The following is a 70,140-nucleotide window of genomic DNA, read 5'->3' as shown; positions in this document are numbered from 1 at the left end:
CCCAGCGTATCGGGCTCATTGTGTTCAGGACAACCAACACGGGCTCATTGTGTTCAGGACAACCCAGCGTATCAGGCTCATTGTGTTCAGGACAACCAACACGGGCTCATTGTGTTCAGGACAACCAACACGGGCTCATTGTGTTCAGGACAACCAACACGGGCTCATTGTGTTCAGGACAACCAACACGGGCTCATTGTGTTCAGGACAACCAACACGGGCTCATTGTGTTCAGGACAACCAACACGGGCTCATTGTGTTCATCTATAGCATGTTACTGTACAGCCACTGAGCTCTGACGTCATGTATAGCATGTTACTGTACAGCCACTGAGCTCTGATGTCATGTATAGCATGTTACTGTACAGCCACTGAGCTCTGACGTCATGTATAGCATGTTACTGTACAGCCACTGAGCTCTGACGTCATGTATAGCGTGTTACTGTACAGCCACTGAGCTCTGACGTCATGTATAGCATGTTACAGTACAGCCACTGAGCTCTGACATCATGTATAGCATGTTACTGTACAGCCACTGAGCTCTGACGTCATGTATAGCATGTTACTGTACAGCCACTGAGCTCTGACGTCATGTATAGCATGTTACTGTACAGCCACTGAGCTCTGACGTCATGTATAGCGTGTTACTGTACAGCCACTGAGCTCTGACGTCATGTATAGCATGTTACTGTACAGCCACTGAGCTCTGACGTCATGTATAGCGTGTTACTGTACAGCCACTGAGCTCTGACATCATGTATAGCATGTTACTGTACAGCCACTGAGCTCTGACGTCATGTATAGCGTGTTACTGTACAGCCACTGAGCTCTGACGTCATGTATAGCATGTTACTGTACAGCCACTGAGCTCTGACATCATGTATAGCATGTTACTGTACAGCCACTGAGCTCTGACGTCATGTATAGCGTGTTACTGTACAGCCACTGAGCTCTGACGTCATGTATAGCGTGTTACTGTACAGCCACTGAGCTCTGACATCATGTATAGCGTGTTACTGTACAGCCACTGAGCTCTGACGTCATGTATAGCGTGTTACTGTACAGCCACTGAGCTCTGATGTCATGTATAGCGTGTTACTGTACAGCCACTGAGCTCTGACGTCATGTATAGCGTGTTACTGTACAGCCACTGAGCTCTGATGTCATGTATAGCGTGTTACTGTACAGCCACTGAGCTCTGACGTCATGTATAGCATGTTACTGTACAGCCACTGAGCTCTGACATCATGTATAGCATGTTACTGTACAGCCACTGAGCTCTGACGTCATGTATAGCGTGTTACTGTACAGCCACTGAGCTCTGACGTCATGTATAGCGTGTTACTGTACAGCCACTGAGCTCTGACATCATGTATAGCATGTTACTGTACAGCCGCTGAGCTCTGACGTCATGTATAGCGTGTTACTGTACAGCCACTGAGCTCTGACGTCATGTATAGCGTGTTACTGTACAGCCACTGAGCTCTGACGTCATGTATAGCGTGTTACTGTACAGCCGCTGAGCTCTGACGTCATGTATAGCGTGTTACTGTACAGCCACTGAGCTCTGACGTCATGTATAGCGTGTTACTGTACAGCCACTGAGCTCTGACGTCATGTATAGCGTGTTACTGTACAGCCACTGAGCTCTGACGTCATGTATAGCGTGTTACTGTACAGCCACTGAGCTCTGACGTCATGTATAGCATGTTACTGTACAGCCACTGAGCTCTGACGTCATGTATAGCATGTTACTGTACAGCCACTGAGCTCTGACATCATGTATAGCATGTTACTGTACAGCCACGGAGCTCTGACGTCATGTATAGCGTGTTACTGTACAGCCACTGAGCTCTGACGTCATGTATAGCGTGTTATTGTACAGCCTCTGTGTTACAGTTTAGGGGTTTCTCAGTGTTGAAATCTGCCATGTTCAACCCCCTATACGGGTAGGAGTGTAAAGGGTTACCTGTTACTGAGGTTTATAATGACAGGGGATGTGTTCATTTGACTTCAGGCTTGTTTTATTGAAACATGAATGACATCATTCAAGTCAGGAGCGTGTCCCCAAGTTGAAGGGTTTACCAACTCCCTCACCACTCTCTGGAAGTCACATATTTCAACCTGTGTGCCCTGATCGCGTCTGGTGTGGATGGACAAACATCAACATGCAGACCCACACGCGCGCGCCTCCCTTCTAGTCAGCATGGGAGAGTTCCATTTTGGTTCATTTGGTTCCCAGAGCAGATAGTTCCTGAAGAACCTGGATATTTTCTGGTCCCAGATCAGACTCTCCTTACTAATCATATTCTAGTTCTACAGCTGACTATGATCGATATTGAATATCAGTCGTTGAAATTAAGGGCATTGATTGGCTGAAATATGGCAGCTGTTTCTATATGCAAATTAAAGGGTATTGATTGGCTGAAATATGGCAGCTGTTTCTGTATGCAAAGTAAAGGGCATTGATTGGATGATGTCTTACGTGTTTATCCACTGCTGTAGGGTGTCTCTGAGCTGCTCTCTCTGGATTGGCTGAGCCAGGGTTCTGAGGGCGGGCTGGAACTCAGCGATGGAGGAGGGGAGGTACTTGAACCAGATTCCTGTACTCACCTCCTCCTGAAGGACACGCCTCCCTTTACCTGGACAACAGGGGACACAGGTGAGACCGGAAGGACAGATTACCAGAGATGTCAACAGTTCTATAATTAAGCAATAAGGCACAAGGTGTATTGGCCATTTACCACAAACCTCCGAGGTGCCTTAATGCTATTATAAACTGGTTACCAACAAACATCTAACAGTAAGCAAGTATTTTTGGTATATTGTTGGATATACACACAGCTGAAACACTGATTCAGATCATCAGCATCCAGGACCCAAACTCCTCGGTTTATAATTGGTATTAAATTCTCCTGTGTCGAAAGTCAATATCCCTCAGAGAGGATTTGATAGGTGTATGTAACATGGCGAAAATTCTACCCGGCCAATCAAAAGGTCAAGGTAGAGCTGTTACCATGTTGCTTATACAATCTAATATAACACGCGTATATAATCTTATCAAAGTTAGGGGCTCCAGATCAGTTTGGGACTAACATGGGATGAAACTAGGTTAGGCCGTCATTGTAAATAAGAATTTGTTCTTAACTGACTTGCCTAGTTAAATAAAGGTTAAATGAAAAGTAAGTAAATAAATAAAAAGTACTTTTTCTTCTTCAAGCATTTCTTGCAAGGTATCATAGGTAATGTACCTGTAGGTGTGGTGGAGGTGACGTTCTCCAGAGTGGTGAAGAGGAGGCCGGAGCTCAGCCCTCCGTCCCCCAGCCGGGGACTCCCTTCTGGGGCTACGTAGAAGACAGCGTAGGCCTGGTACAGAGTGGTCACCAGCAGCTCTATCAGGCTACACACCTGGGCCTTAATACCAGCACCTGGGACACACAGACATGGCTGTTAACCTGAACCACACATCAAAACATCACACCAGAACAGAGATGAGGAAATGAAATGGTTCTCCAAACAATCCCAGCATGATGAAAGTGTGATAACATGGCATGTTGACTTAGAGTACAAGTGTCAAGGCTGTAATATGTTGTAGAATGTTTGGTTTAACACCATGTCGAGGCTTCGCCTGTTGACTAGCTGAGATTATCTTGTGTTACGCAAGATGAGACGTTGTGTAGGATGAGATGTGTGTTGTATTGTGTTGTATTGTGGTGTGTGTTGTATTGTGTAGGATGTTGTATTGTGTATTGTATTGTGGTGTGTATTGTATTGTGTAGGATGTTGTATTGTGTTGTATTGTGTATTGTGTTGTGTATTGTGTTGGATGTTGTATTGTGTTGTGTAGGATGTTGTATTGTGTTGTATTGTGTTGTGTATTGTGTTGTATTGTGTAGGATGTTGTGTATTGTGTTGTGTTGTGTAGGATGTTGTGTATTGCGTTGTATTGTGTAGGATGTTGTGTATTGCGTTGTATTGTGTAGGATGTTGTGTTGTGTATTGTGTAGGATGTTGTGTATTGTGTTGTATTGTGTAGGATGTTGTGTTGTGTATTGTGTAGGATGTTGTGTATTGTGTTGTATTGTGTTGTGTATTGTGTTGTATTGTGTAGGATGTTGTGTATTGTGTTGTATTGTGTAGGATGTTGTGTTGTGTATTGTGTAGGATGTTGTGTATTGCGTTGTATTGTGTAGGATGTTGTGTATTGTGTTGTGTTGTGTTGTATTGTGTAGGATGTTGTGTATTGTGTAGGATGTTGTGTATTGTGTTGTATTGTGTAGGATGTTGTGTTGTGTATTGTGTAGGATGTTGTATTGTGTATTGTATTGTGGTGTGTATTGTATTGTGTAGGATGTTGTATTGTGTTGTATTGTGTATTGTGTTGTGTATTGTGTTGGATGTTGTATTGTGTTGTGTAGGATGTTGTATTGTGTTGTGTATTGTGTTGTATTGTGTAGGATGTTGTGTATTGTGTTGTATTGTGTAGGATGTTGTGTATTGCGTTGTATTGTGTAGGATGTTGTGTATTGCGTTGTATTGTGTAGGATGTTGTGTTGTGTATTGTGTAGGATGTTGTGTATTGTGTTGTATTGTGTAGAATGTTGTGTTGTGTATTGTGTAGGATGTTGTGTATTGTGTTGTATTGTGTTGTGTATTGTGTTGTATTGTGTAGGATGTTGTGTATTGTGTTGTATTGTGTAGGATGTTGTGTTGTGTATTGTGTAGGATGTTGTGTATTGCGTTGTATTGTGTAGGATGTTGTGTATTGTGTTGTGTTGTGTTGTATTGTGTAGGATGTTGTGTATTGTGTAGGATGTTGTGTATTGTGTTGTATTGTGTAGGATGTTGTGTTGTGTATTGTGTTGTATTGTGTAGGATGTTGTGTATTGTGTTGTATTGTGTAGGATGGTGTGTTGTGTATTGTGTTGTATTGTGTAGGATGTTGTGTTGTGTATTGTGTAGGATGTTGTGTATTGTATTGTGTTGTGTATTGTGTTGTGTTGTGTATTGTGTTGTATTGTGTAGGATGTTGTGTTGTGTATTGTGTAGGATGTTGTGTATTGTGTTGTATTGTGTTGTGTTGTGTAGGATGTTGTGTTGTGTATTGTGTAGGATGTTGTGTATTGTGTTGTATTGTGTAGGATGTTGTGTATTGTGTTGTGTATTGTGTTGTATTGTGTAGGATGTTGTGTATTGTGTTGTATTGTGTTGTATTGTGTAGGATGTTGTGTATTGTGTTGTGTATTGTGTTGTATTGTGTAGGGTGTTGTGTATTGTGTTGTATTGTGTAGGATGTTGTGTATTGTGTTGTATTGTGTAGGATGTTGTGTATTGTGTTGTATTGTGTAGGATGTTGTGTATTGTGTTGTATTGTATTGTGGTACAGTGGTATATACTAGTACCATGTTGTGGCTGGTTGAGCAGCTGTTGGATAGAGGCCTTCCTAGCCAGGAGGAAGTCAGCCAGAGCCTGACGTGGAGAGCTGTCCTCTAGGAGCATGGTGGACACTAGGGCCTCAGCGATGGCTTGGTCGGACACCGCCCGACCACGCAGGACTGACTTACTGTCCAGCAAAATGGTAGACCTGGGAGGGGGGTAGAAGAGAGAGAGAGACATGCATTCTTTTTTTGTTTTAGCTCAGCAGGATTTTGGGAGCACTGTGCAACTAGGAATATAATTTCCCAGATAATAACTGTTGTAATGAAAAAGGCTTCAGTGTTTCAGAGTTCCCTGGAGAAGAAAGTGAAGATTCATTAGGGTCATGGTGGCACCATTACTACAGTGAAAACATCTTGGTTCTAACCCAACCAGGTCAAAAGATCTGACCCATTACTACAGAGAAAACATCTTGGTTCTAACCCAACCAGGTCAAAAGATCTGACCCATTACTACAGTGAAAATATCTTGGTTCTAACCCAACCAGGTCAAAAGATCTGACCATATTACCAGGGCAATATTTTTATCTTCCTATAGCGGATGCCATTTTACATTCATAAACCATGTTGTGGGCCGATCTAAAAGGACTGGCACATCATTAACCATTTGTTTACACTTTGTTCAGTCACATTAACTAATTGGCAAGCTAGCTAACAACCTGGTAACTTTACCAGTGTATCCAAACATTTGGGGCACAGAAAGAGGGACAGCTTTTTTAGGAGATCAATGATCAAAGCAGCAATGAATGAATGACAGATCTCTTGCCTCTGACATCATCACAAACCTGACGTTTTTAAAGAGACAGTGGACCATTTTCAATGTAATGCATCTCAATACAAAAATAGTTATTTTACAAAATGTAGAAACGTAATATTCAAAAAATGACTAATTTCAATGACGGGTATTTGTATAAACATTTTAGCTTTTATAATAAACTGTCTTTACAGTGCTACATATTTGTTTATAGCACTCAACATATGCTTCAGAAGTAGATAGAATGAATATAGACCCAATATAGGCTGTATCTGAATCAATTTAAAACATATTTTCTGGTGCTCCTTAATTGATTGTGGTGCTCCTAAATTTAATGTGGTGCTCCTAAATTGATTGTGGTGCTCCTAGCCCTGCTCGGTAGGCTCTTCAATTTCACAGAAAATCCAGATTTGATAATGGGCTCCCTCATCCAAAATGACATCACGAAGACATTCACCTGAAGTGTCCAGCAGCAGCCACCTGCCTGACCAGGATGGGGAAGCGAGCGAGGACGGGGCTGTACTGTGGTCCTCCAGCCTCCAGGTGGAGCTGTCTGTGCAGGTGGCAGCAGAGCAGGTAGAGCTGGGTGGCCTGCAGCAAAGAGGGTGGTAAACCAGGGAGAGGCTATAAGGGCTTTTCTGACCCGCATCCCATTGACAGCCTGACTACCAAAACTCTAAAACTAACCTAATTTTAACCAATTCTGAAATTAAATATTGGTTGGCTGGCCAGGAGTGTCCGTTAAACCAAGAGTTAGCTCGTTAGCATTAGCCATGCCCTATGATGTGGGTTTACATACATCATTGATCATTGGCCATGCTCAGCTAGTATTAGCAACGACGGCTAAGTATGCCATGTCTTCCTATGGGAAATGCTAACAGTCCACTGTCTTAGTAATAAGTGTCTTTGCCTGCAGGTACTGAGAGGCCTCCATGGAACTCCAGATCCTCTCTGGGATCTCCAGCAGCAGCTTGATCTGAGAAGCCATGGTGTAGAACTTCTCCTGGGACTGCCTCTGGACCTGGTGTGGAGAGAGAGAGAGAGTTTCTAAACACATACAGACAGAGAGTATCACAGGGATACCTGGTGTGGGACTGCCTCTGGACCTGGTGTGGAGAGAGAGAGAGAGTTTCTAAACACATACAGACAGAGAGTATCACAGGGATACCTGGTGTGGGACTGCCTCTGGACCTGGTGTGGAGAGAGAGAGAGAGTTTCTAAACACATACAGACAGAGAGTACCACAGGGATACCTGGTGTGGGACTGCCTCTGGACCTGGTGTGAAGAGAGAGAGTTTCTAAACACATACAGACAGAGAGTACCACAGGGATACACCGTGGTGTAGAACTTCTCCTGGGACTTGATGGGAGAGCTGGCCTAAGACAGGCTACATTACATACATAAGTAAAGGGACAGACAGAGAGACAATCACACAGAGATATAGGGTGTAGAGATTGAAACCCACACAGATATACCCATCATTGACATATACCATTCATCTCACAATGGGTGGAACCTGTCGGAGTCTAATCAAACATCATAAACTGTCCAGAAGGGATCGGGGAATGGTATTCTGCAGAACAGTTTGCTATCTAAAATCAACTGAACTAGTTAGCCATCACCACCGCTCGTTAGCTTCACAATGGAGCCACAAACCTCTTCTTTGCTGTTGCTTTGGGGAACGCTTTTCCCCTGTTTCAGCTTGTGGCAAAAGCGGTGCATGTCCTGGATGGACGTAACTACGCTCTCCGAACACTGACGCATCTCTCCGATGGTGTCGGCGGCGTCGATCAAATCGCGGTACCGCTCGCCCACCATCTGACGAAGTTCCTCCTTCTTGTGCTCGATCTCTCCGCGGACTTTCCGCTCGATGCCGCGTATCTCCTCGGTGTTATACCGCTCGAACAGAACCGTCGGGTCTCGGATATCCGAAACCCGGAGAGATTGAGCAGGAACCACGGCCATCGCAGCTGAGCTTCACAGTAAGCGAAGTGCCAACCTGAAGGATCTACAACCCGGAAGACGGAGCGAAACTCACTTCCACGTAAACAATGCATCAGAGGTGAAAAACTGAAAATGAGGAGCCGGGAAAGTAACAGCGCCTCATATGGAACTAATATGTTACTACAATTCATCATATGACCGCAACTCAACCTGACAAAATATTGCTATTCCTTGAATTATGTAAATCTGCTGGTTTATTATAGAAACATACATTTATCATTTATCTATGCAATGAAAACACAAATGTAGCTATGACAAATCCTAGTTTTAGATACATGCGTCACACATATGAATTGTTCTGACTATATTTCCTCCAGTCACATTAAAAGTTTCCTTTGAAAAGACATTGGTGGAAATGACTGGTAATATCTCACATCCGGTAAGTCCATGGTCACAATTCTCCTTTAGACCTGCTTGAAGAAAATGAAGCAGAATTTAAACGACCTATCCTTGTCCCATGCAAATCATTATAAATAAGAATTTGTTCTTAACTGACTTGCCAAGTTAAATAAAGGTTACATTTAAAAAAAATAAAAAATCAGTGTACAGTGACTCACACAGCGACAGGTGCGTCAGTCGGGCAGGTACCCGGAAGAAGAGAGAAAAAACCTGGAGCTTGTTCGAGTTACAGGTACAATGAACTTCGGAAAAATATATAGAAACTTGTTTGATTACTACCGAAAATATGAGTTTATTGTAATTGTTTATGTTCAAGTGAAGTCAGATATATAGGTAATCTTGGAATATTCTTTAAAAGTGAAAGTCTAAGGCTGTAATTCATCAAGATGTTACAGTCAGTCAAACATAACGATAATGATGTTGGTCTTGTGGTTAAAGTTAAAAGCAAATATAGTCATTTTTAGATGTAAAATAGAGTCTGTATTTGGCTAGTTGATCTATATCTCATCATAGTAGTCTATGTAAAAGTGATCAGGAGAAAAGTACTATGTCTAGGTCAGAGCAGGTACGCTGAACTCTGATCCATTTTATGAGGTACATTCAAAATGCAGCATGATCTCCCTTACAATGAAATAACATTATTTCGTATATTTTAGGCCTACTTTATAGACCGACATAGTCTGCCAGTCAGGTGCATTGTAATTGTCTATAGAGAATTACCACAGTCTCTTCTCCCAGTGTGTCCTGTATTAACCCTGACTGCTACAGTTATGGACCAGAGAAACCTTGTAGTCTATATTAGAGCCACATGTCTCTTCTCCCAGTGTGTCCTGTATTAACCCTGACTGCTCCAGTTATGAACCAGAGAAACCTTGTAGTCTATATTAGAGCCACATGTCTCTTCTCCCAGTGTGTCCTGTATTTTATCATCATAATAAACCCTATATTGTTCTTCTCCAGTGTGTTAATCCTTACAGAGACTAATTCTAGCCCAGCTATAGCCATGGACCAGAGGAACCTACAGGACGAGTTTAAGGATCAGTTTACAGACGTGGTGTCCAGACTGCAGTCTAAACAGCTGTTCCAGTCTGACTGGGACATCGCCTCCTTCGCTGTCTTCTTCATCTTCATCGGTAGGAACACACACACACACACACACAAATTACTGTCCATCTTGATCCTTTCAGGCATGGTTCTGCTGCTTGTTGTTCTGGTTCTGATCCGCTGCTGCTGCTGCTGCTGCTGTGATGAACAGGTAATGTAGCAATCAATCAATAAAATGTAATGGCCTGTTTCTGTGAGAAATGTGTGGTGTGTATATAGTCTGGTCTCAGATCTGTTGGTATCTATAGCCTGGTCCCAGATCTGTTGGTATCTATAGCCCGGTCCCAGATCTGTTGGTATCTATAGCCTGGTCTCAGATCTGTTGGTATCTATAGCCTGGTCTCAGATCTGTTGGTATCTATAGCCTGGTCCCAGATCTGTTGGTATCTATAGCCCGGTCCCAGATCTGTTGGTATCTATAGTCTGGTCTCAGATCTGTTGGTATCTATAGCCCGGTCTCAGATCTGTTGGTATCTATAGCCTGGTCCCAGATCTGTTGGTATCTATAGCCTGGTCCCAGATCTGTTGGTATCTATAGCCTGGTCCCAGATCTGTTGGTATCTATAGCCTGGTCCCAGATCTGTTGGTATCTATAGCCTGGTCCCAGATCTGTTGGTATCAGATCTGTTGGTATCTATAGCCCGGTCTCAGATCTGTTGGTATCAGATCTGTTGGTATCTATAGCCTGGTCCCAGATCTGTTGGTATCTATAGCCTGGTCCCAGATCTGTTGGTATCTATAGCCCGGTCCCAGATCTGTTGGTATCTATAGCCTGGTCCCAGATCTGTTGGTATCTATAGCCTGGTCCCAGATCTGTTGGCATCTATAGCCTGGTCCCAGATCTGTTGGCATCTATAGCCCGGTCTCAGATCTGTTGGTATCTATAGCCTGGTCCCAGATCTGTTGGTATCTATAGCCTGGTCCCAGATCTGTTGGTATCTATAGCCTGGTCCCAGATCTGTTGGTATTTATAGCCTGGTCCCAGATCTGTTGGTATCTATAGCCCGGTCCCAGATCTGTTGGTATCTATAGCCTGGTCCCAGATCTGTTGGTATCTATAGCCTGGTCCCAGATCTGTTGGTATCTATAGCCCGGTCCCAGATCTGTTGGTATCTATAGCCTGGTCCCAGATCTGTTGGTATCTATAGCCCGGTCCCAGATCTGTTGGTATCTATAGCCGGTCTCAGATCTGTTGGTATCTATAGCCCGGTCTCAGATCTGTTGGTATCTATAGCCTGGTCCCAGATCTGTTGGTATCTATAGCCTGGTCTCAGATCTGTTGGTATCTATAGCCTGGTCTCAGATCTGTTGGTATCTATAGCCCGGTCTCAGATCTGTTGGTATCTATAGCCTGGTCTCAGATCTGTTGGTATCTATAGCCCGGTCTCAGATCTGTTGGTATCTATAGCCTGGTCCCAGATCTGTTGGTATCTATAGCCTGGTCTCAGATCTGTTGGTATCTATAGCCTGGTCTCAGATCTGTTGGTATCTATAGCCCGGTCTCAGATCTGTTGGTATCTATAGCCCGGTCTCAGATCTGTTGGTATCTATAGCCTGGTCCCAGATCTGTTGGTATCTATAGCCTGGTCTCAGATCTGTTGGTATCTATAGCCTGGTCTCAGATCTGGTGCTCTTGTTAACCATGTTTGGTGTGAGTTGGCATGATAGCACACAGACTGTGGTATACAGGCCCACATTTCTGATATGTCAGCCACCCATAGTGTTAATGAGGGAGTTGTATTTATTTGTTGTATATTCCAAGTCAATTCAAAATGAAGCCGTGTCATTCAGACTATCCTGTCTTGGTCATTCAGACTCTATCCTGTCTTGTGTCATGGTCATTCAGACTCTATCCTGTCTTGTGTCATGGTCATTCAGACTATCCTGTCTTGTGTCATGGTCATTCAGACTCTATCCTGTCTTGTGTCATGGTCATTCAGACTATCCTGTCTTGTGTCATGGTCATTCAGACTCTATCCTGTCTTGTATCATGGTCATTCAGACTCTATCCTGTCATGTATAATGGTCATTAAGACTCTATCCTGTCATGTATAATGGTGAAGACCCATCAGTTTGAGTCAGTCACATGATCACATCCTACAATAAAGGGTTTGTTTTTATTGTGACCACAGATTTAGCATGGCTGTATCAAGGAGTCTGTGTGCTGTCTGTGTCAGACAGGTGTTCACTGTTTTTCCTCTGAATAAAAGATGTCTTGAAAGATACATGATTTCCCCTCCTCTCTCTCTCTGTGTTTCCCAACAGCCTAGAAGACACAAAGTGGGTCATGAAAACTTTGGAATGGAGACCTGAAAGAAACTTGGAACAGAATTGAAGATTCCACAATGACGACACTTTCCGTAATTTCCGGACTATTAAGCACACCTGAATATAAGCCGCACCCACTGAATTTAACAAAAAAGTATTATTTTGAACATAAATAAGCCGCACGTCTATAAGCCGCAGGTGCCTACCGGTACATTGAAACAAATGAACTTTACACAGGCTTTAACGAAACACGGCTTGTAACAAAAAATAAATAGGCTTTAACGAAACACGGCTTGTAACAAAAATAAATAGGCTTTAACGAAACACGGCTTGTAACAAAAATAAATAGGCTTTAACGAAACACGGCTTGTAGCAAAAATAAATAGGCTTTAACGAAACACGGCTTGTAGCAAAAATAAATAGGCTTTAACGAAACACGGCTTGTAACAAAAATAAATAGGCTTTAACGAAACACGGCTTGTAAAAAAATAAAAAATGAGCAGTAAGCTTTAGTTGTCTTTTTGCACTGAGTCAATTCCTCACGCTGCTGTTTCCAACGTCTTATCATCGACTCATTAAGACCAAGCTCCCGTGCAGCAGCTCTATTTCCTTTTCCAACAGCCAGATCAATCGCCTTCAACTTGAAAGCTGCATCATATGCATTTCTCCGTGTCTTTGCCATGATGAGGGTGACAAAATGACTACCGTAATCAGAATGATGGGAAGTTTGAGAGCGCTCGATTTAATCTAAACAGTAAACAAAAAAGTTGTTTGACCTTAACCCGTTCGGCAATTTCATTGGTCTAATGAAAGCTTCATGCCTCCAAAAAACTGAGCACGTCACAGAATGTGTTTTTTTGGAAGAAAAAAAATTGAAAGCGGGAAAAATCCATATATTAGCCGCGTCATTGTTTAAGCCGCGAGGTTCAAAGCCTGGGAAAAAAGTTGCGGTTTATAGTCCGGAATTTACGGAATTTTCACCTTTATCTCTGTGCCAAACCAAGAGTTGTATAACTCGTCTTCATTCTGGTTCTATTTACTTTGACTGGTGGAAAATGTTGCACTCCCTGTGGTAACCCGTTTTAGCTGCCGTCTAATGGTGGAAAGTCATATGAATCAGTTTGTTTACTTGTTCTCTGCACGGCTAGCAGTTGTTGCTAGGACACCAGAAAGGAGAGCAAGGTGAAAAGTCACTGAGTGTCACAACCAGAAGATAAAAGGCCTTTCACTAACGGTTCATGAAAAAATGGGCACCACTCTTTACGTAGTAGAATCAACCCGAGTTCACAAAGCCAAAGTTTTGTACTTCGTTTAACGTGTACTTTAAAACGTAACTTCTTAAGCGTATTTAATGAGGAATCATAGATATTGTAGTAGTATTGATTCAATGTTGAAACATGTACATTGTATCATTGAAATGATTCAATAATATTTTGTATTGAATCTGTCCTGATTGACTGACCGAACACTCCTGTATAACATCTCTTTACTGCACAGATAATAGATCATATGGTCCACAACATATACATCTCAAAATATATTAAAACACTTGCTGTAATAATTATTTTTGTTCAGCATTGGAATGGATATTCACTTCACAGGGAATCATCAAGTAACAAGTGCAAAAATAAACAATTGAATAAATCAAAACATTTGCTAACAACACATTGAAATTAACTGATACAATGACGAATAATAGCTTATCGTTGAGGAGGCATGAACGTTTACCCTTCAAAGCTGGGAATATCCGTTTTCCTTTATACTTGACATAAAGCATCATTCCAAGGAATATAGAGTCAGAAACCTACAAGTTAATATCACTATGAAGAGACCCGGTAACACTGTTTCATGTCACAAACATATACTTCTGCTGAGTAGCGTAGTCTACACAAAATAACAGTATTATTTACCACAGTATGACAATCTGCTTGACAAATGTTGTTTCCAATACCTTTTCACACTGCTGAGCAAACCAAGCTGGTCTGGTTACTCATTAACCATAGATGCTGGAACTGTGTAGGAGAAGACAATGTGTTTGTATCGGTCCCTACCCAAATAAACCATAAAATAAAAAATATCTGAGCTACTACAGCACATTTTTGGTCGCTATTATAGTGTGAAAAGGGTATAACTATGTGGAGAGGAGGAACGTTAGTATTCAGTAACAAGAGTGTTTCAGACAAACAATAACACAAGCTGATTCATAACGAGGTCCAAGTTAGTACTATCCAACAGGGAGGTCCAAGTTAGTACTATCCAACAGGGAGGTCCAAGTTAGTTAGTACTATCCAACAGGGAGGTCCAAGTTAGTACTATCCAACAGGGAGGTCCAAGTTAGTACTATCCAACAGGGAGGTCCAAGTTAGTACTATCCAACAGGGAGGTCCAAGTTAGTACTATCCAACAGGGAGGTCCAAGTTAGTACTATCCAACAGGGAGGTCCAAGTTAGTACTATCCAACAGGGAGGTCCAAGTTAGTACTATCCAACAGGGAGGTCCAAGTTAGTTAGTACTATACAACAGGGAGGTCCAAGTTAGTTAGTACTATCCAACAGGGAGGTCCAAGTTAGTTAGTACTATCCAACAGGGAGGTCCAAGTTAGTTAGTACTATCCAACAGGAAGGTCCAAGTTAGTTAGTACTATCCAACAGGGAGGTCCAAGTTAGTACTATACAACATGGAGGTCCAAGTCATTACTATACAACAAGGAGGTTCAAGTCATTACTATACAACAAGGAGGTCCAAGTTAGTTAGTACTATACAACAGGGAGGTCCAAGTTAGTTAGTACTATCCAACAGGGAGGTCCAAGTTAGTTAGTACTATACAACAGGGAGGTCCAAGTTAGTTAGTACTATCCAACAGGGAGGTCCAACCAAGTCATTACTATACAACAGGGAGGTCCAAGTTAGTTAGTACTATCCAACAGGGAGGTCCAAGTTAGTTAGTACTATCCAACAGGGAGGTCCAAGTTAGTTAGTACTATACAACAGGGAGGTCCAAGTTAGTTAGTACTATACAACAGGGAGGTCCAACCAAGTCATTACTATACAACAGGGAGGTCCAACCAAGTTAGTACTATACAACAAAATACAACAGATGACGCACAGAGAGATACATGCACCCAATCCTTAATCAACCCCTAGTCCCTACTTGTCTAGATCAGAATGCAGTGTTTCCCCTATATTCATTCCCATAGATTCCCAGTCATGCAGTGTTTCCCCTATATTCATTCCCATAGACTCCCAGTCATGCAGTGTTCCCCCTATATTCATTCCCATAGACTTCCAGTCATGCAGTGTTTCCCCTATATTCATTCCCATAGACTTCCAGTCATGCAGTGTTTCCCCTATATTCATTCCCATAGACTTCCAGTCATGCAGTGTTTCCCCTATATTCATTCCCATAGACTTCCAGTCATGCAGCGTTTCCCCTATATTCATTCCCATAGACTTTCAGTCATTGCGCTAACGACCCCCAACTAGGGGAAACACTGAATGTATTGGATAGATATACCAATATGGTAGTAGCTCCACCATATTGCTTAGTCCTATACTTTCTTCACAAGTAGGGAGTGTAGTCTAGAGGTTAGGGCCTAGGGGTTGATTTGGGACTGAATTAAAGCAGCTGTAACACACAGATGGGCCCTAAACCCTGGAATACTAAACACTGGTAATGTATATGGACTTTGATCCGGCTGTTCTCCTGTAAATTATACAAACAAAACCCACTTCAAATCAGACAATATTTTCAAGACATCCCTTTTATCTGGGTTGGTTGGTGTGAAGGATTTGGACAGAACACCTAGGCATTCTGACGGTCAGCTAGCTGCAGGAGGTTAGAACACCTGGGCATTCTGACGATCAGCTAGCTGCAGGAGGTTAGAACACCTGGGCATTCTGACGGTCAGCTAGCTGCAGGAGGTTAGAACACCTAGGCATTCTGACGGTCAGCTAGCTGCAGGAGGTTAGAACACCTAGGCATTCTGACGGTCAGTTAGCTGCAGGAGGTTAGAACACCTAGGCATTCTGACGGTCAGCTAGCTGCAGGAGGTTAGAACACCTAGGCATTCTGACGGTCAGTTAGCTGCAGGAGGTTAGAACACCTAGGCATTCTGACGGTCAGTTAGCTGCAGGAGGTTAGAACACCTAGGCATTCTGACGGTCAGCTAGCTGCAGGAGGTTAGAACACCTAGGCATTCTGACGGTCAGCTAGCTGCAGGAGGTTAGAACACCTAGGCATTCTGACGGTCAGCTAGCTGCAGGAGGTTAGAACACCTAGGCATTCTGACGGTCAGCTAGCTGCAGGAGGTTAGAACACCTAGGCATTCTGACGGTCAGCTAGCTGCAGGAGGTTAGAACACCTAGGCATTCTGACGGTCAGCTAGCTGCAGGAGGTTAGAACACCTAGGCATTCTGACGGTCAGCTAGCTGCAGGAGGTTAGAACACCTAGGCATTCTGACGGTCAGCTAGCTGCAGGAGGTTAGAACACCTAGGCATTCTGACGGTCAGCTAGCTGCAGGAGGTTAGAACGGTCGGTAGTTCCAGAAACTAGAGAAGACGGAAATCTAGAAGGAGGAGGAGAAAAATCCAGTTAATGTGTCATGGTAAGCCAATTTAATAAAGACTTTATAATATAGGTCACAAAACAAGTGCCTTGGCGTTGTACGTAAGCTTTCAGTTTGACGGTTTTCTGGGACATATGCCACAACTTCTCTGCTTCTCAGTCGATTTAGACTCTTGTTTCCAATGACTACCTTTTCATACCATTTAGAACTTTTTTACAGAAGCAAAACAGCTCTCCCTGTCTTCTCTTTTCTGAGTCTGACATTTCTTTAGTTACAGACACACTTGAACAAGGTGAATCATCTACTTCATACCAACGGACCCAGCCTGAATCTATGCCAATATCACAGCTACTCATTCACTTCAGTGTATTCTGTGGACCAATGGAGTGTTGAAAAAGTGTCCTGCTGCCACAGACGTCACCCACCTTGTCCTTGAGCTGCTGACAGAGCTGCAGTGAGATGGTGAAGAAGACCAGAGTGTTGTTGAGCCAGGGGACAACACACTCCACCTTGTGAACCTGGCTCACCTCAAACTTAGCATTGTTCAGCTCACTGGGGGAGACAGCAGGGAAAGAGTTCAACAATAAAACAACAAAAGAAGGCAGTTGGGTGTATTGGAAATGGCACTGTATGTGTTAAAACAGTTGGGAACTGTGTGTGTGTGAAAGTATTCAGAAATGGGAGGACCCGGGGTAGACCCAACAAGCATCATTTACTATGCTGCTGACTAGTGACAAAAAAATATATTTTTAAAACGGTAGTTAGTATTGTTAGAGACACACTAATATCTTCACATCAACAAGATATGAATGGACATGAAAAGATCCTGTGTGTACTGACCACAGACAGCCCATCTAAAGTGTTAGTGACTGACATGATGTGAACCGTTATCAAACAGAACTTACAACATGGCTCCAGGGTTGTGTAACACAGAGCTTCCAGAAGGCCTGAAGTTCTGTTGAAACACCACAGGTAGACAAACTGATGCATCTGCACAATACCACATGTGATTACAGAACTAACAGCCGTGATCTTGTTGTCTCAGGGCTGGATTCGATCCGCAGACTATCTGCAGGAGAGTGTGAATGTGAGTGTGTACCTTGGTGGTGTTGGGCTGCATTGCGTGCAGCTGGTAGACTGTCAGACACAGCTTACTCAGGTTGATATAGAAGTTCACCATCACATCGCCTGGCATTGGAGGAGTGAACATTTTCTGGAGAAGGAGAGAGAGAGAGAGAGAGAGAGAGAGTCATTGTGATGTAAATTGCATACAGTAGACGGCGAGACCAGTTTCTCTGCTATGACCTATAACCTATGACCTATGGCAGACTCACCATGAGGCCGCTGGTGGCCAGCTCCGGCAGGGTCATGGCTGCTGGAGTGGTGAGGCGGTTACGAGCCCTGGTCAGCTGGAGCATCACCGCGTCCATCAGCTACAACAACGACATCATCAGTCATCATCAACTACAGTGATCAACTAGGAACAAATACAACCTGAGATATAGAGGAAATGATCTGGTGAAGAGATGCACTCTGGGATGGAAAAGTTGTTCTAGGTAATTAACAGGTACATGGTGGAGCAAAGTTGTAGTCTAATGATGTGCAGCGTAGTCCAATGATGTGCAGCGTAGTCCAATGATGTGCAGTGTAGTCCAATGATGTGTAGTCCAATGATGTGCAGCGTAGTCCAATGATGTGTAGCGTAGTCCAATGATGTGTAGAGCAGTATAATGTGTAGCGTAGTCCAATGACGTGTAGCGTAGTCCAATGATGTGCAGTGTAGTCTAATGATGTGTAGTCTAATGATGTGCAGCCTAATGATGTGTAGTCCAATGACGTGTAGTCCAATGACGTGCAGCGTAGGCCAATGACGTGCAGCGTAGGCCAATATTGTGCAGCGTAGTCCAATGATGTGTAGTGTAGTCCAATGATGTGCAGCGTAGTCCAATGATGTGCAGCGTAGTCCAATGATGTGCAGCGTAGTCCAATGATGTGCAGCGTAGTCCAATGATGTGTAGCGTAGTCCAATGATGTGCAGCGTAGTCCAATGATGTGCAGTGTAGTCCAATGATGTGTAGTCTGTAATGATGTGTAGTGTAGTCCAATGATGTGTAGCGTAGTCCAATGATGTGTAGCGTAGTCCAATGATGTGTAGCGTAGTCCAATGATGTGTAGTCTAATGATGTGTAGTCTATAATGATGTGTAGTCTATAATGATGTGTAGTCTATAATGATGTGTAGTGTAGTCTAATGATGTGCAGTGTAGTCTAATAATGTGTAGCATAGTCTAATGATGTGTAGTCTAATGATGTGTAGTTTATAATGATGTGTAGTCCAATGACGTGCAGCGTAGTCCAATGATGTGCAGCGTAGTCCAATGATGTGCAGCGTAGTCCAATTATGTGCAGCGTAGTCCAATGATGTGTAGTTTATAATGATGTGTAGTGCAGTCCAATGAGGTGTGTAGTGTAGACTAATGATGTGTAGCGTAGACTAATGATGTGTAGCGTAGTCCAATGATGTGTAGCGTAGGCCAATGATGTGTAGCGTAGGCCAATGATGTGTAGCGTAGGCCAATGATGTGTAGCGTAGGCCAATGATGTGTAGCGTAGGCCAATGATGTGCAGCGTAGGCCAATGATGTGCAGCGTAGGCCAATGAGGTGTAGCGTAGGCCAATGAGGTGTAGCGTAGGCCAATGAGGTGTAGCGTAGGCCAATGAGGTGTAGCGTAGGCCAATGAGGTGTAGCGTAGGCCAATGAGGTGTAGCGTAGGTCAATGAGGTGTAGCGTAGGTCAATGAGGTGTAGCGTAGGCCAATGAGGTGTAGCGTAGGTCAATGAGGTGTAGCGTAGACTAAGGATGTGTAGTGTAGATATAGAAAATAGAGGAAAACCACTTCCCTGATAGCTCTGTTAGCTCTGTTAGCTCTGTTCTATCAGGGCTAACAGATATAACAGAGCTAACAGAGCTAACAGAGCTAACAGAGCTAACAGAGCTAACAGATATAACAGAGCTATCAGAGCTATCAGAGCTAACAGAGCTAACAGATATAACAGAGCTATCAGGGCTAACAGATATCTCTGTTAGCTCTGTTAGCTCTGTTAGCTCTGTTAGCTCTGTTAGCTCTGTTAGCTCTGTTAGCTCTGTTAGCTCCACTATGACACAGAAAGCAGTTTATTTCTGACAGTAATTATCAGTGTTTTCCCTGGTGGAAACTAACCTCATTACCCTCAGCCCCAGTCTTAAAGTGGTAGCTGTGTGTGTGTGTGTGTGTGTGTGTGTGTTTGTGTGTGTTCCTACCTTGTTGACCTCAGCCCCAGTCTTAAAGTGGTAGCTCTCATCTCTACCACTCAGCAGCTGCAGAGCCTGATTCACATGGTTCCTAGCATCCTGGATCTGAGACGGGGACAGAGTCAGTATTATTAGATCTGAGACAGAGTCAGTATTATTAGATCTGAGACGGGGACAGAGTCAGTATTATTAGATCTGAGACGGGGACAGAGTCAGTATTATTAGATCTGAGACGGGGACAGAGTCAGTATTATTAGATCTGAGACAGAGTCAGTATTATTAGATCTGAGACGGGGACAGAGTCAGTATTATTAGATCTGAGACAGGGTCAGTATTATTAGATCTGAGACGGGGACAGAGTCAGTATTATTAGATCTGAGACAGAGTCAGTATTATTAGATCTGAGACAGGGACAGAGTCAGTATTATTAGATCTGAGACAGGGACAGGGTCAGTATTATTAGATCTGAGACGGGGACAGAGTCAGTATTATTAGATCTGAGACAGGGTCAGTATTATTAGATCTGAGACAGGGACAGGGTCAGTATTATTAGATCTGAGACGGGGACAGGGTCAGTATTATTAGATCTGAGACAGGGACAGGGTCAGTATTATTAGATCTGAGGGAGAGATGGGAATTTAGGAATGTGGCCTGGTTGGGTATTTAGCCATGACACCAGGGTGTACACCCCTACTCTGACATTAAATGCCAAGGGATTTTGAATGACCACAGAGAGTCAGGACACCCGTTTTAACCTCCCATCTGGAAGACGGCACCCTACGCAGGGCAATGTCCCCAAATGTAATCAAGGTTTGAAATGATTATGTTTTAGTCTAATATTATATCTGTTTAGGCTTCTTCTGGTCAATTCACAATCTATAAATATTTGTTTTATTTTGTTCTGAATCCCGACCCTCCTCTCAACAAAAAGTAGTGACTGAATCTAGATCCTTGGTTTAGAGGCCGCAACAAAGGCATTTCACTGTCCTTGTGCACATGACTTTACAACTTGAACCACCACCCACCCACCCACACCCACACACCCACACCCACACACAGTACCTGTTGTAATTTCCAGTGCTTATCATCCCTGAATGTGAAATGCATCACTTGGTTGCTTTTAGCAGTTTTCAGATTGATGTCCTGTGAAGACAAAAGGTGAACATTACAGAAAGAACCTGACATAGTAACATGTTCTCTCTACTAAAACACATTACAGAAAGAACCTGACATAGTAACATGTTCTCTACTAAAACACATTACAGAAAGAACCTGACATAGTAACATGTTCTCTACTAAAACACATTACAGAAAGAACCTGACATAGTAACATGTTCTCTACTAAAACACATTACAGAAAGAACCTGACATAGTAACATGTTCTCTACTAAAACACATTACAGAAAGAACCTGACATAGTAACATGTTCTCTCTACTAAAACACATTACAGAAAGAACCTGACATAGTAACATGTTCTCTACTAAAACACATTACAGAAAGAACCTGACATAGTAACATGTTCTCTACTAAAACACAGCCAAACACTGCCAGTGAGACTGTTTACAGAGAATAGTCTACAACCAGAGAATGAGACACTCACAGCTTGAGTCAGGGCTTCTCCCTGTAGAGTCAGTACTCCTTTCACCTGGTCCATGCTGCGAAGACAAGACAGCAGGACTCACAAGACTGTCTTAACGACACTGTGGAAGTCCCAGATAGAACCCTATCCCCTACACACTACACTACTGTTGACCTGAGTCCTATGTCATAATGTCACCTTGTCATAGACTCAAGTCCCGGCAGATTAGAAACTTGTTGTTGATGTCTGTAAACAGAAGGTTGTGTAATGTATAAACAAGCCCTCCACTATAACAAATGTTAACAGACTGGGGTTTCCCCTCAACCAAGACACATACAGTACGTACAGCCATGGACCTGAAGCACGCACACACACACACACACACACACACACACACACACACACACACACACACAGGTGAGATGTTGGGACTGGCTTCTGAACTTTAAATAGGTGCAACAAGGCATCAATAATAAGCCTATTTTCATGCTCTATCGATTGTATCACATTAACCCCCCCAAAAAATACCATTAGAAAATAACTTGCTTTGGTTATGCATGTTGTGTGAGAATTTTTAAATCTATTTTTTTATTTTACCTTTATTTTACCTTTATAGGCAAGGCAGTTAAGAACAAATTGTTATTTACAATGACGGTCTAGGAACAGTGGGTTAGCTGCCTTGTTCAGGGGCAGAACGACAGATGTTTACCTTGTCAGCTCAGGGATTTGATCTTGCAACCTTTCGGTTACTGGCCCAACGCTCTACCCACTAGACTACCTGCCTCCCCCAGAAGGAATGTAAATGTAAATAACATAATCCGACATGCGTTTGTAATCTATGACAACAGGTCTTCGTTAGGCTGGACTAGATGGGGTTTCTTATAATGTACATTATATTCATGTTTTCTGTCTTACATTGTCTATTGTATTGCTATGAATCAAGGAGACACATTTAATGTTTTTAAAATGGCTAATAAAGAATCAAAGTCACTAACTCAACCAATCACCCAACTGATCAATTAACCAATCAAATCAAGGAATGAATCCCTCCAAGTCTTACGTTGAGCTGCCCAGGATGAAGTTCTCCTGTTTCAGTTGGCTCTCCAGTCCTGGGGTGGGAATGAAGAACCTCCTGGATGCCTCCTGGTGACATAAACATAGTACACAATCTAGTTATATAGACACAATCTGCACTGAACAAAAATATAAACTCAACATGTAAAGTGTTTCATGAGCTGAATTAAAAGATCCCAGAAATGTTCCATATGCACAAAAAGCTTTTTTCTCTCAAATGTTATGTACAAACTTGTTTACATTCCTGTTAGTGAGCATTTCTCCTTTGCCAAGATAATCCATCCACCTGACAGGTGTGGCATATCAAGAAGCTGATTAAACAGCATAACCATTACACAGATGCACCTTGTGCTGGGGACAATAAAAGGCCACTCTAAAATGTGCAGTTTTGTCATACAACACAATGCCACAGATGTCTCAAGTTGAGGAAGCGTGCAACTGGCATGCTGACTGCAGGAATGTCCACCAGAGATGTTGCCAGAAAAGTGAATGTTCATTTCTCTATTATAAGCCACCTCCAACCTCGTTTTAGAGCATTTGGCAGTGCGTCCAACCGGCCTCACAACGTGTATGGCGTTGTGTGGGTGAGCGGTTTGTTGATATCAACGTTGTGAACAGAGTGCCCCATGGTGACAGTGGGGTTATGGTATGGGCCCCATGGTGGCAGTGGGGTTATGGTATGGGCCCATGGTGGCAGTGGGGTTATGGTATGGGCCCCATGGTGGCAGTGGGGTTATGGTATGGGCCCATGGTGGCAGTGGGGTTATGGTATGGGCGCCATGGTGACAGTGGGGTTATGGTATGGGCCCCATGGTGGCAGTGGGGTTATGGTATGGGCCCCATGGTGGCAGTGGGGTTATGGTATGGGCCCCATGGTGGCAGTGGGGTTATGGTATGGGCCCCATGGTGACAGTGGGGTTATGGTATGGGCCCCATGGTGGCAGTGGGGTTATGGTATGGGCCCCATGGTGACAGTGGGGTTATGGTATGGGCCCATGGTGGCAGTGTGGTTATGGTATGGGCCCCATGGTGACAGTGGGGTTATGGTATGGGCCCCATGGTGGCAGTGGGGTTATGGTATGGGCCCATGGTGGCAGTGGGGTTATGGTATGGCCCCATGGTGACAGTGGGGTTATGGTATGGGCCCATGGTGGCAGTGGGGTTATGGTATGGGCCCTATGGTGACAGTGGGGTTATGGTATGGGCCCCATGGTGGCAGTGGGGTTATGGTATGGGCCCATGGTGGCAGTGGGGTTATGGTATGGCCCCATGGTGACAGTGGGGTTATGGTATGGGCCCCATGGTGGCAGTGGGGTTATGGTATGGCCCCATGGTGGCAGTGGGGTTATGGTATGGGCCCCATGGTGACAGTGGGGTTATGGTATGGGCCCCATGGTGGAGGTGGGGTTATGGTATGGGCCCCATGGTGGAGGTGGGGTTATGGTATGGGCCCCATGGTGGAGGTGGAGTTATGGTATGGGCCCCATGGTGGAGGTGGAGTTATGGTATGGGCCCCATGGTGACAGTGGGGTTATGGTATGGGCCCCATGGTGGAGGTGGAGTTATGGTATGGGCCCCATGGTGACAGTGGGGTTATGGTATGGGCCCCATGGTGGAGGTGGAGTTATGGTATGGGCCCCATGGTGGAGGTGGAGTTATGGTATGGGCCCCATGGTGGAGGTGGAGTTATGGTATGGGCCCCATGGTGACAGTGGGGTTATGGTATGGGCCCCATGGTGGCAGTGGGGTTATGGTATGGGCCCCATGGTGGAGGTGGGGTTATGGTATGGGCCCCATGGTGGAGGTGGAGGTGGAGTTATGGTATGGGCCCCATGGTGGCAGTGGGGTTATGGTATGGGCCCCATGGTGGAGGTGGGGTTATGGTATGGGCCCATGGTGGAGGTGGGGTTATGGTATGGGCCCCATGGTGGCAGTGGGGTTATGGTATGGACAGGCATAAGCTACAGACAACAAACACAACTGCATTTTAATCAATGGTAATTTGAATGCACAGAGACACCATGATGAGATCCTGAGGCCCATTGTGAGGCCCAATGTTTTGCAAGGTATGTGTGACCAACAGATGCATATCTGTATTCCCTGTCATGTGAAATCCATAGATTATGGCCTAATGAATACATTTCATTTGACTGATTTCCTCATATGAACTGTAACTCAGTAAAATCAATTAAATTGCTGCATGTTGCGTTTATATTTTGGTTCAGTATAGAAAACCTGTACACAATCTAGTTACAGCATTGTAAATATCTCCATCAATAACTCAATAAAATGTATTGAGAAGCGTGAGTACAAATAGCAATCAACTCTGACAACAGTACACCGAAATCAAACAACATTTGATGAATTTAGTTACACAACAACCTAGCCAAAGTTGAAATGTCTTGAAATGCATTTGTTCTACATGGTTTATCATTAGTCATGATAATATCCTGTTAAAGGATCCTCCTCTGTGGCTATGGGGTCAGTATACCACAGCTAGGTCCAACCCAATATTGACAACTCAGCAGTGTTAAGACACCTCAGTGACACCATTGTCTTGTCTTGTGATCAGAGCTCTTTGAGCATATGGAGTCAATACTTAGTTGTTGGGTGAGGTTGATCCTACAGTCGTGGCCAAAAGTTTTGAGAATGACACAAATATTAATTTCCACAAAGTTTGCTGCTTCAGTGTCTTTAGATATTTTTGTCAGATGTTACTATGGAATACTGAAGCATAATTACAAGCATTTCATAAGTGTCAAAGGCTTTTATTGACAATTACATGAAGTTGATGCAAAGAGTCAATATTTGCAGTGTTAACCCTTCTTTTTCAAGACCTCTGCAATCCGCCCTGGCATGCTGTCAATTAACTTCTGGGCCACATCCTGACTAATGGCAGCCCATTCTTGCATAATCAATGCTTGGAGTTTGTCAGAATTTGTGGGTTTTTGTTTGTCCACCCGCCTCTTGAGGATTGACCACAAGTTCTCAATGGGATTAAGGTCTGGGGAGTTTCCTGGCCATGGACCCAAAATATCGATGTTTTGTTCCCCGAGCCACTTAGTTATCACTTTTGCCTTATGGCAAGGTGCTCCATCATGCTGGAAAAGGCATTGTTCGTCACCAAACTGTTCCTGGATGGTTGGGAGAAGTTGCTCTCGGAGGATGTGTTGGTACCATTCTTTATTCATGGCTGTGTTCTTAGGCAAAATTGTGAGTGAGCCCACTCCCTTGGCAGAGAAGCAACCCCACACATGAATGGTCTCAGGATGCTTTACTGTTGGCATGACACAGGACTGATGGTAGCGCTCACCTCGTCTTCTCCGGACAAGCTTTTTGCCAGATGCACCAAACTATCGGAAAGAGGATTCATCAGAGAAAATGACTTTACCCCAGTCCTCAGCAGTCCAATCCCTGTACCTTTTGCAGAATATCAGTCTGTCCCTGATGTTTTTCCTGGAGAGAAGTGGCTTCTTTGCTGCCCTTCTTGACACCAGGCCATCCTCCAAAAGTCTTCGCCTCACTGTGCGTGCAGATGCACTCACACCTGCCTGCTGCCATTCCTGAGCAAGCTCTGTACTGGTGGTGCCCCGATCCCGCATCAGAATCAACTTTAGGAGATGGTCCTGGTGCTTGCTGGACTTTCCTGGTGCCCCTGAAGCCTTCTTCACAACAATTGAACCCCTCTCCTTGAAGTTCTTGAAGATCCGATAAATGGTTGATTTAGGTGCAATCTTACTGGCAGCAATATCCTTGCCTGTGAAGCCCTTTTTGTGCAAAACAATGATGACGGCACGTGTTTCCTTGCAGGCAACCATGGTTGACAGAGGAAGAACAATGATTCCAAGCACCACCCTCCTTTTGAAGCTTCCAGTCTGTTATTCAAACTCAATCAGCATGACAGAGTGATCTCCAGTCTTGTCCTCATCAACACTCACACCTGTGTTAAAGAGAGAATCACTGACATGATGTCAGCTGGTCCTTTTGTGGCGGGGCTGAAATGCAGTGGAAATGTTTTTGGGGGATTCAGTTCATTTGCATGACAAAGAGGGACTTTGCAATTAATTGCAATTCATCTGATCACTCTTCATAACATTCTGGAGTATATGCAAATTGCCATCATACAAACTGAGGCAGCAGACTTTGTGAAAATTAATATTTGTGACATTCTCAAAACTTTTGGCCACAACTGTAGATGCTGATCTTGGATCAGTTCCGGGTTTTTCCCCACTAACGGTAAGGTTAGGATAGGGAGAGAGGAAGCTGATCTTAGATCTGTACCAAAGAGAAACATCACCTCAGAGCTAATATTTACCTTCAGTATATCATGGAGCTGCTTCAAAACAGCATGGACCTCCTCTTTCAGCAACCAGTTAAACTCCTCCTCCTGAAGGGAAGGAGGGAGAGAACGAGAGAGGGTTGGGGAGAATGAGAGAGGGGCGAAAGAGAGGAGATAAACAAGATAGGCTTATTCTGTTCTAGAATGATAACATGATCATGGTTCCAATTAGAATTCCACTGGTGTTCTGAGAATGCTGTGGTTCTACTTCCCTGAATGCAGGAATCATAGCATTACAATGATTCCCTCTAATTCTCTGGTAGAAATGTCATCTGACAGGAAGCAACAGAGACATGTTGCTCTTGTGCCTGTGTATCTACATACATACCAGTAGCTTTAAGAGACCTGCTTCTGTATACTAGCTAGCTATATAGAAAGCCCTGCATATATCTTCTCTCACTGGGGAGTTCTTGGATGAAGCCCACCCCTGAGGACTGAATGTGACGCTTGACACCTATGGATCTATAGGTCGAGCGGTGTACAGAAGGCTAGATATATGGCAAGGCAGCAGTGACCTCACCCATCGAAGGCGGTAAATGTGACAATCATTCAATGTGACTGAGGACTTGGATCATACTGTATATCACGTTGTCATTGACAACCAGCAGAACAGAGCTTGCCGACGCAAGACAGCAGAGCAGTGAGTGTACAAAACATTAAGGACGCCTCCCTAATATTGAGTCGTACAGGGATGCTGACTCCTATGCTTCCCACAGTGTGGAAAAACCCAGCAGCTTTGCAGTTCTTGACACAAACCGGTGCACCTGGTACCTACTACTACCATACTCCGTTCAAAAGGCACTTCAATCTTTTGTCTTGCCCATTCACCCTCTGAATGGCACACATACACAATCCATCTCTCAAGTCTTAAAAATCCTTATTTAACTTGCCTCCCCTTCGTCTACACTGGTTGAAGAGGATTTAACAAGTGACAAGAGATCATATCTTTCACCTGGTCAGTCTGTCATGGACAGAGCAGGCGTCCTTAATGTGCCTTTTAATCACGCAAGAAGATCGCATGAGAAAATATACACTCATGACAATAACAATCAATAGTTGGCTAGCAAAATAGCTATCTAGACGTCGGTGAATAACTAGCGAGCCAAGGTTAACCCATTTATTAGTGAGCTAGTTTGTCATGATCATTCCAGTTCTGCTTACCAAAACAGCCCTCTCGGCTTGGCTTGGACCCGACATCTTTGGTAGTTCAGATAAAGATCTTTGAGGATTGAGCATTCCCGCAGGCAGACTGGTCCACCAAGTATGTAAACCAGAAGATCTTCAACCCGTCTTCTTCTAGGGTTGTGTTTACGTTCAGCAAGATAGTTTAGTCACACATTAACAATTCATCCTGGCCCCGCCCCCTAATCCCTTCTTTGGGAATGCACTTCCGGTTTGCGTCACATTAAACCATTTTCCGCCTCAGGCCAAGAAAAGCGGAAGAGAGAGGTTGGAGCAGGCAGTTCTTACTATACCTCAGTGAAAGGCAGCAGGCCCCTAAGCTTTTCTCCCTCGGTCGATCTCAAAACACAACAGTACTGTTTAATCAAGTACCGATAGCAATCTATTTCAACCGAATTAGATCTGTGTTCCCTTGTGAAAAAAATATGTTCACTACTGTGTGTGTGAGTTTCATGATAACACACCATTTAAATCAGGAGAGGATTTAATAAACTGCACAAAAAGCCTTGATGTTTCACATAAATATCCCAAATCCATACAGTTTCACTGTCCCTGCACAGAAAGGGCCCAACAGTCATTTCAACATCACCTGTATAAGCCACATAAAGACAATGTTTACAAGAGATTCATTTAAAACAGCTAACACTGAACAGAACAATCTACAGTATTAAGACAGTGTTTCATACGGTACCCTATTCCCTATGTAGTGCACTACTTTACACCAGGGTCCATAGGGTAGTGTACTACATTAGTCCAGGGTCACTATATAGGGAATATGATGCCAATTGGGACACATCAGATGATTGACAGTCAGAGGAGTCTAACCAAAAGTATTTTTATATTACCCTTTATTTATAAAGCGTACATCCACTCAACCAATATGGGCTATTTACAAGTCATTTGTTTGAATGTTTCCTACTAAAAACATACTTCTTAAATCTTTAAACTATTTCTGTGTTTAAACAAATTAAACCTAAAACTTAATTTACATCTTGTTTGGCAAAAGGAAAATCTACCTGTACCAATTGGATGATCAAGACCTTGCGACATAAAAATTATATTAAACCAAAATCAGTTATACATGTTCAATTGTGTTTTACAATGAGTTGAATAGTTTCACATTTTTCCAAATCAATATAAACTAAAACAGAAAGGGATAAAATCATTACTGAAAGTGAGCAAGATTTTATTTTGCCAGGACAATAACCCACCTCAAGCAGGTTACAAGGTCTTTCAATGGTGACTAATTCTCTTTAAAGTAAATTCTTTTATGTTTTATGTGGCCTAAATTCCCCCACTGCCATTCAGGTAACAATTGCCTGTCTGCTCATGGCCCTGCCAGGTATCCCTTTGAAGGAGAACGTAAAAGGTTGTAGTTTGGGCCCTGAATCTCAGGGAGCGGTTATGATTCAACTGAAATTCACATTCTGTAGTTAGACAGTTTCCTATATGGTGATTGATCTGGTAATAAATACATATTTCCTCCTTAGTCTGATCCCAGATCTGTTTGTGGTCTTGGCCAACTTCCTTGCTGTACTTGTCAAGCCCAACGTGTTTGATATGACAATGAGTGACAAGGATTTGGCATGACGGCACAAACAGACTGGGACCCAGGCTAATCTATCCCCACTGCAAAGGGCAACTGTTGGCATGACGGCACAAACAGACTGGGACCCAGGCTAATCTAGCCCCACTGTAACGGGCAACTGTTGAGGTGCAATAACCCAAGTCATCAAGCCAAGAGATCTATAGTCATGTTAAAATACAAAACAGGTCGCTAAGCAACGTGGGTCCAAAACATACACGTACAATAAAAAGTGATCAACGTGCCTGTTTTTAATAATGTTAGACCACTGCATGGGTTTTAAACGTGATCCCCTTAATGTCCTGGGATGTGTCCAAATGGAACCCTATTCCCTATCTAGGGCAATACTTTTGACCAGAGTTCTGGTCTAAAGTAGTTCACTATAAAGGGAGTAGGGTGCCATTTGGGATGAATCCCAGTTAGAAGAAGGATTAAGTCATTACTGTATTACAAGGCATCAGAATAACCTTATTAATATAACCTTAAGGGAGCAGGTTCTCTAACAGGCTAACACAACAAACAAAAACACTGTTCAGATTCAGACAACTACGGAAACAACTCCAGGCCAAACTGCACCAAAAGAGAAGAAGAATAGAGAGATCTAGAGCGTCTAAAAATAAATAAATACATGTCAGAAGATTTCAAATGGTTCCAATATTAAGGCAATGCAGTGGCATTATTCCTCTTGGTGCTTTTCAAGCCTTTGCCCTCTTTTTAAAAGATAATATCAACAGCTTTATACGTTTATATGAAATTCTGGACATTCTAATTAAAGATGACATTTTCACACATAGAATGAATTAAATAAAATGCAAAGAAAGAAAGTGATAAATTAATCCATGGCCCGTGCAGCTTCAAAACCCACCCGACAGCAACAATCAATGTGTCGCGTTCCAAATCACTACTGAACATCTTACTTTCGTCAGCAATGGGGCCGCATCCCAAAATCTGTTCTGAACACCCTGCAGTACTTTACCATCAGAAACTTGACCAACACTATCGACAACAAAACGCAAAGATGTGGGGGGAAAAAGCTACCTTCTGTGGACCATTCTACTAGCATTATTAGAAACCTCAGTCAGTGCAATGTTCCAGGTGGACTAATTAGAGGTTCCCATCACGTTACCGGGAAGGAATAGCTGCCTCCCAGATGACATACTATTCCCCATGTAGTGCACTACTTCTGACCAGAGTCCTATGGGCCCTGATTCTGCAGAGTTGGGTATTCAGCTTCATTCACGAGGAAATCATGGACCCTGGTCAAAAGTATTGTACTATATAGGAAATAGGATGGCATTTGGGAAGTACACCAATATCTCTGGTGCCAGGCAAAAATAATTAATAAAATGGGAATAAAAATGTATAAAAGATAATTGTGGTCCAGAGGAGAGGAGGACAGGTCGGGGGGGGTTGGAGAAAGAGGACAGGTCGGGGGGGGTTGGAGAAAGAGGACAGGTCGGGGGGGGTTGGAGAAAGAGGACAGGTCGGGGGGGGGGGGAGAAAGAGGACAGGTCGGGATGGGGGGAGAAAGAGGACAGGTCGGGATGGGGGAGAAAGAGGACAGGTCGGGATGGGGGAGAAAGAGGACAGGTCGGGATGGGTTGAGAAAGAGGACAGGTCGGGATGGGGGGGGAGAAAGAGGACAGGTCGGGATGGGGGGGGAGAAAGAGGACAGGTCGGGATGGGGGGGGAGAAAGAGGACAGGTCGGGATGGGGGGGGAGAAAGAGGACAGGTCGGGATGGGGGGGGAGAAAGAGGACAGGTCGGGATGGGGGAGAAAGAGGACAGGTCGGGATGGGGGAGAAAGAGGACAGGTCGGGATGGGGAGAAAGAGGACAGGTCGGGATGGGGAGAAAGAGGACAGGTCGGGATGGGGAGAAAGAGGACAGGTCGGGATGGGGGAGAAAGAGGACAGGTCGGGATGGGGAGAAAGAGGACAGGTCGGGATGGGGAGAAAGAGGACAGGTCGGGATGGGGAGAAAGAGGACAGGTCGCGATGGGGAGAAAGAGGACAGGTCGGGATGGGGAGGAAGAGGACAGGTCGGGATGGGGGGGAAGAGGACAGGTCGGGGGGGAAGAGGACAGGTCGGGGGGGAAGAGGACAGGTCGGGGGGGAAGAGGACAGGTCGGGGGGGAAGAGGACAGGTCGGGGGGGAAGAGGACAGGTCGGGGGGGAAGAGGACAGGTCGGGGGGAAGAGGACAGGTCGGGGGGAGAGGACAGGTCGGGGGGAGAGGACAGGTCGGGGGGAGAGGACAGGTCGGGGGAGAGGACAGGTCGGGGGAGAGGACAGGTCGGGGGGGAGGCTCTTCAGGAGGTTTAGTGAATGTAGGCTCTGTAGACAGCCGACATGTCGTTGTCTGACTGGTCCAGTGCTTTAGCCCTCTTGTAGACCTACAGATGACACAGACAAAAAGACATGGTTAGTATGTATCAAGAAGTAACGTTGTCATAAAGTGAGACAAAACATACAACTTTATTGTTCACGGAAACAGAATTTGGTCCAAAGAAACAATCTCACTGGGTTAGAAAACATGAGATGCTCTTGTAGCATGTCTGATTCTTCTCTGGTAAATATGAGGTTTCAATCAGTGTCTGCGTCCCAGGGGCCTCGTGTCCCTCAGTGTCTGTATGTCCCCTGACACTCTGGTGTCCCCACAGCGACAGGTTAGGAACCCGTGTCCCCACCGCGACAGGATAGGAACCCGTGTCCCCACCGCGACAGGATAGGAACCCGTGTCCCCACCGCGACAGGATAGGAACCCGTGTCCCCACCGCGACAGGATAGGAACCCGTGTCCCCACCGCGACAGGTTAGGCACCCGTGTCCCCACCGCGACAGGTTAGGCACCCGTGTCCCCACCGCGACAGGTTAGGAACCCGTGTCCCCACCGCGACAGGTTAGGAACCCGTGTCCCCACCGCGACAGGATAGGAACCCGTGTCCCCACCGCGACAGGATAGGAACCCGCGACAGGATATTATATATCAGTTAGTAATGTTGACATATGTACACCTTATGTAGAATACGTATATCCCATTGTATATACTGTAGGTGCGCGGCTAACAATATGGGTATGTGGACATTTATTCCATTTGAAACAGCTAAGATCTACCCCCAATGTCATTTGGAATCTCATTGGCGGCCATTTTGTGTGTGTCAATCCAACAACGTCTTACCTCATTGGCTGCTGCAGCCATAGGGGTCGGGTGATTGGCTGTGTCGCCCATGGAGATGGCTAGCCTCAGATCCTTCTGAATGTGTTTCAAATAGTAGTCTGGTTTGAAGTTTCCCTGTAGGATATCTGGAAAGATCCAGGGGGACAGACCTCATTACCAGTGGAGAGATGTAATGAAACAAATGTACCATTTTGAATAGTTTAAATCATAGACGAGGAAGGTATTACAACATGAACATGTAACAATCAGGGGAACTTCTGTAACCATCAATACTGGGACATCTTTTACTAAACCAGTCATGCTTTCAGGGATAACTCTGGCCCCAAACAGGACACGTTTTTAAAAATGTATTTAACCTTTATTTAACTAGGCAAGTCAGTTAAGAACAAATTCTTATTTTCAATGACGGCCTACCCCGGCCAAACCCTCCCCTAACCCGGACAACGCTGGGCCAAATTGTGCACCACTCTATGGGACTACTTGATCACGGCCGGTTGTGATACAGCCCAGGATTGAACCAGGGTCTGTAGTGATGCCTCTAGCACATTGCTTGTGCAAGTGTTGAATTCACTATGCTCTGAGTTTTCAATTTGCCCCTGGTCTAAAGTAGTGCACTATATAGGCAATAGGGTCCTGGTCTAAAGCAGTGCACTATGTAGGGAATAGGGCCCTGGTCTAAAGCAGTGCACTATGTAGGGAATAGGGCCCTGGTCTAAAGCAGTGCACTATGTAGGGAATAGGGCCCTGGTCTAAAGCAGTGCACTATGTAGGGAATAGGGCCCTGGTCTAAAGCAGTGCACTATGTAGGGAATCGGGCCCTGGTCTAAAGCAGTGCACTATGTAGGGAATCGGGCCCTGGTCAAAAGCAGTGCACTATATAGGGAATAGGGTGCCATTTGGAAGACAGTATTTTCTGCTGACTGACTCAGCAGCGCTTCCGTTTCTGACTCAGCAGCGCTTCCGTTTCTGACTCAGCAGCGCTTCCGTTTCTGACTCAGCAGCGCTTCCGTTTCTGACTCAGCAGCGCTTCCGTTTCTGACTCAGCAGCGCTTCCGTTTCTGACTCAGCAGCGCTTCCGTTTCTGACTCAGCAGTGCTTCCGTTTCTGACTCAGCAGTGCTTCTGTTTCTGACTCACTCTGGCATTTTTGGTCCACGAAGGTGCTGGCCATCTGACCCTGAGACAGGATGTCCAGGAAGGTATGCTGTGATTGGCCTGTGGCCTGGGCTAGGGTCAGCCCCTCGGCGATGGTTGCCATGAAGCTTCCCTGTACCATGTTGAGGATCAGCATCATCCTCGCTGCGTTACCCACCTCACCTGATAACACACACACACACACACACACACACACACACACACACGTTAGCCTGCTTCACCTGATAACACAGGAAATGGATAGCCCTGGGATAAGACACTGGTAAAACTCAGACCATCTACCTAGGAAGAATGAGGTCTTGCCCATGGCCTGGAAACAGGAGCTGCAGTCTTCGTAGACCGTCCTGTCTCCGGCCGCTAGGATGACCAGCATGCCTTCGTTAGATACCTGCTGGCTCCCAGCCACAGGAGCCTCCAGGAAGCGCCCGCCCCGCGACGATATCACCTAATGACAGACAGAGACAGGAGCCAATCAGACAGTGGTGTGGCAGTAGAGGAGCCAATGAGAGAGCATAGGATAAGATGATTGATGATGTAATGACAGTACCCAATGGGAGAGTGATGACCTAGCGACAGTGGGAGAAGCATACACCTGGAATCACAAGCTGTGTGTGTGTGTGTGTGTGTGTGTGTGTGTGTGTGTGTGTGTGTGTATACCTGTGAGAGCTCTGTGATGGTCCCTGGGTCCACGGTAGACATCTCTACGTAACATTTCCCTGGCCTGATGCCCTGGAGCACTCCACTGGGACCCAGCACCAACTGGCAGAGAGAGAGAACGACAGAAAGAGAGGGAGGGGTATTAAGAGTCATATGTAGTGAGATAAATGAGTCACTGCAGTCAGAACTAAAAAGGCATTACAATACTTATCACACCAAGCTTACTAACTGCAGCAACATGGCAGCCAGTCTGTTTGTGCTAACATTTCACTCTTTTTCATCTGCCTGTAAATCTGGCCCGACTACACACATACAAACATCATCTGTTGAGATGTGTCCCCGTTTCCTTAGTACTTACATCCCTGGCAGCCTTGGGGTCTGAGACGCAGGAGAAGGTGATGTCACACATGGAGACCACCTCTGCTGGGGTCCGCCCTAACCTGGCCCCCTCCTGGATGAACAGGTCACACTGCAGCGGGAAGACAACAGGAACAAGACAGGAAGTGAGCTCACAGGAAGGGATGTCACAACAGGACGTAGGTCAAAATCAGCACCAAACCCACACTTCGCTACATTATAAAGAAATGATTTATTGCATAGAATAAAATACTGTACCAAATAACTGTGCTTTTAATAATAATAGTTATGATGGAATCACAGGAGTAAATTCTGTATCGTATTTTCTCACGTGTTGGATGTCTTGCGGTACCTTTTCTACTGTGCGATTCCACACTGTGACGACGTGACCCATCTTTAACAGGTTGGACACTATTCCGCTACCCATAAGCCCCAGCCCTAGGAACCCTATCCTGTAAAGGAAAGATACAAGTTTACATTTTTATTCCTTTTCCTAATGGACAAAAATAAACTGGGGCCAGTATTCATTCATAGAGCTGATCTAGGATCAGGTCCCACCTGTCCATGTAATCTAAAAGGACCAGTATTCATTCATAGAGCTGATCTAGGATCAGGTCCTCCTGTCCATGTAATCTAAAAGGACCAGTATTCATTCATAGAGCTGGTCTAGGATCAGGTCCTCCTGTCCATGTAATCTAAAAGGACCAGTATTCAGTCATAGAGCTGGTCTAGGATCAGGTCCTCCTGTCCATGTAATCTAAAAGGACCAGTATTCAGTCATAGAGCTGGTCTAGGATCAGGTCCCCCTGTCCATGTAATCTAAAAGGACCAGTATTCAGTCATAGAGCTGGTCTAGGATCAGGTCCTCCTGTCCATGTAATCTAAAAGGAGCAGTATTCAGTCATAGAGCTGGTCTAGGATCAGGTCCCCCTGTCCATGTAATCTAAAAGGACCAGTATTCAGTCATAGACCTGGTCTAGGATCAGGTCCTCCTGTCCATGTAATCTAAAAGGGCCAGTATTCAGTCATAGAGCTGATCTAGGATCAGGTCCCACCTGTCCATGTAATCTAAAAGGACCAGTATTCAGAGTCATAGAGCTGGTCTAGGATCAGGTCCCACCTGTCCATGTAATCTAAAAGGACCAGTATTCAGAGTCATAGAGCTGGTCTAGGATCAGGCCCCACCTGTCCATGTAATCTAAAAGGGCCAGTATTCAGTCATAGAGCTGGTCTAGGATCAGGTCCTCCTGTCCATGTAATCTAAAAGGACCAGTATTCAGAGTCATAGAGCTGGTCTAGGATCAGGTCCCCCCTGTCCATGTAATCTAAAAGGACCAGTATTCAGAGTCATAGAGCTGGTCTAGGATCAGGTCCCTCCTATCCAAGTAATCTAAAAGGGCCAGTATTCAGTCATAGAGCTGGTCTAGGATCAGGTCCCACCTGTCCATGTAATCTAAAAGGACCAGTATTCAGTCATAGAGCTGGTCTAGGATCAGGTCCTCCTGTCCATGTAATCTAAAAGGACCAGTATTCAGAGTCATAGAGCTGGTCTAGGATCAGGTCCCCCCTGTCCATGTAATCTAAAAGGGCCAGTATTCAGTCATAGAGCTGGTCTAGGATCAGGTCCCTCCTGTCCATGTAATCTAAAAGGACCAGTATTCAGAGTCATAGAGCTGGTCTAGGATCAGGTCCCCCCTGTCCATGTAATCTAAAAGGGCCAGTATTCAGTCATAGAGCTGGTCTAGGATCAGGTCCCTCCTGTCCATGTAATCTAAAAGGACCAGTATTCAGAGTCATAGAGCTGGTCTAGGATCAGGTCCCTCCTATCCAAGTAATCTAAAAGGACCAGTATTCAGTCATAGAGCTGATCTAGGATCAGGTCCTCCTGTCCATGTAATCTAAAAGGACCAGTATTCAGAGTCATAGAGCTGGTCTAGGATCAGGTCCCTCCTATCCAAGTAATCTAAAAGGACCAGTATTCAGTCATAGAGCTGATCTAGGATCAGGTCCTCCTGTCCATGTAATCTAAAAGGACCAGTATTCAGAGTCATAGAGCTGGTCTAGGATCAGGCCCCACCTGTCCATGTAATCTAAAAGGACCAGTATTCAGAGTCATAGAGCTGGTCTAGGATCAGGCCCCACCTGTCCATGTAATCTAAAAGGGCCAGTATTCAGTCATAGAGCTGGTCTAGGATCAGGTCCCACCTGTCCATGTAATCTAAAAGGACCAGTATTCAGTCATAGAGCTGGTCTAGGATCAGGTCCTCCTGTCCATGTAATCTAAAAGGACCAGTATTCAGTCATAGAGCTGGTCTAGGATCAGGTCCTCCTGTCCATGTAATCTAAAAGGACCAGTATTCAGTCATAGAGCTGGTCTAGGATCAGGTCCTCCTGTCCATGTAATCTAAAAGGACCAGTATTCAGTCATAGAGCTGGTCTAGGATCAGGTCCTCCTGTCCATGTAATCTAAAAGGACCAGTATTCAGTCATAGAGCTGGTCTAGGATCAGGTCCCACCTGTCCATGTAATCTAAAAGGACCAGTATTCAGTCATAGAGCTGGTCTAGGATCAGGTCCTCCTGTCCATGTAATCTAAAAGGACCAGTATTCAGTCATAGAGCTGGTCTAGGATCAGGTCCCACCTGTCCATGTAATCTAAAAGGACCAGTATTCAGTCATAGAGCTGGTCTAGGATCAGGTCCTCCTGTCCATGTAATCTAAAAGGACCAGTATTCAGTCATAGAGCTGGTCTAGGATCAGGTCCTCCTGTCCATGTAATCTAAAAGGACCAGTATTCAGTCATAGAGCTGGTCTAGGATCAGGTCCCACCTGTCCATGTAATCTAAAAGGAGCAGTATTCAGTCATAGTGCTGGTCTAGGATCAGGTCCCACCTGTCCATGTAATCTAAAAGGACCAGTATTCAGTCATAGAGCTGGTCTAGGATCAGGTCCCTCCTGTCCATGTAATCTAAAAGGACCAGTATTCAGTCATAGAGCTGGTCTAGGATCAGGTCCCACCTGTCCATGTAATGTAAAAGGAGCAGTATTCAGTCATAGAGCTGGTCTAGGATCAGGTCCCACCTGTCCATGTAATCTAAAAGGACCAGTATTCAGTCATAGAGCTGGTCTAGGATCAGGTCCCACCTGTCCATGTAATCTAAAAGGGCCAGTATTCAGTCATAGAGCTGGTCTAGGATCAGGTCCCACCTGTCCATGTAATCTAAAAGGGCCAGTATTCAGTCATAGAGCTGGTCTAGGATCAGGTCCCACCTGTCCATGTAATCTAAAAGGACCAGTATTCAGTCATAGAGCTGGTCTAGGATCAGGTCCTCCTGTCCATGTAATCTAAAAGGACCAGTATTCAGTCATAGAGCTGGTCTAGGATCAGGTCCCTCCTGTCCATGTAATCTAAAAGGACCAGTATTCAGTCATAGAGCTGGTCTAGGATCAGGTCCCTCCTGTCCATGTAATCTAAAAGGACCAGTATTCAGTCATAGAGCTGGTCTAGGATCAGGTCCCACCTGTCCATGTAATGTAAAAGGACCAGTATTCAGTCATAGAGCTGGTCTAGGATCAGGTCCCACCTGTCCATGTAATCTAAAAGGACCAGTATTCAGTCATAGAGCTGGTCTAGGATCAGGTCCCACCTGTCCATGTAATGTAAAAGGACCAGTATTCAGTCATAGAGCTGGTCTAGGATCAGGTCCCTCCTGTCCATGTAATCTAAAAGGGCCAGCATTCAGTCATAGAGCTGGTCTAGGATCAGGTCCCACCTGTCCATGTAATGTAAAAGGACCAGTATTCAGTCATAGAGCTGGTCTAGGATCAGGTCCCACCTGTCCATGTAATCTAAAAGGACCAGTATTCAGTCATAGAGCTGGTCTAGGATCAGGTCCCTCCTGTCCATGTAATCTAAAAGGGCCAGTATTCAGTCATAGAGCTGGTCTAGGATCAGGTCCCTCCTGTCCATGTAATCAAAAAGGACCAGTATTCAGTCATAGAGCTGGTCTAGGATCAGGTCCCTCCTGTCCATGTAATCAAAAAGGAGCAGTATTCAGTCATAGAGCTGGTCTAGGATCAGGTCCCTCCTGTCCATGTAATCTAAAAGGACCAGTATTCAGTCATAGAGCTGGTCTAGGATCAGGTCCCTCCTGTCCATGTAATCTAAAAGGACCAGTATTCAGTCATAGAGCTGATCTAGGATCAGGTCCCTCCTGTCCATGTAATCTAAAAGGACCAGTATTCAGTCATAGAGCTGGTCTAGGATCAGGTCCTCCTGTCCATGTAATCTAAAAGGACCAGTATTCAGTCATAGAGCTGGTCTAGGATCAGGTCCTCCTGTCCAAGTAATCTAAAAGGGCCAGTATTCAGTCATAGAGCTGGTCTAGGATCAGGTCCTCCTGTCCATGTAATCTAAAAGGACCAGTATTCAGTCATAGAGCTGGTCTAGGATCAGGTCCTCCTGTCCATGTAATCTAAAAGGACCAGTATTCAGTCATAGAGCTGGTCTAGGATCAGGTCCCCCCTGTCCATGTAATGTAAAAGGACCAGTATTCAGTCATAGAGCTGGTCTAGGATCAGGTCCTCCTGTCCATGTAATCTAAAAGGGCCAGTATTCAGTCATAGAGCTGGTCTAGGATCAGGTCCTCCTGTCCATGTAATCTAAAAGGACCAGTATTCAGTCATAGAGCTGGTCTAGGATCAGGTCCTCCTGTCCATGTAATCTAAAAGGACCAGTATTCAGTCATAGAGCTGGTCTAGGATCAGGTCCTCCTGTCCATGTAATCTAAAAGGACCAGTATTCAGTCATAGAGCTGGTCTAGGATCAGGTCCTCCTGTCCATGTAATCTAAAAGGACCAGTATTCAGTCATAGAGCTGGTCTAGGATCAGGCCCCACCTGTCCATGTAATCTAAAAGGACCAGTATTCAGTCATAGAGCTGGTCTAGGATCAGGTCCCTCCTGTCCATGTAATCTAAAAGGACCAGTATTCAGAGTCATAGAGCTGGTCTAGGATCAGGTCCTCCTGTCCATGTAATCTAAAAGGACCAGTATTCAGTCATAGTGCTGGTCTAGGATCAGGTCCCACCTGTCCATGTAATCTAAAAGGACCAGTATTCAGAGTCATAGAGCTGGTCTAGGATCAGGTCCCACCTGTCCATGTAATCTAAAAGGACCAGTATTCAGAGTCATAGAGCTGGTCTAGGATCAGGTCCCACCTGTCCATGTAATCTAAAAGGACCAGTATTCAGAGTCATAGAGCTGGTCTAGGATCAGGTCCCACCTGTCCATGTAATCTAAAAGGACCAGTATTCAGAGTCATAGAGCTGGTCTAGGATCAGGTCCCACCTGTCCATGTAATCTAAAAGGACCAGTATTCAGAGTCATAGAGCTGGTCTAGGATCAGGTCCCACCTGTCCATGTAATCTAAAAGGACCAGTATTCAGAGTCATAGAGCTGGTCTAGGATCAGGTCCCACCTGTCCAAGTAATCTAAAAGGAGCAGTATTCAGTCATAGAGCTGGTCTAGGATCAGGTCCCACCTGTCCATGTAATCTAAAAGGACCAGTATTCAGTCATAGAGCTGGTCTAGGATCAGGTCCCACCTGTCCAAGTAATCTAAAAGGACCAGTATTCAGTCATAGTGCTGGTCTAGGATCAGGTCCCACCTGTCCAAGTAATCTAAAAGGACCAGTATTCAGTCATAGTGCTGGTCTAGGATCAGGTCCTCCTGTCCATGTAATCTAAAAGGACCAGTATTCAGTCATAGAGCTGGTCTAGGATCAGGTCCCACCTGTCCAAGTAATCTAAAAGGACCAGTATTCAGTCATAGTGCTGGTCTAGGATCAGGTCCCTCCTGTCCATGTAATCTAAAAGGACCAGTATTCAGTCATAGAGCTGGTCTAGGATCAGGTCCTCCTGTCCATGTAATCTAAAAGGACCAGTATTCAGTCATAGAGCTGGTCTAGGATCAGGTCCTCCTGTCCATGTAATCTAAAAGGAGCAGTATTCAGTCATAGAGCTGGTCTAGGATCAGGTCCTCCTGTCCATGTAATCTAAAAGGAGCAGTATTCAGTCATAGAGCTGGTCTAGGATCAGGTCCCACCTGTCCATGTAATCTAAAAGGACCAGTATTCAGTCATAGAGCTGGTCTAGGATCAGGTCCCACCTGTCCAAGTAATCTAAAAGGACCAGTATTCAGTCATAGTGCTGGTCTAGGATCAGGTCCCACCTGTCCAAGTAATCTAAAAGGACCAGTATTCAGTCATAGTGCTGGTCTAGGATCAGGTCCTCCTGTCCATGTAATCTAAAAGGACCAGTATTCAGTCATAGAGCTGGTCTAGGATCAGGTCCCACCTGTCCATGTAATCTAAAAGGACCAGTATTCAGTCATAGAGCTGGTCTAGGATCAGGTCCCACCTGTCCAAGTAATCTAAAAGGACCAGTATTCAGTCATAGTGCTGGTCTAGGATCAGGTCCCACCTGTCCAAGTAATCTAAAAGGACCAGTATTCAGTCATAGTGCTGGTCTAGGATCAGGTCCTCCTGTCCATGTAATCTAAAAGGACCAGTATTCAGTCATAGAGCTGGTCTAGGATCAGGTCCCACCTGTCCAAGTAATCTAAAAGGAGCAGTATTCAGTCATAGTGCTGGTCTAGGATCAGGTCCCTCCTGTCCATGTAATCTAAAAGGACCAGTATTCAGTCATAGAGCTGGTCTAGGATCAGGTCCTCCTGTCCATGTAATCTAAAAGGACCAGTATTCAGTCATAGAGCTGGTCTAGGATCAGGTCCTCCTGTCCATGTAATCTAAAAGGAGCAGTATTCAGTCATAGAGCTGGTCTAGGATCAGGTCCTCCTGTCCATGTAATCTAAAAGGAGCAGTATTCAGTCATAGAGCTGGTCTAGGATCAGGTCCCTCCTATCCAAGTAATCTAAAAGGACCAGTATTCAGTCATAGAGATGGTCTAGGATCAGGTCCCACCTGTCCATGTAATCTAAAAGGACCAGTATTCAGTCATAGAGCTGGTCTAGGATCAGGTCCCTCCTATCCAAGTAATCTAAAAGGACCAGTATTCAGTCATAGAGCTGGTCTAGGATCAGGTCCCACCTGTCCATGTAATCTAAAAGGACCAGTATTCAGTCATAGAGCTGGTCTAGGATCAGGTCCTCCTGTCCATGTAATCTAAAAGGAGCAGTATTCAGTCATAGAGCTGGTCTTGTATCAGGTCCCACCTGTCCATGTAATCTAAAAGGACCAGTATTCAGTCATAGAGCTGGTCTAGGATCAGGTCCCTTCTGTCCAAGTAATCTAAAAGGACCAGTATTCAGTCATAGAGCTGGTCTAGGATCAGGTCCCCTCTGTCCATGTAATGTAAAAGGACCAGTATTCAGTCATAGAGCTGGTCTAGGATCAGGTCCCACCTGTCCATGTAATCTAAAAGGACCAGTATTCAGTCATAGAGCTGGTCTAGGATCAGGTCCCACCTGTCCATGTAATCTAAAAGGACCAGTATTCAGTCATAGAGCTGGTCTAGGATCAGGTCCCACCTGTCCATGTAATGTAAAAGGGAAATCTGAGCCCTTATCAGCAGTGTGTGTAAATACAGACCCTGGTCTACTATATAGGTGCAGCCAGTGACCAACACGTCGCTCCATCATCAAGTTACACTGCATCAGAGTTGCCTACAGGCAGTTTCATCAAAGCCACAACGGCTTGGAAGACCATCGTGAGAAACATCACTTGCAGGAGAGCTTATTTTATTCCATGACCTGTTATTACACGCAGAGTGAACAGCCTGTACCACTGATGAACTATAGGAGAGGCATGGTGATAATACAGTTACATACATACTGTAATAATATATATACATATATATATATACACACTGTAATATATACACACACACACACACACACACACACACACACACAGTAATAATAAATATAATTACAGTATCTCCTACCGTTTGTCTGTGGGAGTAATACTGCCGTTGATGGCGGTGCTGTCTGCAGCTTGGATAGACGTTGACCTCGTGTCCTGTACAGACCAAAAAACAAAACACAATCATCATTTTAACACGCGCATCGAGAGTTCCCGACCACAGAGGAGTACAAACATACTGTATCTAGTGGGGCTTACTTGTTTTTGGAATATTTGATCTAGTACTTGCTGTTTGTATGAAAATAAATGCCATTCAGTAATGTGTGTCATGTAGGAAGCACCTTGGGGCTCTGTGGTACAAATAGAGTCTTCCTCAGAGTTAAGACTGAAACCAATGACATACATTCATGTGATAAATATATACACAGCTGTCCCCCTACATAACATACGCCTCCAGCTGTCCCCCTACATAACATACGCCTCCAGCTGTCCCCCTACATAACATACGCCTCCAGCTGTCCCCCTACATAACATACGCCTCCAGCTGTCCCCCTACATAACATACGCCTCCAGCTGTCCCCCTACATAACATACGCCTCCAGCTGTCCCCCTACATAACATACGCCTCCAGCTGTCCCCTTACATAACATACGCCTCCAGCTGTCCCCCTACATAACATACGCCTCCAGCTGTCCCCCTACATAACATACGCCTCCAGCTGTCCCCCTACATAACATACGCCTCCAGCTGTCCCCCTACATAACATACGCCTCCAGCTGTCCCCCTACATAACATACGCCTCCAGCTGTCCCCCTACATAACATACGCCTCCAGCTGTCCCCCTACATAACATACGCCTCCAGCTGTCCCCCTACATAACATACGCCTCCAGCTGTCCCCCTACATAACATACGCCTCCAGCTGTCCCCCTACATAACATACGCCTCCAGCTGTCCCCCTACATAACATACGCCTCCAGCTGTCCCCCTACATAACATACGCCTCCAGCTGTCCCCCTACATAACATACGCCTCCAGCTGTCCCCCTACATAACATACGCCTCCAGCTGTCCCCCTACATAACATACGCCTCCAGCTTTACCCCTACATAACATACGCCTCCAGCTTTACCCCAACATAACATACGCCTCCAGCTGTCCCCCTACATAACATACGCCTCCAGCTGTCCCCCTACATAACATACGCCTCCAGCTGTCCCCCTACATAACATACGCCTCCAGCTGTCCCCCTACATAACATACGCCTCCAGCTGTCCCCCTACATAACATACGCCTCCAGCTGTCCCCCTACATAACATACGCCTCCAGCTGTCCCCCTACATAACATACGCCTCCAGCTGTCCCCCTACATAACATACGCCTCCAGCTGTCCCCCTACATAACATACGCCTCCAGCTGTCCCCCTACATAACATACGCCTCCAGCTGTCCCCCTACATAACATACGCCTCCAGCTGTCCCCCTACATAACATACGCCTCCAGCTGTCCCCCTACATAACATACGCCTCCAGCTGTCCCCCTACATAACATACGCCTCCAGCTTTACCCCTACATAACATACGCCTCCAGCTTTACCCCTACATAACATACGCCTCCAGCTTTACCCCTACATAACATACGCCTCCAGCTTTACCCCTACATAACATACGCCTCCAGCTGTCCACCTACATAACATACGCCTCCAGCTGTCCCCCTACATAACATACGCCTCCAGCTGTCCCCCTACATAACATACGCCTCCAACTGTCCCCCTACATAACATACGCCTCCAGCTGTCCCCCTACATAACATACGCCTCCAGCTGTCCCCCTACATAACATACGCCTCCAACTGTCCCCCTACATAACATACGCCTCCAGCTGTCCCCCTACATAACATACGCCTCCAGCTTTACCCCAACATAACATACGCCTCCAGCTGTCCCCCTACATAACATACGCCTCCAGCTGTCCCCTACATAACATACGCCTCCAGCTGTCCCCCTACATAACATACGCCTCCAGCTGTCCCCCTACATAACATACGCCTCCAGCTGTCCCCCTACATAACATACGCCTCCAGCTGTACCCCTACATAACATACGCCTCCAGCTGTCCCCCTACATAACATACGCCTCCAGCTGTCCCCCTACATAACATACGCCTCCAGCTGTCCCCCTACATAACATACGCCTCCAGCTGTCCCCCTACATAACATACGCCTCCAGCTGTCCCCCTACATAACATACGCCTCCAGCTGTCCCCCTACATAACATACGCCTCCAGCTGTCCCCCTACATAACATACGCCTCCAGCTGTCCCCCTACATAACATACGCCTCCAGCTGTCCCCCTACATTACATACGCCTCCAGCGGCCGCTTATTGGTTTCAAGTCACTGCTTCCTAAGGCGAGCCAAAGTAGACTCAGACAGCAAATAGAGAAAGGTACTGAGGGTGAGTGAGTGAAGAGGTCAAGCATTAAGACTGTCACAAATGGCACCCTATTCCCTATATAGTGAACTACTTTTGACCAGAATGACCAGAGGTTAAAGCAGTGCCTCAATCCGGTCAGAATGTGAGGTGGAAAAGTCGTGCCAAACACAGGGCCCTAGTTACAGGGAGCCGTTTGAGACAGAGTGCTTGCTCACCTCCTCAACGATCTTCAGGCGTTTACTGATAGGCTCCATGGATGAGGCAGGCTGAGGAGGGAGAGAAAAGGTTAAAGGACAGACATTAGTTTACACACAAACAGTGCTGCTAACATCCTCCAACAACCACCACACTGGATGCATCCCAAAACAGCACTGTATTTATTCCCTTTATAGTGCACTACTGGTGACCAGGGCCCAGATAGGGCTTTGGCCAAAAGAGGCCATTTGGGATTCCCTCACTGACTGAACAGAGACACGGCTAAGCTAATGCTAGCTAGGGTTTGTAGCATGCTGCTAGACTTGCTTTGGTAACACTGACGAGGACTGTGTGATTGCACAAATTCAGTGTCGAGTTGATTCATCCAATTCTAGGAGGAAGTAGAAAACGAGAGGGGGATTTATATTAAAAATATATATTTTAAAATTGTTTTATCCACATACAGAGTCGCTAACTTTCCACTGAAGCTGTGTTATGGAGTTTGTGTATATTCACTCTGAATCTCCCTCAGACAATATACATAGTGTGTGTGTGTGTGACTAGAGCAGCGGTGTCAAACTCACTTTGCCAAGGGGCCGCATTCAATCTTCCACGAGTTCCGGAGGGCCACAATGAAAATGTATTAATTATCCTCTGTCAAAATGGACCAAAATAGTCCTCTCTATCCATCGTTTTTTGGGGAATTTGATGCTTCCTGACGGTCTAGCTTTTATTTAAAATGATTATTAGCAACAAGGACACAGTCGATAAACTGTATGAATGTAGGTCCATTATCACGTTTCTATTTGGTTTCAGTCATTGGAAAGTATATTCAGTTTGTTCCGTATGTTTGACACCCTGGACTGGACTTTGGCGGTTTGTGCTGTACGATTAGATAACTGTCTAACATGCAGGTAACACCAGTTACAACTGTACTGCTGGAGTTATGAGACTGACCACGCGGTGCTACAGTTTAACAGTTTCACTTTCAGGGCTGTGGCTTGACATGTGTCAAAGGCAAGGAATTATGGAACTCAGAGTGCATAGTGTTGCCTGAGGAGGGGGAGATTCAGAGTGCATAGTGTTGCCTGAGGAGGGGGAGATTGAGTGCATAGTGTTGCCTGAGGAGGGGGAGATTGAGTGCATAGTGTTGCCTGAGGAGGGGGAGATTCAGAGTGCATAGTGTTGCCTGAGGAGGGGGAGATTCAGAGTGCATAGTGTTGCCTGAGGAGGGGGAGATTCAGAGTGCGTAGTGTTGCCTGAGGAGGGGGAGATTCAGAGTGCATAGTGTTGCCTGAGGAGGGGGAGATTCAGAGTGCATAGTGTTGCCTGAGAAGGGGGAGATTCCGAGTGCATAGTGTTGCCTGAGGAGGGGGAGATTCAGAGTGCATAGTGTTGCCTGAGGAGGGGGAGATTCAGAGTGCATAGTGTTGCCTGAGGAGGGGGAAATTCAGAGTGCATAGTGTTGCCTGAGGAGGGGGAGATTCAGAGTGCATAGTGTTGCCTGAGGAGGGGGAGATTCCGAGTGCATAGTGTTGCCTGAGGAGGGGGAGATTCCGAGTGCATAGTGTTGCCTGAGGAGGGGGAGATTCCGAGTGCATAGTGTTGCCTGAGAAGGGGGAGATTCCGAGTGCATAGTGTTGCCTGAGAAGGGGGAGATTCCGAGTGCATAGTGTTGCCTGAGGAGGGGGAGATTCCGAGTGCATAGTGTTGCCTGAGGAGGGGGAGATTCCGAGTGCATAGTGTTGCCTGAGGAGGGGGAGATTCCGAGTGCATAGTGTTGCCTGAGGAGGGGGAGATTCAGAGTGCATAGTGTTGCCTGAGGAGGGGAAGATTCAGAGTGCATAGTGTTGCCTGAGATGGAGAGATTCAGAGTGCATAGTGTTGCCTGAGGAGGGGGAGATTCAGAGTGCATAGTGTTGCCTGAGGAGGAGATTCAGAGTGCATAGTGTTGCCTGAGAAGGGGGAGATTCAGAGTGCATAGTGTTGCCTGAAAAAGTAGTGAACTATATAGGGAATAGGGTTTTGGACTTTTGGTAAAAAGTAGTGCACTATACAGGGAATAGGGTGCCATCTGGGATGCAGGAAGGATTCAGAGGGAAATCCATGCAAAAGCAGCAGGATAGGGAGAAGGGAGGAGGGAGGGGGGAAGGGAGAAGGGGGGAAGGGAGAAGGGAGAAGGGAGAAGGGAGGGGGGGAAGGGAGGTGGGAGGGAGAAGGGAGAAGGGAGGAGGGAAGGGAGGAGGGAGGGGGGAAGGGAAGGGAGAAGGGAGAAGGGAGGAAGGGAGGGAGAAGGGAGAAGGGAAGGGAGAAGGGAAGGGAGAAGGGAAGGGAGAAGGGAGAAGGGAGAGGGGAAGGGAGAAGGGAGAAGGGAGGGGGGGAAGGGAGAAGGGAGAAGGGAGGGGGGGGAAGGGAGAAGGGAGGGGGGAAGGGAGAAGGGAGGGGGGAAGGGAGAAGGGAGAGGGGAAGGGAGAAGGGAGAAGGGAGAAGGGAGAAGGGAGAAGGGAGGAGGGAGGAGGGAGAAGGGAGGAGGGAGGGGGGAAGGGAGAGGGGAAGGGAGAAGGGAGGAGGGAGGGGGGAAGGGAGGGGGGAAGGGAGAAGGGAGGAGGGAGGGGGGAAGGGAGGGGGGAAGGGAGAAGGGAGGAGGGAGGGGGGAAGGGAGAGGGGAAGGGAGCTCTGCAAACAGTAGATTTCACATGCTTCCAGATGAAATAAACCATCTCATTGATCTTTCATTAAAAACTGAGCCCCATAGAAGTACCAGTGAAATGTAAAAGGAATCGCCACAGTAGTGAGCAGATAAACATTTACATGGAATGAACTACCTAATGAAGCGTCACACTGAACTACACTGAACTACACCACACAGTAGTGAGCAGATAAACATTTACATGGAATGAACTACCTAATAAAGCATCACACTGAACTACACTGAACTACACCACACAGTAGTGTGCAGATAAACATTTACATGGAATGAACTACCTAATGAAGCATCACACTGAACTACACTGAACTACACTGAACTACACTGAACTACACCACACAGTAGTGTGCAGATAAACATTTACATGGAATGAACTACCTAATAAAGCATCACACTGAACTACACTGAACTACACTGAACTACACTACACAGTAGTGTGCAGATAAACATTTACATGGAATGAACTACCTAATAAAGCATCACACTGAACTACACTGAACTACACTGAACTACACCACACAGTAGTGTGCAGATAAACATTTACATGGAATGAACTACCTAATAAAGCATCACACTGAACTACACTGAACTACACTGAACTACACTGAACTACACCACACAGTAGTGTGCAGATAAACATTTACATGGAATGAACTACCTAATAAAGCATCACACTGAACTACACTGAACTACACTGAACTACACTGAACTACACTGAACTACACTGAACTACACTGAACTACACTGAACTACACTGAACTACACCACACAGTAATAGGTAGGGGAAGAAAGGGTTCATTAATGATCAATGGAGAAAACAGTTACAAGCAAAAAAAGGTCTCCAAACTCTCTTCCTGATTCTATACCCTTCTCCTGAAGTGTGCACTTGCACACTCCCCATCGTGGATTTAAAAAGCATCGGCTGGACGAAGTCATGTTTCCACCATTCTGAAATCCATGATGGGGAGCGTACGAGTCTTCAAGAGAAGGATAGACAATTGGAACACAGACATTATTCCTATGAAGCTCATACACACTCCTATGTTATTCTCCCACCTAACAGAGTAGGGTGAAGTTGCCCGTAGACGCTGATCTTGGGTCAGTTTAGCATGGGGGAGGGGAAGCTGATTCTAGAGCTGTACCTAGGGGGAACCTCACCCCCTGAGGCCTTAAACCCCAACAGTGTGCAGTCACAGTGCAACAGCTGCAAAACCAACCAGGTCCCCCCCCTCCCCCCAAACCAAGCAAAAATGTTGAACAAACGTTCAGCAAACTTTCCCTCTTACCTTCTCAGTCTGGCTGAGCAGAAAGTGGTGGAAATGGGGATCATCCTGTACTGGCTACAATGGAAGAGAGTTCAACTGTTGAAATGGGGATCATCCTGTACTGGCTACAATGGAAGAGAGTTCAACTGTTGAAATGGGGATCATCCTGTACTGGCTACAATGGAAGAGAGTTCAACTGTTGAAATGGGGATCATCCTGTACTGGCTACAATGGAAGAGAGTTCAACTGTTGAAATGGGGATCATCCTGTACTGGCTACAATGGAAGAGAGTTCAACTGTTGAAATGGGGATCATCCTGTACTGGCTACAATGGAAGAGAGTTCAACTGTTGAAATGGGGATCATCCTGTACTGGCTACAATGGAAGAGAGTTCAACTGTTGAAATGGGAATCATCCTGTACTGGCTACAATGGAAGAGAGTTCAACTGTTGAAATGGGGATCATCCTGTACTGGCTACAATGGAAGAGAGTTCAACTGTTGAAATGGGGATCATCCTGTACTGGCTACAATGGAAGAGAGTTCAACTGTTGAAATGGGGATCATCCTGTACTGGCTACAATGGAAGAGAGTTCAACTGTTGAAATGGGGATCATCCTGTACTGGCTACAATGGAAGAGAGTTCAACTGTTGAAATGGGGATCATCCTGTACTGGCTACAATGGAAGAGAGTTCAACTGTTGAAATGGGGATCATCCTGTACTGGCTACAATGGAAGAGAGTTCAACTGTTGAAATGGGGATCATCCTGTACTGGCTACAATGGAAGAGAGTTCAACTGTTGAAATGGGGATCATCCTGTACTGGCTACAATGGAAGAGAGTTCAACTGTTGAAATGGGAATCATCCTGTACTGGCTACAATGGAAGAGAGTTCAACTGTTGAAATGGGGATCATCCTGTACTGGCTACAATGGAAGAGAGTTCAACTGTTGAAATGGGAATCATCCTGTACTGGCTACAATGGAAGAGAGTTCAACTGTTGAAATGGGGATCATCCTGTACTGGCTACAATGGAAGAGACTTCAGTATTCTCTAACCTCCCACTACTACCACCACGACCAGTATTCTCTACCCTCCCACTACTACCAGTATTCTCTACCCTCCCACCACGACCAGTATTCTCTACCCTCCCACTACTACCAGTATTCTCTACCCTCCCACTACTACCAGTATTCTCTACCCTCCCACTACTACCAGTATTCTCTACCCTCCCACCACTACCAGTATTCTCTACCCTCCCACCACTACCAGTATTCTCTACCCTCCCACTACTACCAGTATTCTCTACCCTCCCACTACTACCAGTATTCTCTACCCTCCCACTACTACCAGTATTCTCTACCCTCCCACTACTACCAGTATTCTCTACCCTCCCACCACTACCAGTATTCTCTACCCTCCCACCACTACCAGTATTCTCTACCCTCCCACCACTACCAGTATTCTCTACCCTCCCACTACTACCAGTATTCTCTACCCTCCCACTACTACCAGTATTCTCTACCCTCCCACTACTACCAGTATTCTCTACCCTCCCACTACTACCAGTATTCTCTACCCTCCCACTACTACCAGTATTCTCTACCCTCCCACCACTACCAGTATTCTCTACCCTCCCACTACTACCAGTATTCTCTACCCTCCCACTACCACTACTACCAGTATTCTCTACCCTCCCACTACTACCAGTATTCTCTACCCTCCCACTACTACCAGTATTCTCTACCCTCCCACCACTACCAGTATTCTCTACCCTCCCACTACTACCAGTATTCTCTACCCTCCCACTACTACCAGTATTCTCTACCCTCCCACCACTACCCTCTACCCTCCCACTACTACCAGTATTCTCTACCCTCCCACTACTACCAGTATTCTCTACCCTCCCACCACTACCAGTATTCTCTACCCTCCCACCACTACCCTCTACCCTCCCACTACTACCAGTATTCTCTACCCTCCCACTACTACCAGTATTCTCTACCCTCCCACTACCACCACTACCAGTATTCTCTACCCTCCCACCACTACTACCAGTATTCTCTACCCTCCACTACTACCAGTATTCTCTACCCTCCCACTACTACCAGTATTCTCTACCCTCCCACCACTACCAGTATTCTCTACCCTCCCACTACTACCAGTATTCTCTACCCTCCCACTACTACCAGTATTCTCTACCCTCCCACTACTACCAGTATTCTCTACCCTCCCACTACTACCAGTATTCTCTACCCTCCCACTACTACCAGTATTCTCTACCCTCCCACTACTACCAGTATTCTCTACCCTCCCACTACTACCAGTATTCTCTACCCTCCCACCACTACCACTACCAGTATTCTCTACCCTCCCACCACTACCAGTATTCTCTACCCTCCCACTACTACCAGTATTCTCTACCCTCCCACCACTACCACTACCAGTATTCTCTACCCTCCCACCACTACCAGTATTCTCTACCCTCCCACCACTACCAGTATTCTCTACCCTCCCACTACTACTACTACCAGTATTCTCTACCCTCCCACTACTACCAGTATTCTCTACCCTCCCACTACTACCAGTATTCTCTACCCTCCCACTACTACCAGTATTCTCTACCCTCCCACTACTACCAGTATTCTCTACCCTCCCACTACTACCAGTATTCTCTACCCTCCCACTACTACCAGTATTCTCTACCCTCCCACTACTACCAGTATTCTCTACCCTCCCACCACTACCACTACCAGTATTCTCTACCCTCCCACTACTACCAGTATTCTCTACCCTCCCACTACTACCAGTATTCTCTACCCTCCCACTACTACCAGTATTCTCTACCCTCCCACTACTACCAGTATTCTCTACCCTCCCACTACTACCAGTATTCTCTACCCTCCCACCACTACCAGTATTCTCTGACAACATGCAACAATTTCAAAGAATTTACTGAGTTACAGTGTTAAGGAAATCAGTCAATTTAAATAAATGAATTCCACATGACTGGGAATACAGATATACATCTGCTGGTCACAGACACCTTTTTAAAAAAGTAGGGGCGTGGATCAGAAAACCATTCAGTATCTGGTGTGACCAACATTTTCCTGAAACATGAGGTGATGGTGGTGGATGAATGGGGCCGTGCATTATCATGCTGAAACATGAGGTGATGGCGGTGGATGAATGAGGCCGTGCATTATCATGCTGAAACATGAGGTGATGGCGGTGGATGAATGAGGCCGTGCATTATCATGCTGAAACATGAGGTGATGGCGGTGGATGAATGAGGCCGTGCATTATCATGCTGAAACATGAGGTGATGGCGGTGGATGAATGAGGCCGTGCATTATCATGCTGAAACATGAGGTGATGGCGGTGGATGAATGGCAGGACAACGTCACGGTATGTCTGTGCATTCAAATTGCCATCGATAAAATGGTGTCTGTTGTCCATAGCTTATGCCTGTCCATCCCACCATGGGGCACAATGCACAACGCTGACTGACATCAGCAAACCACACGGCCACACGCCGCCATACACGTGGTCTGCAGTTGTGAGGCGAGTTGGACGTACTGCCAAATTCTCTATGGTAGAGAAATTAACATTCAATTATCTGGCAACCGCTCTGGTGGACATTCCTGTAGTCAGCATGCCAATTGCACGCTCCCTCAAAATTGGAGACATTTGTGGCATTGTGCTGTGTGACAAAACTGCACATTCTAGAGTGGCCTTTTATCGTTCCCAGCACAAGGTGCACCTGTGTAATGATCATGCTGTGTAATCAGCTTCTTGATACATACACACAAAAGTATGTGGACACCTCTTCAAATGAGTGGAGTCAGCTATTTCATTCACACCCGTTGCTGACAGGTGTATAAAATCGAGCACACAGCCATGCAATCTCCATAGACAAACATTGGCAGTAGAATGGCCTTACTGAAGAGCTCAGTGACTTTCAACGTGGCACCATCATAGGATGCTACCTTTCCAACAAGCCAGTTTGTCAAATTTCTGCCCTGCTAGACCTGCCCCGGTCAACTGTAAGTGATGTTATTGTGAAGTGGAAACGTCTAGGAGCAACAAAGGCTCAGCCGCGAACTGGTAGGCCACACAAGCTCACAGAAGGGGACTGCCGAGCGCTGAGAAATAAGCTTTTTGTGCGTATGGAACATTTCTGGGATCTTTTATTTCAGCTCATGAAACCAACACTTTACATGTTGCCTTTATATTTTTGCTCCATGTAGCAGCAGCAGCAGTAGCAGTAGCAGTAGAAGTAGTAGCAGCAGCAGTAGTAGCAGCGGTAGTAGTAGTAGTAGTAGTAGTAGCAGCAGCAGCAGCAGAAGTAGTAGTAGCAGTAGTAGCAGCGGTAGTAGTAGTAGTAGCAGCAGCAGCAGCAGAAGTAGTAGTAGCAGCAGCAGTAGTAGCAGCGGTAGTAGTAGTAGTAGCAGCAGCAGCAGCAGCAGCAGCAGCAGTAGTAGCAGCAGTAGTAGTAGTAGCAGCAGAAGTAGTAGTAGCAGCAGCAGCAGCAGAAGTAGTAGTAGCAGTAGCAGCAGTAGAAGTAGCAGCAGCAGCAGCAGTAGTACCAGCAGTAGAAGTAGCAGCAGCAGTAGTACCAGCAGCAGTAAAAGCAGTAGTAGTAGTAGCAGCAGCAGCAGTAGTAGCAGCAGCAGCAGCAGCAGTAGTAGTAGCAGCAGCAGTAGTAGCAGTAGTAGCAGTAGTAGCAGCAGTAGCAGCAGTAGTAGAAGCAGCAGCAGTAGTAGTAGCAGCAGTAGTAGCAGCAGCAGCAGCAGCAGTAGTAGCAGCAGTAGCAGCAGTAGCAGTAGTAGAAGCAGCAGCAGTAGTAGTAGCAGCAGTAGTAGCAGCAGCAGCAGCAGCAGTAGTAGCAGCAGTAGCAGCAGTAGCAGTAGTAGAAGCAGCAGCAGTAGTAGCAGTAGTAGAAGCAGCAGCAGTAGTAGTAGTAGTAGAAGCAGCAGCAGTATTTGCTAAACTAGTAGTAGTAGAAGCAGCAGTAGCAGCAGTAGTAGTAGCAGCAGCAGTAGTAGTAGAAGTAGCAGTAGTAGTAGCAGCAGTAGTAGTAGCAGCAGTAGTAGTAGTAGCAGCAGTAGTAGTAGTAGTAGCAGAAGTAGTAGTAGCAGCAGCAGCAGTAGTAGTAGCAGCAGTAGCAGTAGTAGTAGCAGCAGTAGCAGTAGTAGTAGCAGCAGTAGCAGTAGTAGTAGCAGAAGTAGAAGTAGCAGCAGCAGTAGCAGTAGTAGTAGCAGCAGTAGCAGTAGTAGTAGCAGCAGTAGCAGTAGTAGCAGCAGTAGTAGTAGTAGTAGCAGAAGTAGCAGCAGCAGCAGCAGTATTTGCTAAACTAGTAGAAGTAGCAGCAGCAGCAGCAGCAGCAGCAGTAGCAGCAGTAGAAGCAGCAGCAGTATTTGCTAAACTAGTAGTAGTAGAAGTAGCAGCAGCAGTAGCAGCAGCAGCAGTATTCTCTCAAGAGACTCCCTGGCCTGATTGAGGTTGCATCATATTCCCTAGGCTATATAGTGTACTTCTTTTAACATGAGTCCTATGGGCCCTGGTCAATAGTAATACACTATACAGGAAATAGGCTGGCATTTGGGACATCCATAGAGGTACATTCTACACAGGCCTACTCTGCACAGATGATCAGATATTGTTGGATGCCTGGAAACGTGTTTTAACATGTCAGTATCCAGATTAAACTGAGACTCAGCGATAAAACGTTGCCATGAGCAGCAGGATGAACCGCAGATCTTGCAGACGAGCATGATGCAAGATGTTTCACTTGCGGAAAATATCAGAGAAGTTTAGCGTCAGGATTCATACTCAGTCGTTGCTGAAGTCCATCTGATATCGCTGTTAACTTTGTCACTGACTCCCATCTTTAATATGGTGTAAGAATCTATTATAATCATATACTGAATTTGTGTTTCTGGAATGCGCAAATGTTGCTGTATAGCAGTGCTTCTCAATTATTTTCTGTTACGCCCCCCCTAGGAAGAAGTAAACATTTCGCGCCCCCCCCAACTCTCCGCCGCGACTGTAAATAGTATCAGTTGTCTATAAAATTGTTTTAAGTACACCTCTGCATAACATTGTATCCTTATTAACATTAAAGAAAAATAAAAAATAAAGAAATATAGATCAACTTACAACAAAGAATAACTTTATTAACATTGGTTTTTTTTTAGTTTGTAACAGAAAAGACTTCAAGTGCATCAATTTGCCTGAAATTTTAAAAAAAATGAAACCCTTATTTAGACTGTAAACATTTTTGGACCATTTGATACTGAAAAATACAATTAAATATAATCAATAAATAATAATAAATTCAAATTGATCAGCAACATTAACTCAGGAGCACAATATATGAAACATTTTGACCTATAAAACAAAAATGAATAAAACAATTTGTGCTGATTTTTTTTTTATCAAAATGAGGAAGTCAGGATTAATGGCTACAATGAGCACGTTTTGCAGAGCACAGCTTTTCGAAGCGGGTTTGAAGCATGATACTGCAACTCTCAGCTCCTGCTCAATGTTTAGCTGGGACCTGTACTTGGTCTTCAGTGCAGCAACAGCAGAGAAGCCAGTCTCACAAAGATAAGATGTTGCAAAAGAAAGAAGAATGCCCATGGCCCTCTGCCCTAAGAGTGGATACTGCCTCTCTACACTCAGCCAGAATTCACTCAGTGTCTGGGATGTGAACCTCAGTCTCAATGTGGAGTCAGACGTCATATCAATGAACTGGTCCTCCTCTGCAGAGCTGAAACCAGTTGGAGCTGGTGCATTGAAAGGATCTCTCACCCAGTCATATTGGGAACTGTTTTCAGGGAAGTACTTTTTAAAGAATCCCATCAGTGATGAAATATGCTCCTTAATATATGGAATCACTGAGATGGCATCATAGTCAGTAGTGTCAACAAATTCATGCAGGTTCTCGAATGAATCAGTATTTCCTTCATCAAATCGCCTGCCCCACATTGCAAGCTTTCGAGTGAAAGAGCTGATCTTGTCTGTGACCTGAGGGAGGTGTTTATCTTTCCCTTGAAGCTGTAGATTTAGTTCATTTAGCTTTCCAAATATGTCACTCAGGTAGGCCAGTTTTGCCAGGAAGTTCTCATCACAAAATTTTTCTGTGATGTCATACTTGTGCTCCTGCTCCAAAAACATTCTTATCTGCTCTCTGAGCTCAAAAACTCGGGACAAGACTTTTCCTCGTGAACAGCCACCTTGCTTCACTGTGAAACAGCACAGCTTGATGTTCAGCTCCCATCTCCTCACAGATAGCAGAGAAGACTCTTGTTTTTAGTGGTCTGGTCTTTATACAATTGACTACACCTACAATGTCAGTCATAACCTCACTTAATTCAGAGGAAAGGTGCCTTGATGCCAGTGCTTCTCTGTGTATAACACAGTGTGTCCACTCAGCATTAGGTGAGGCCTTCTTGATGAGTGCCCGAAGTCCTTTTCTCATCCCTGCCATGGTCTGTGCACCATCACTGCAAACACCAATGCAGTTCTCCCACTTTAGCCCATTCTCAGTCAGGAAGCAGTCCAGCACTTTGAATAGCTCTTCAGCTGTGGCTCTGTCTCTGACATATTTACAAAAAAGTAGATCCTCACACAGGGAGTTTGTCATGTCAAAACGTACATAAGCGATAAACAAACAGTCTTTGTTGCTGTCAGTTGCTTCATCGAACTGTAAGGCAAAACGTTTGTCTTTGAGTTTATCTACCAGCTGTTCTTTAATATCGTTAGCAATGTCATTTATACGTCTGGCGACAGTGTCATTGGACAGAGGGATAGTTTTTATTTTTGCAGCACTTGCGTCATCCAGCATGACAGAGACCATGTCTAATGCTGCAGGCAGTATCAGCTCCTCTGCTATGGAGTGGGGTTTTTTGCACTGAGCAATTTGGTACGCCACCTTATATGATGCTAACAGTGCTCGCTGGTTTACTGAAGTAGCATTCACAAAGCGGAACGATTGTTGACAATATTCGGCACGTTTTCGCTGAAAAAACTCAAGCGGCTTATCAGCGTGATTGGGGTGTAATGTCTTTAAGTGACGCCTTAATTTATTTGGCTTCACGCTGTTCGCTGCCAACATTTTTAGACACAGTAAACATACCGGTCTTTCCTCGTCTCCCACCGTAGTCACAGTGAAGCCAAGCGCTACATACGCTACGTCATATTTCCTCGTCTTAGCTTTCGGGAGACTTACGTTTGTCTCATTATCTCCGTCTCTCTCCGCCTTTCTTTTCATCCCTGTTAAATATTTTTCCATGGTGTCTCTTAAGGGTTTGTTATCTGCACTTCATATCTCCTGCTCTGTGCTGTGTGCTCTTGTTCGGTTAAAAAAATACTACGCGGCAAAAAAAAAAGCGTGTTCCCCGGGGTCACGCGCTCCCCCTGGCATTGCTCCGAGCCCCCCCCAGGGGGGCGCGCCCCACTATTTGAGAAGGACTGCTGTATAGCAAAAGCTACAAAATATGATTTGTGTCCGTTTTTCATTAAAATGCCTGATATTTTTTTAGGCAGATATGTTAACTTAAAATCAGAAAAAGCAAGTATTTATCTCCAATATGAAACTCTAGCTTTTCTTCTGACATGTTGGAATGAATGGGATTACTCCTCATCACGTTGTTTCCTTCTGACTAATCATGATGAAGAGGAGTCCCCCTCAGCATTGTTTCCTTCTGACTAATCATGATGAAGAGGAGTCCCCCTCAGCATTGTTTCCTTCTGACTAATCATGATGAAGAGGAGTCCCCCTCAGCATTGTTTCCTTCTGACTAATCATGATGAAGAGGAGTCCCCCTCAGCATTGTTTCCTTCTGACTAATCATGATGAAGAGGAGTCCCCCTCAGCATTGTTTCCTTCTGACTAATCATGATGAAGAGGAGTCCCCCTCAGCATTGTTTCCTTCTGACTAATCATGATGAAGAGGAGCCCCCCTCAGCATTGTTTCCTTCTGACTAATCATGATGAAGAGGAGTCCCCCTCAGCATCTACCACAGTGGTCACCAACCCTGGTCCTGGATAAGTAACCAGAGGATGCAGGCTTTTGTTCCAGCCCAGCACTAAAATTTGATTAGAAAGGTCCCATTTGTATGTGCTTTAGCAAATCCTGGCAAACGTCAAGTCAAACAACTTTACGGCGGGGTTCCCCAACACAGACCAAGTCTAGTCCTGGACTAAAAATATTTCCTCTGAGTTAGGATTAGGATAAAGCACAGACAAATCTCAGATAACCAAGCTAATCAGATCTTAGTGCTGGGCTGGGACAAAACCCTGCACCCTGTACCTCCCCAGGCCCAGTGGTCAGTCAGTACCCACTGCGTTCTGGAGCGTGCAGAGGTAAAGGGAGCTGAAGGAGTAAGTTAAGGCAGGCGGGCTGTGTGAAGGGTTCCACCTACACTGCTCTCCCATTTGAATCCTGAGACAGGTCCAGTAGTTCCCAGGGCCCCTAGTCGCTCAACACTGGACGGCTCTGGGTCAGAGTCAGTTAGGTCCTTCAGGGAGAGAGACACACATTACCCTGGAAGTCACTTTAAAGACACACACTACACGCCTAATACTGGGGAGTGGGGTTGATCAGATAGACTCTACTCCCTGGTAGTTCATCTATGGAAGCAACAATAGATCTGGTCGTCAGGGAGACTGTAGACTACATTACCTATACATCCACAGGGGTGTGACGTTGACTACAGTCACTTTGTTGAGACTAGATAAACTATAATAACTGTCCTATACATCTCATGTGGAGTGGGGTGTCAGGTCTGTCAGGGAGAGAGACATTACCCTTGGAGTCATTTTAAAGACTAGATACACTATGATAATGTGGAGTGGGGTGTCAGGTCTGTCAGGGAGAGAGACATTACCCTTGGAGTCACTTTATAGACTAGATACACTATGATAATGTGGAGTGGGGTTGACTACAGTAACTTATAGATGTAGAGGTGGTTTCCCAGTCTCAGGGTTTAGTCTAGTGCTGGACTACAAAACAAGCTCAATAGAGAATCTACATTGAAAATGGTTTTTTCCCCCCATTATTAAGCTTCACCTGTGTCCGGGAAACAGTCCCCTACTGTGTAGTGAGACTTCACCCAGGGCCTCAAGGGAGACACACATTACCCTGTGGGTTCAGTCACTACGGTAGACAGACTTCACCTATTGGGGTGTGGGGTTGACTAGACAGTCTATACATCTACCAGGGAGTGAGATGTGAGCTAGAGCCTTCAGGGAGAGAGAGGCTGTGGGTACAGTCAGACTGTAGAACCCACTAGGGCTGATCAGAGAGCCTATATCTAGTGAGATGTATGTATTTACCTGGCTGTGGGTACAGTCAGACTGTAGAACCCACTAGGGCTGATCAGAGAGCCTATATCTAGTGAGATGTATGTATTTACCTGGCTGTGGGTTCACAGTCACCCTGTAGAACCCACTAGGGCTGATCAGAGAGCCTATATCTAGTGAGATGTATGTATTTACCTGGCTGTGGGTTCACAGTCACCCTGTAGAACCCACTAGGGCTGATCAGAGAGCCTATATCTAGTGAGATGTATGTATTTACCTGGCTGTGGGTTCACAGTCACCCTGTAGAACCCACTAGGGCTGATCAGAGAGCCTATATCTAGTGAGATGTATGTATTTACCTGGCTGTGGGTACAGTCAGACTGTAGAACCCACTAGGGCTGATCAGAGAGCCTATATCTAGTGAGATGTATGTATTTACCTGGCTGTGGGTACAGTCAGACTGTAGAACCCACTAGGGCTGATCAGAGAGCCTATATCTAGTGAGATGTATGTATTTACCTGGCTGTGGGTACAGTCAGACTGTAGAACACACTAGGGCTGATCAGAGAGCCTATATCTAGTGAGATGTATGTATTTACCTGGCTGTGGGTACAGTCAGACTGTAGAACACACTAGGGCTGATCAGAGAGCCTATATCTAGTGAGATGTATGTATTTACCTGGCTGTGGGTACACAGTCACCCTGTAGAACCTACTAGGGATGTATATCAGTGAGATCTTCAGTGGTCTCTGTGTGAGTTCAAGCCAATCAGTGGGACTGAGGATGCTGAAAAGGGAGTGGGACCAACACCTAGCTATAACCTGATGCCACAGCAGGTGTTGGACAACTGGCCCCTTTAAAATGATATCAGCTTCTGTAAGTCTGAGTGTCCACCACACTAGTCCACTACTAACCTTCTCAGAGGGGTCTTTCAGGGCACTAAGGTCTTCATCATCTTCCTCTAAGATCTTCAGAGGTTTAGTTGGTGTCTTCTTTCCTTTAGAGTCTCCTTTCCCCTCAGAGCTCTGTGGGAATAACAGAGCCATACATTAACCCTTTCCCCTCAGAGCTCTGTGGGAATAACAGAGCCATACATTAACCCTTTCCCCTCAGAGCTCTGTGGGAATAACAGAGCCATACATTAACCCTTTCCCCTCAGAGCTCTGTGGGAATAACAGAGCCATACATTAACCCTTTCCCCTCAGAGCTCTGTGGGAATAACAGAGCCATACATTAACCCCTTTCACCCCAAACCCAGTTCTAACTAACCTGGTTCAGTTTATCAACCAGCTAATTATTAGAATCAGGTGTGCTAGATTAGGGTTGGAGTGTAAACCTACAGGAGGGTAGCTCTCCAGGAACAGGGTTGGAGTGAAAACCTACAGGAGGGTAGCTCTCCAGGAACAGGGTTGGAGTGAAAACCTACAGGAGGGTAGCTCTCCAGGAACAGGGTTGGAGTGAAAACCTACAGGAGGGTAGTACTCCAGGAACAGGGTTGGAGTGTAAACCTACAGGAGGGTGGCTCTCCAGGAACAGGGTTGGAGTTAAAACCTACAGGAGGGTAGTACTCCAGGAACAGGGTTGGAGTGAAAACCTACAGGAGGGTAGCTCTCCAGGAACAGGGTTGGAGTGAAAACCTACAGGAGGGTAGCTCTCAAGGAACAGGGTTGGAAAGCCCTGGTCTAACCTATGAATGTATAGACAAGGCACGTGGGTATCCCTACTTATCCACTTCAGTATTACAGTGACATAGTCCAACTGTTGTTGAACTCATTTAGATGAACAGTTAAGAGTGTTGACCTGAGGTCAATTTTTTAATGGTTGGACAAATCCCATCTGTCTGGTGGCAATGTGACAGACATCACATTGCTTGCTTGCTTAGCCATACCACTTCCTCCCGCTTACACCGAGACTAGAACCCATACCACTTCCTCCAGCTTACACCGAGACTAGAACCCATACCGCTTCCTCCAGCTTACACCGAGACTAGAACCCATACCACTTCCTCCCGCTTACACCGAGACTAGAACCCATACCACTTCCTCCCGCTTACACCGAGACTAGAACCCATACCACTTCCTCCCGCTTACACCGAGACTAGAACCCATACCACTTCCTCCCGCTTACACCGAGACTAGAACCCATACCGCTTCCTCCCGCTTACACCGAGACTAGAACCCATACCACTTCCTCCCGCTTACACCGAGACTAGAACCCATACCGCTTCCTCCCGCTTACACCGAGACTAGAACCCATACCGCTTCCTCCCGCTTACACCGAGACTAGAACCCATACCACTTCCTCCCGCTTACACCGAGACTAGAACCCTGGACATCTGCCTCGCAAACTCACATAACCGCCCTCCTGAAACGGTCTTTCCAGCTGCGTCACAGAAAAGCTAGCAATTCAGCAACGCAAGTGGAGACATTTCACGCTGAGGAGGGAGGTTACGGAAAGCGGCAGGTAGCCTAGCGGTTAAGAGCGTTGGGCCAGTAACCAATAGGTCACTGGTTCGAATCCCAGAGCCTACTAGGTGAAAAAAAACTGTCAATGTGCCCTTGAGCAAGGCACTTAACCCTAGTTGCTCTGGGTAAGAGCGTCTGCTAAATGACTAAAGTGTGTCTGGGTTATCCAGGTGATATCACCTGTTGACTACAACATTATACCCTCCTCACCTGTTCTCTACCTGTGGCTTTTGGACTAACAGTCATGTTCACTAGGTATGAAACGGAAGAAACCGGTCTAGAAATGACTTTTCCGGCTACTTTCTGCCTGTCTGGGGGGGGGGGGGGGGGGGGGGGGTACAACTACCTCACCTGTTCTTTCCCCCCCTGTTTCTCTTTCTTCTTCAGGAAGTCTTCCACCGCATCCACAGCCTGTTGGAAACGTTTGCCCTTATTGATCTTGATCATCTCCTCTTTGTGGGGGTGGTATGGCTTCAGCTGCTCCACCTTTATCCAGGCACTGCACGCACACGCACGGATAAGTGATGGAAGCAAGCTAGATATGGATATTAGTGATAAGTGATAGCTACTGTAGTAAGTTTTGTTTGTTTACTTACTGGTCTTCAGTTCCAAAGAATTTGACAAAATGACATTTTTTCCCTCTTGGCTTTTTCAGGTCCTTTGGAGGACTGACGACCTGGAAAGACAAAGAAAGTTAATCACAATATCACTTACGCGTAGTTAGTCAGTTTAGCATACAATACAATTCTTAGTCACAACGAACATGGTGTTCAGATTTCTTTCGCTAGCTTGAATTCGACAGATCTTACCTTGCCTGGCCACGGAGGATAGCGCCCGAGCTTTCCCCTAAAACAAGAACATTGCCATTTGATTGATGATTAAACGTTGCATTATCGAGATAACGTTTAGATGTTCAGAATATAAATTCCACTACCCCTTGTATTCGTCGTCGCAGTAAACATAGGCTTCGAACAAGAAATCCCGGGTGGCAGTCACCAGATTATTATCTAGTTAGCTAGCTAAACTGGCTAATTTAATAATGTTGTTTCTCAAACATCACAGTACACACTTTTCAGATGTCATCAGTAAACATGTAGAGATAGCTAAACTAACCAGGGTATAGATATAGTTAGTATATAGATTGAGCAATATTTACATGCAGATGCGTCCGGTTTCACTTCTCTGGGTGCGGCAAGGCTAAGTAGTTTACTAGCTAGCTAATGGCTATGCTGACTCGGGCTAAACAGGCAGTAACGTATTTGTTTTGAGTTCGATCGACAACTACCATTAGTAAACGGATATTTTGTCACATCTACCTGATCAAATGTAACGAAAATGCACGAATTCAGTTGATCCGACACGGATTCAATGTAAACAATGAAATTCGAATGGAATAAGACGATTAAAGTAAGTTAAAATGCATATCTCACCAAACTAGGTCCCCGATTCTCAGATGCACCGTCGCCATCTTAGAACTTTACTGAAACGTCGCACTGAACACTGTGAAATAACACACCCACCAGAAAACACATGCGTCACCCCAAACCACAGAGTTTCTAAATCCAGAGGTGCAGCATCGCGAGACTTCCGGGGACGCTAACGAAAAAGAACAAACGTACCAGGTCGGGGTTTGAAGTATAAGAAGTCAATGAGAGAAGTGAAAAATTCGTCCTTAGTTGTTAATGTTCTCAAAATCTAAAGGCACAACCTAGATTGGAGCCAATGTCTTAAGTAGCTGAACATGCTATTACTCCAACCACATGAAAGTGACAAACTGGCACGTTTTCATTTTTCTGAAAAACTACTTTATATCGAAGGAGTTCCTTTGACTGCATGCACATGCGCAGTTCGGCGCAAGACGAACGTTAGTCCCGATGACGTGTTTCTACGCAGAGCTTTGCTCGCCAACGTTGTCATGACATCGCCTAAATGCGTGATCTGGGATTTCAGATTTAGCCAATCTTCATACTGTCTGTCCAAATCCCGTAGTTACCACATACACAAAGTCAAAATTGGCTACATCATTTTTATTTTTTATTTTAGCTTTATTTAACCAGGTAGGCCAGTTGAGAACAAGTTCTCATTTACAACTGCGACCTGGCCAAGATAAAGCAAAGCAGTGCGACAAAAACAACACAGAGTCACACATGGAATTAACAAACGTACAGTCAATAACACAATAGAAAAATCTATGTACAGTGTGTGCAAATGTAGAAGAGTAGGGAGGTAAGGCAATAAATAGGCCATAGAGGCGAAATAATTACAATTTAGCATTAACACTGGAGTGATAGATGTGCAGATGATGATGTGCAAATAGAGATACTGGGGTGCAAAAGAGCAAGAGGATAAATAACAATATGGGGATGAGGTAGTTGGGTGTGCTGTTTACAGATTGGCTGTGTACAGGTAGAGTGATTGGTAAGCTGCTCTGACGCTTAGAGTTAGAGAGGGAGATTAAGACTCCAGCTTCAGAGATTTTTGCAATTCGTTCCAGTCATTAGCAGCAGAGAACTGGAAGGAAAAGTGGCCAAAGGAGGTGTTGGCTTTGGGGGTGACCAGTGAAATATACCTGCTGGAGCGCGTGCTACGGGTGGGTGTTGCTGTGGTGACCAGTGAGCTGAGATAAGGTGGGGCTTTACCTAGCAAAGACTTATAGATGACCTGGAGCCAGTGGGTTTGGCGACGAATATGTCGTGAGGACCAGCCAACGAGAGCATACAGGTCGCAGTGGTGGGTAGTAAATGGGGCTTTGGTGACAAAACAGATGGCATTGTGATAGACTACATCCAGTTTGCTGAGTAGAGTGTTGGAGGCTATTTTGTAAATGACATCGCCGAAGTCAAGGATCGGTAGGATGGTCAGTTTTGCGAAGGTATGTTTGGCAGCATGAGTGAAGGAGGCATTGTTGCGAAATAGGTATTTGTAGTTGTCCACATATTGTCCACATAGTCAGAACCATCCAGAGTAGTGATGCTAGTCGGGCGGGCGGGTGTGGGCAGCAATCGGTTGAAGAGCATGCATTTAGTTTTATTAGCATGTGAAAGCAGTTGGAGGCCACGGAAGGAATGTTGTATGGCTACATCATACAAATTCATGAAACCAAAAATGTGCTTTTTGGTCATAATTTAAGGTCATGGTTAGACATACGGTTAGTAGAGCAGTGTGGTTAAGGTTACATTTTTAAATCAGATTTTAAGACAATAAATTGTAGAAATAGGAGGGGTTTAGCCAGAATTATGACTTTGTGGCTGTGGTAACTAGTGACAATCCAAACAGTCAACAAAGCAACTTGAAAGCGTGAATAAAACATTTTCTAAATTCTATTAAATATACTGTATCCCTAGGCAAGAGTAGAAGGCAGTTTCAATCAGATACTTTCATTCATCAGACTAGAGATTCAGGTTAAGGGCCCTCGTGCAACAAGAGGGTGTTGTGGTGACCTGACTTTTTTAACTCTGCATTGTTGGGAAAGGGTTTGTAAATAAGCAATTGACGGTCCACACCTGTTGTATTCGGAGCATGTGACAAATAAAACACAGATCCCAACATGAATGGATGAGATGAAGGTAATATTCACAGACCCAGACAACCCCTTTACCTGTAGGCCTAAGCAATGCTACATCTGTTTCTAGAAGTCTTTATGAAGGATAGCTGTGTCTGATTGCTGTGTAACATGTTGCCACCAATTAACCTTTTTTACAGTGTGCCTATTTAACCTTTCCCCCATGCGCCACTGAATACATGTTTTTATTAGTTTGATCTCTCACAATAGGGACTACAATAAGGTGAGTTTCTCTCTTTATTGTAAACCCTCACCTCACAATAGGGACTACAATAAGGTGAGTTTCTCTCTTTATTGTAAACCCTCACCTCACAATAGGGACTACAATAAGGTGAGTTTCTCTCTTTATTGTAAACCCTCACCTCACAATAGGGACTACAATAAGGTGAGTTTCTCTCTTTATTGTAAACCCTCACCTCACAATAGGGACTACAATAAGGTGAGTTTCTCTCTTTATTGTAAACCCTCACCTCACAATAGGGACTACAATAAGGTGAGTTTCTCTCTTTATTGTAAACCCTCACCTCACAATAGGGACTACAATAAGGTGAGTTTCTCTCTTTATTGTAAACCCTCACCTCACAATAGGGACTACAATAAGGTGAGTTTCTCTCTTTATTGTAAACCCTCACCTCACAATAGGGACTACAATAAGGTGAGTTTCTCTCTTTATTGTAAACCCTCACCTCACAATAGGGACTACAATAAGGTGAGTTTCTCTCTTTATTGTAAACCCCTCACCTCACAATAGGGACTACAATAAGGTGAGTTTCTCTCTTTATTGTAAACCCTCACCTCACAATAGGGACTACAATAAGGTGAGTTTCTCTCTTTATTGTAAACCCTCACCTCACAATAGGGACTACAATAAGGTGAGTTTCTCTCTTTATTGTAAACCCTCACCTCACAATAGGGACTACAATAAGGTGAGTTTCTCTCTTTATTGTAAACCCTCACCTCACAATAGGGACTACAATAAGGTGAGTTTCTCTCTTTATTGTAAACCCTCACCTCACAATAGGGACTATAATAAGGTGAGTTTCTCTCTTTATTGTAAACCCTCACCTCACAATAGGGACTACAATAAGGTGAGTTTCTCTCTTTATTGTAAACCCTCACCTCACAATAGGGACTACAATAAGGTGAGTTTCTCTCTTTATTGTAAACCCTCACCTCACAATAGGGACTATAATAAGGTGAGTTTCTCTCTTTATTGTAAACCCTCACCTCACAATAGGGACTACAATAAGGTGAGTTTCTCTCTTTATTGTAAACCCTCACCTCACAATAGGGACTACAATACAGTGGTATAAAGACAGCTACAGTTGTTCATATTTGACTGTAAATCACCTGTGTTACAAACAGCCCACGTTTTACTAATCTAGTTAAACCAAAACAATGCATATTACATCATTATCCTAATGAGTGTTTTATAAATCAGACACCTTCAAAACTCTTTGTTTTCCCCGAATGACATCTGAACATGGAACATTTGGCATGTTCTGGAATAGAAGCCCGGAACAAGAGGAATACTTCATTCAAGGGTTTAATTCATAAAAGCAGATTGAAAATAGAAATCCTCCTAGTGGTGAAATCATTTCCTCACAACATTATCCTGGCAATGCAATAAACACAGACACTGAATTTAAATCAGATGACATAAGGTATTTCTGGATAAGACATCTCTTAGGTCTGAGTTTGCATCACAGATGGCACCCTATTCCATATATAGTGCACTACTTTAGACAAGGGGCCATAAGGAGCTGATCAAAAGTAGTGCGTTATATAGGGGGTAGGTTGCCATTTCAGAGGCACCCATTTTTAATAAATTGGTGAATTGTGTTTCTTACATAACACAAGATTACATTGTCTGTCTAGACTGGATTTAATCATTTCATCAAAATCCCAGGATGAATTATTCTAATTATATTTTTGTGTATTTCCTATCATAAGCCCCATCGGGACGGTCTGTCCAGTCCACTGTGTCCGAGGTGTTATCCCAAATGGCACCCTATTCCCTTTTGAACAGCCCTATTGGCTCTGGTTAAAATAAGGTCACTATGTAGGGAATATGCTTCCATTTGGGACACATATCCAGGGTGAATGGCTTGTATACCCACATAAACAAAATACTACAGTTTACAATCCTGCCCTACCAAGCAAAAAGGCAGTAACTGCTCATAGTGTGGAACTGAGAAAAATGGCTTTTATTTACCTTGGTTTCACAGTAACTTTATGCAGTTACTGCTAATATTACCCTCATTTTCTCCAAACACAATACAATAGAGGCAGGATACTTATCCACATGATTAAGCATGTATTTAATGTAGCAGAAATTACATTAAGTCATTTTTCGACCAAATGAGCAGTTACTGTCTTTTTGCTTGGTAGGGCAGAATAGTATACTATAGTACTTACAACGGGTCGATTGTTCTGAATGGTATGTGTTGAGTTTGATCATTAGTGAGTCTATTCATGTTTATTTATTTATTTATTTCACCTTTATTTAACCAGGTAGGCAAGTTGAGAACAAGTTCTCATTTACAATTGCGACCTGGCCAAGATAAAGCAAAGCAGTTCGACAAGATACAACAACACAGAGTTACACATGGAGTAAACAACATACAGTCAATAATACAGTAGAAAAAAATAAGACTATATACAATGTGAGCAAATGATGTGAGATAAGGGAGGTAAAGGCAAAAAAATGCCATGGTGGCAAAGTAAATAAAGTATAGCAAGTAAAACACTGGAATGGTAGATTTGTAGTTTGAAGAAAGTTCAAAGTTCAAATCTAAATAATATGGTGCAAAGGAGCAAAATAAATAAAATAAATAAATACAGTAGGGGAAGAGGTAGTAGTTTGGGCTAAATTATAGATGGGCTATGTACAGGTGCAGTGATCTGTGAGCTGCTCTGACAGTATTCAAGATGGTCATTATGTAAAGCCACTGTAATAACGTCCATTTTGTTTCAGTTGGTTTGTTTGGAGAGGCTTTGCTGGTTTGAGGTCCAGGCAGTTTTTTGGCAGTACCCTCTTTAAGTAAAATGATTTTGTATTTCTTAAATATCTATTGTTTATGTAACTGCAGTGGTTCACTTTCTTTCCTACCATCAGAAGTACAGTATTGTCTGTCACAGTTCTTTGGTCTTCTTGTGGACTTTGGTCAGCTGGTTCTCTGTGAAGCGCTGTCGTATTTCAGAAAGCTATCTAGTGGAAGTAACAGAGCTGGTTCTCTGTGAAGCACTGTCGTATTTCAGAAAGCTATCTAGTGGAAATAACAGATCTAAGAAGTGATTTTGGAGTACTCTTGTTAATGTCCATTATCTGTGTCAAACAAGCAAACCTCGAAGCTTTAATCTACTTTGCTTGTTCTTCACATCTGATTCTGTACCGTTTCCCTTTAATAGGACCAGGATCGGTCTAACGTTTAGAAGTGACACTTGTAATACAGTAACTGGTTGAGGTGTTCTCCTCATTAAACAGTAACTGGTTGAGGTGTTCCCCTCATTAAACAGTAACTGGTTGAGGTGTTCCCCTCATTAAACAGTAACTGGTTGAGGTGTTCCCCTCATTAAACAGTAACTGGTTGAGGTGTTCCCCTCATTAAACAGTAACTGGTTGAGGTGTTCCCCTCATTAAACAGTAACTGGTTGAGGTGTTCTCCTCATTAAACAGTAACTGGTTGAGGTGTTCTCCTCATTAAACAGTAACTGGTTGAGGTGTTCTCCTCATTAAACAGTAACTGGTGTAGTCTGGTAGTTGTGCCATTTTAGCACTAGTCGGCAGGTGTTACTTCAATATACTACAGTGATGTCCGCAAAAATACTACAGTAAATACTAGTCATGTCTGCAAAAACACTTGAGTTAATACTACTGTCATGTCCTCAAAAACACTACAGTAAATTCTGCAGGTTACTACAGTCATGTCTGCAAAAACACTACAGTGAATACTACAATAAACTACAGTAATGCCCGCAAAAACACTACAGTGAATACTATAGCATATAAATATAGTAACACTACAGTATTTAGACCATAGTATAATATACACTGCTCAAAAAAATAAAGGGAACACTAAAATAACACATCCTAGATCTGAATGAATGAAATAATCTTATTAAATACTTTTTCCTTTACATAGTTGAATGTTCTGACAACAAAATAACACAAAAATAATCAATGGAAATCCAATTTATCAACCCATGGAGGTCTGGATTTGGAGTCACACTCAAAATTAAAGTGGAAAACCACACTACAGGCTGATCCAACTTTGATGTAATGTCCTTAAAACAAGTCAAAATGAGGCTCAGTAGTGTGTGTGGCCTCCACGTGCCTGTATGACCTCCCTACAACGCCTGGGCATACTCCTGATGAGGTGGCGGATGGTCTCCTGA

At 44.9% G+C, this 70,140-nt stretch overlaps 4 protein-coding genes, 1 long non-coding RNA gene and 1 other non-coding gene across 15 annotated transcripts in view; 2 read left to right on the top strand and 4 right to left on the bottom strand.

The window, feature by feature from the left end:
• The window catches only part of LOC115199939 (conserved oligomeric Golgi complex subunit 1-like), a 23,920-nt gene extending 15,673 nt beyond the window's left edge, over positions 1 to 8,247 (bottom strand). Inside the window, exons 1-6 of the mRNA XM_029762544.1 lie at positions 7,846 to 8,247; positions 7,099 to 7,209; positions 6,646 to 6,779; positions 5,402 to 5,583; positions 3,251 to 3,427; positions 2,485 to 2,641 (exon numbers count right to left, since the gene is read on the bottom strand). Of these exons, the coding sequence (XP_029618404.1) occupies positions 2,485 to 2,641; positions 3,251 to 3,427; positions 5,402 to 5,583; positions 6,646 to 6,779; positions 7,099 to 7,209; positions 7,846 to 8,154 (1,070 nt within the window). The 5' untranslated portion in view covers positions 8,155 to 8,247. The remainder of the gene's footprint in view (positions 1 to 2,484; positions 2,642 to 3,250; positions 3,428 to 5,401; positions 5,584 to 6,645; positions 6,780 to 7,098; positions 7,210 to 7,845) is intronic.
• Positions 8,248 to 8,541: 294 nt separating this feature from the next.
• Positions 8,542 to 12,118, top strand: LOC115208551 (small integral membrane protein 22). The gene is made up of 4 exons (XM_029776690.1): positions 8,542 to 8,824; positions 9,553 to 9,725; positions 9,780 to 9,847; positions 11,962 to 12,118. The coding sequence occupies exons 2-4, from the start codon at positions 9,596 to 9,598 to the stop codon at positions 12,007 to 12,009; spliced, it is 246 nt and encodes an 81-aa protein (XP_029632550.1). The 5' UTR covers positions 8,542 to 8,824; positions 9,553 to 9,595; the 3' UTR covers positions 12,010 to 12,118.
• Positions 12,119 to 12,860: 742 nt separating this feature from the next.
• On the top strand, positions 12,861 to 15,087 carry LOC115208538 (uncharacterized). 4 transcript variants are annotated; one of them, XR_003881199.1, is made up of 3 exons: positions 12,861 to 14,263; positions 14,460 to 14,491; positions 14,648 to 15,087. It is a non-coding gene; the product is annotated as an uncharacterized LOC115208538 (long non-coding RNA). The 4 variants fall into 4 exon arrangements; XR_003881201.1 differs by having other exon boundaries at positions 14,460 to 14,619; positions 14,736 to 15,087; XR_003881197.1 differs by having other exon boundaries at positions 14,460 to 14,619; positions 14,704 to 15,087.
• Positions 15,088 to 15,729: 642 nt separating this feature from the next.
• Positions 15,730 to 28,172, bottom strand: LOC115208526 (protein rogdi homolog). Of its 2 annotated transcripts, XR_003881195.1 has the most exons (12): positions 27,976 to 28,172; positions 26,791 to 26,862; positions 22,462 to 22,544; positions 21,423 to 21,477; positions 20,884 to 20,964; positions 19,831 to 19,926; positions 17,865 to 17,963; positions 17,630 to 17,743; positions 17,436 to 17,485; positions 16,956 to 17,082; positions 15,896 to 16,530; positions 15,730 to 15,766 (listed from the first exon to the last, which is right to left on the bottom strand). XR_003881195.1 is itself a non-coding variant. In XM_029776657.1 (11 exons), exons 1-11 carry the CDS (start codon positions 28,048 to 28,050, stop codon positions 16,489 to 16,491), a joined length of 894 nt encoding a protein of 297 aa, XP_029632517.1. In that variant the 5' UTR covers positions 28,051 to 28,172; the 3' UTR covers positions 15,730 to 16,488. The 2 variants fall into 2 exon arrangements, 1 of the variants encoding a protein (XP_029632517.1); XM_029776657.1 differs by having other exon boundaries at positions 15,730 to 16,530.
• Positions 28,173 to 31,809: 3,637 nt separating this feature from the next.
• On the bottom strand, positions 31,810 to 63,694 carry LOC115208501 (putative oxidoreductase GLYR1). Of its 6 annotated transcripts, none has more exons than XM_029776614.1 (16): positions 63,611 to 63,694; positions 62,990 to 63,026; positions 62,777 to 62,856; positions 62,532 to 62,679; positions 60,630 to 60,740; positions 58,836 to 58,931; positions 49,426 to 49,479; positions 45,453 to 45,503; positions 42,889 to 42,962; positions 35,258 to 35,378; positions 34,928 to 35,038; positions 34,570 to 34,671; positions 34,195 to 34,357; positions 33,895 to 34,074; positions 32,759 to 32,883; positions 31,810 to 31,974 (listed from the first exon to the last, which is right to left on the bottom strand). In XM_029776614.1, the coding sequence occupies exons 1-16, from the start codon at positions 63,646 to 63,648 to the stop codon at positions 31,900 to 31,902; spliced, it is 1,566 nt and encodes a 521-aa protein (XP_029632474.1). In that variant the 5' UTR covers positions 63,649 to 63,694; the 3' UTR covers positions 31,810 to 31,899. The 6 variants fall into 6 exon arrangements, with proteins under 6 accessions (XP_029632474.1, XP_029632482.1, XP_029632492.1 ...); XM_029776622.1 differs by having other exon boundaries at positions 35,279 to 35,378; XM_029776632.1 differs by lacking the exon at positions 49,426 to 49,479.
• On the bottom strand, positions 42,589 to 42,670 carry LOC115147461 (small nucleolar RNA SNORD35). The gene has a single exon (XR_003866346.1). It is a non-coding gene; the product is annotated as a small nucleolar RNA SNORD35 (small nucleolar RNA).
• Positions 63,695 to 70,140: the final 6,446 nt, after the last annotated feature.

The sequence above is a fragment of the Salmo trutta genome, chromosome 1 (genome assembly GCF_901001165.1).
Source record: "Salmo trutta chromosome 1, fSalTru1.1, whole genome shotgun sequence".
Classification (NCBI taxonomy): Eukaryota; Metazoa; Chordata; class Actinopteri; order Salmoniformes; family Salmonidae; genus Salmo; species Salmo trutta.
This window is presented reverse-complemented; position numbering and strand designations above follow the sequence as displayed.

What these genes read in the sequence shown, in the direction of transcription:
- LOC115208551 (XM_029776690.1), top strand. Translation starts at nt 9,596, where the DNA reads ATGGACCAGAGGAACCTACAGGACGAGTTTAAGGATCAGTTTACAGAC. An exon ending in TGTCTTCTTCATCTTCATCG is followed by an intron (nt 9,726 to 9,779) that starts GTAGGAACACAC and finishes TGATCCTTTCAG; the next exon opens with GCATGGTTCTGCTGCTTGTT. An exon ending in GCTGCTGCTGTGATGAACAG is followed by an intron (nt 9,848 to 11,961) that starts GTAATGTAGCAA and finishes GTTTCCCAACAG; the next exon opens with CCTAGAAGACACAAAGTGGG.
- LOC115208526 (XM_029776657.1), bottom strand. Translation starts at nt 28,050, where the DNA reads ATGCTCAATCCTCAAAGATCTTTATCTGAACTACCAAAGATGTCGGGT. An exon ending in TGCAGCCCAACACCACCAAG is followed by an intron (nt 17,486 to 17,629) that starts GTACACACTCAC and finishes GTGTTTCAACAG; the next exon opens with AACTTCAGGCCTTCTGGAAG. An exon ending in GTCAGCAGCTCAAGGACAAG is followed by an intron (nt 16,531 to 16,955) that starts GTGGGTGACGTC and finishes TCCTCCTTCTAG; the next exon opens with ATTTCCGTCTTCTCTAGTTT.
- LOC115208501 (XM_029776614.1), bottom strand. Translation starts at nt 63,648, where the DNA reads ATGGCGACGGTGCATCTGAGAATCGGGGACCTAGTTTG. An exon ending in ATCCTCCGTGGCCAGGCAAG is followed by an intron (nt 62,857 to 62,989) that starts GTAAGATCTGTC and finishes TTGTCTTTCCAG; the next exon opens with GTCGTCAGTCCTCCAAAGGA. An exon ending in CGTGGACCAAAAATGCCAGA is followed by an intron (nt 32,884 to 33,894) that starts GTGAGTCAGAAA and finishes GGATCTTTCCAG; the next exon opens with ATATCCTACAGGGAAACTTC.